This window comes from Psittacula echo (genome assembly GCF_963264785.1).
Source record: "Psittacula echo genome assembly, chromosome: 20".
Lineage (NCBI taxonomy): Eukaryota > Metazoa > Chordata > Aves > Psittaciformes > Psittacidae > Psittacula > Psittacula echo.
The window spans coordinates 565,763-637,851 of record NC_137756.1 but is presented as its reverse complement, the minus strand read 5'-3'; the positions used below and the strand labels follow the sequence as shown (position 1 = coordinate 637,851).

The window sequence follows — 72,089 nt, the reverse complement described above, 5'->3', positions numbered from 1 at the left end:
CTTCATGTGTGACAACTGAATGTTTCACCTTCACTCACATGAGAAACAATGAGCTAACTGACCACCACAGCTACTGGCATTTTAACTAGATTGTGTACTGAAACCTGGCATCTGTTTTTGTTGCCAAATTAAAATACTGAATAGACACTATTGTGAATTCATGTCATACACATAACTCCGCGTATATATTTCTCATCATCTAAAGGAATCTTTCAGATTATCCAAGTGGCTACGTATGTAAAGAAATGGCTTTTGACTGACCACAGGACACCTGGCTCAGCTTTGTCTCTGCAATTAGGAGGTCATGATAAAGGCAACATCATTCTATTTCATGATTTGTTCACAGTTCACTTTCCTATGGGAACTACATTTTGAGGTTCAGATTTATTTTCTTTGTTCATTTCTCATTTCTTCCATCATTATATCTTCCCTGCTACCAGACTTCATTGTTTTATTGTTACTTTGTGCTCAAGGAAGGAGGAGCTGGACAACCATCCTGTGTAAAAGTTGTAAATGTTTAAAAATATAACAGCTTGGAAATGCAGGAAACACAAGGGCTGAAGAAATTTTAAAAATAAAAGAAAACAAACCTCTGGCATCAGACATCTCAAATTCCTGTATGGCATAATGCTATTTTCAAACGCTTTGGCTTGGCAAATGCGCATTCCCTGAAGAAGCTGAGGTATTACAGATAACTGTCTGTCATGCCAGTCTGTCTTCATTGGACAAAATGTATTTCAACAGTGTCTTTCCCCCTTTCCTAACCTGACTTTAAAAGCTTGCTGCAATTAGTCCCTAAAGTCTGCTTTGAATCTGGGCTCTTAGGTGCTGACTTCACCCTAACTGTATGCACTTCACCTTAAGGATGGCAATATACAATGACATATTCCTGTGCCCCAGTGCCCTTGCAAGTATTTTGTCATCCTTTCAACAAACCTTGAATTACTGCCATGTCCTTCACTGGGCTGTAACATGACTCTAGGAAAAGCTTAGCATGTCAGCAGGCTATTTGATCTCTGTAGCTCTAAATAAAAAGGGTCCAGTTAAACTGCATTCACTGAATTCTAGCCTTGGATTGCATGCATAGTTTTTAGAAGAGGGATCTTCTCTAGAAAAGAAATTCTACAATCCCTTCTGAGATAACTGGGGAAGAAGAAAACAAGACCTAGCCCAGAAGCTATCTCAGTGGTTCAGTCTAAAAGGTTAAAAACATCTGAATGATGTTTTCCCACCTAGTTTCCTAGGAACTCTGCAAATGCTGAGATAGCACATCCAGCATGTGGGGTGGGGAGACAAAAGGCTCCTGTAAGACCCTGCTGTGACTTTCATAATCAATCTAAGAATAACATTGTCAAGACTTGAAGACTGCTCAAATCACCCCCTTTAGCAAGAAATTAAGCATTTACAGAAAACCCCCAGAAATTTAAATTAATATAAATGAATACCCAATGAGTATACTCCAGACAGAATTGTTTGATCTTCCAATTATAACCATTACTCTTGTTTTACATAAAACCTACACTGTAGTAGCAGATAAAAAAACCTGCTATTTCTACTTTGCTCACTGGTGTTAATGTTAATTACACTTGCGACATAACAGGCAGACAATTATAGAATCTCCCTTAGTGAAAAATGACAGAGTACGAGATTCCCCAGCACTGTGAGGCAAGGAGAACACTGGAACAGCAGTGTTTAACTTGGTGGGAGTTCTTACTCTCATTTCTGTATTGGTTTCCAAAGTTATTCTTCTCTAGAACTATAATTTTCCCTGTTTGTCTTCAGCAGAGAGGCTTTTATTTCCTGATGTACATACATAATTAACAGATTAGAAACATTTCCCTCCTCCCCCTCAATCCCTTTTTACTCAATGCTTCTGAAAAAGGGAGGGGAGAGGGAAGGAGAAAAGGAAAACAAAAACCCAAACAGCACCAAAAAAACCAAAACAAACAAACCCACAAAAAAAAAAAAACCCAACAAAAACCACCCCACATAAATCCCATACTACACTGGCATGCACATAACCACAAGAAAGGCTACAATTTCATTCATTGTTCAGGTGCTACTTAGTGTTAAGCATTTTTATCTTTTTCCAGTTGCTGCTTGCTACATAGGGGGAAAAAAGCACAATCCTGATGGCCTTCAATGTATTATGATACAATAAACAACATATTTAATAAAAAAAATGAAGGATGCAGAATGGTGGCCATGCAAAGAATACCTGAATGGCACTCAGGAAAGGACCTTTATTTGGCTTTCCTGAACTTGTTTAAACTAACCTTTTCCTGACTAAATGCTAGATCAATTTAAGAAAGTTTACCAATCATGATACTCTGTTACAGTACACACATCTGTTGTTCCTCTTCAAGGAAGATGACTAGGAACAATATAAATTACAATATACAGTCATTTATGGAAAGGGTTCTCACTCCCACCTCCCCCTTCCAAGAAACTAGACATGTGAAGACACATTTCTCTTTGAGAGGAAGGATAAGGCAGAGGTTAATTTCATCTTCATAAGCCAGTGTAGAATAAGCTTTTGGAAATATTGTCAAGCCACATTCTTAATGCCTGGCAAAGTGACTCATTCGGAGTCATCACAGGAAAGGAAGTTGAACAGAATCAAAAATGGAACAGGATGGGGGCTTAAACAGGAGAAAGAAGTGAGAGAAGGGAAATGTGATTATTCAAAGTGGCTTGAGGTTTCAAGTTCTGTGACTGGATGTTTTTTTTTTATATATATGTAAAATATCTAAACACGTAAAAAATATATATACACACATTTATGCAGGTATAAAAATGCATGTATGTATGGCATGTATTTATAAAAATCAACTTGTTTCTATTGGAAAACAGACTTGTATTTGGTGATTGCCTTCCAAATCTGCCTGCTGAGGTATTTGTTTTAGTACAAGGTGGCATTAACATGGTATGGGAAAAAAACAAGAATCCCCTCTGGAAACTCACAGGTTTTTTTACAATCATGCTCCAGTTCCACACAACATGGAATCCACAGAAGACAGAGTTATACACTCATGTAAAACTCCACCACAGTGCAACAAACACATTCCCTAAAGAAACACTCTGCACAATAAGACTTTCTTTTCTCCTTCCATCCATCCCCCCAAAAAACCCCACATCATTGACTTTCCTCTCCTAGCAACTCAGTTTCTCTTCTCCAAATATTTTTACCGTGAAACTTTGGATAATTAGTCACGTATCATGTCAATTTTAGCTAATTCAAACAGAGAACAGTATGTAGACTGTTTCAGTAAATATGTTCACTTGCAGAAGCCTAGTGTAGATTCATCGTAACTGAAAACACATTATCTGTGTAACCAGAATTTCCACTGACAAATAATTCTGGTTCCCGAAGAAGGTGATAAAAGTAATTTTTAATATAATACAGGCAATATTCAACTGATTTCCAGCTCTTTATGTTTCAGAATTGACACCCATGAGTAAAATTTAGCATTGTATAGTCCAATACTAACTTCTGTGTCATTTTTCATGTTCAAAGGGATACGCAGGTTGATGAACACTACCTGTTAAATCATGTCATCAGAAAAAGAAACTTGAAAAAGGCTTGCATGGTCAAAAAGTCATCCTGGAAAGACGTATTAGAACAAAGACTTCTAAATTCTACATCTCACCTCCCAAACAAATTTATCTCCGTTTGCAAAATGTTCTTTATTTAATCCCCAGAGTGAAACCTGCTGGATTTCACTAACAGAAACAAAAGGGCAGATATCCTCATTCTACAGAACATTTCAGGATAATCATTGCAAAAATGTGCCCTTTTAGTAATAAAGGGTTGCAGAATATCCTACTTCTTGCTTCATTTAGGGCAGTAAGTAAAAACATATATGCAAACATAGAGGAAAGTAGGATGATGACCAAAGGTTTTACTCACTTCCGAAATATGTATTTTAAAGTTTCTATCTAGGAAGAGCACAACACTGGCAGACAAACTATACCTATTCTGATAATATTACTATAAATACATTTTTACAGCCTAAATAATTAGTTTTGATATACTACGTTCTCAGTACATCTTCTGTTTTAATGAAACTCTACCAGTATTGCCACTATTAAAATAATACAAAATTTATTAATTTCCAAGATTTTACCACTGATGTGGGTGAGAAAACAAAGGGGAAAATCTAAATGGTAACACAAAGAGTGACATTTTATGCACATACAAGCATCAAAGTTGTGCAATTTTAAAGCACTGAATTATCAAAGAATATGTGGAAAACATTATATAGTTTTTAGGAACTAAGAAGATATTCTGCCTAAACACAGCTAACTATATGTTATATATATGTTATATGTCAAAAAATGTTTATGATACGTATATGATGTAGCTGCTTTGAATAATTAAATAAACCCCCACTCATCACTGTGCTTTGCTCCTTGCCCTTGGTATTAAATGCAAAGTCAGACCGGGACAAGCTTCATTAAACGAAAGTCTGTCACTAATTTTGTTTGGGATATTTTTTAAATAAGGCCTCCATGATCCAGGCATATATCCAGAAATAAAACGTTTTATTTTCTAAAATTCAATTAGTATCTTAGTAGTCAGCTACAGCTTAATAGTGACCAAAACTGTAACAAAAGCCTTAGGTGGTATATATGCCATATTAAGAGGTAACAGCTTCAGAGACACATGCAAATCTACACCAGCTGAAAATCTGTTTTCTTTTCTTAAAATGAGTACATTGCTTCTCTCATGGAAAGTCTTTTTTTAATGCATTACATTCAGTTAAGCACATTTCAAATGCATCTTCCCGAGGAAAAGCAACTCTAAATAAATCACTTCTGTTCTTTTGGACAGCATATACTGCAACAATGATTGAAAGTGCTTGCACAGAACTAGGGCAGAAAAAAAATTACTTTGCTGGGAAAATGTAAACAGTATAAACAAACTTGGGAGACCAAAGCAGATATGCATGAAAGATAACTGGAAAACAAAACTCTGAAAACGCAGTTCAGTTTTGCCCAACTCTCAAATAGGGCAAAAAGAGAAAGTATTGCTAAAAACATATGCAAATTCAATAAGATGATCTGATATTGTACTGCACTGGCTGTGCAACTGTCCATTAAGATAACAAGTAAGTAAAAGGCTAATTTTTGCTGCCCTTTTTGGAAGTGTATTACAATGAAAACATCAGAATTGCCAGCATGAGTGCAAGAAGAAAAAAAAAATAATAGGTTGTGAAAACCCATGGAAATCTTTCTCCTTTTTCTTTTAAATATTAAAAGGAAACTACATTCAAATGTATTCAATTTAAAATATTAACACTCATGAGTCACAGTTTTCTAAACAAAGGATGAGGTTTAGGACTAATTTACTTTGAAAGCCTTTTTAAAAATCTGTATCACTTTAGTTGGTATGTTAGGAATAATAAAAATCAGTAACGTATAGACCTGCATATACTGCACATATGTACACAGAAATAAGATATTACATATTATATGTCTAAAACACAAACACATACACAAACACACTTTCAGATTTCTTTTACTGCTCAAAGTTACTTGTTTGTCAACCCACATCAGTTTTAGTAATAGAAGTATTCACTCCTTCCTTGACACAGTAGTATCAGGAATATAGTTAATTCCAGAGCTCTGACAATTTGCTACACCAAAGACTTACAGTATTTCCCAGTAACAAAACAGTTACGTGAGCCACTAAGAGACTGTTTTCAACAACCGTAAAGCTAAACAAAGGAAACCACCACATATGAAACCCATGGCTACATGAGCTTTATAACAGAGATGACCGTAACACTGAGTTAATGCCAATATTGTGTATACACCCTATAGGAATGACAGCTAATCAGAAGCACAGAAAGAATTTTGCAAGCAGATCAAGAACACTATAAACACATTGGGAACAGATGGGATCAACTTCTTAAAAATAAGTTCTGTTTTGTTTTCCTAACTGTAGTCTTGGATTTCTCATTGGAGAAATTCCTTCAATTGCTTTCATAAATAGCTTCTATTCAGTATTCACTATAGAAGTAGCTACATATATACTTTGGAAACATCACTGTGTAAACGCTTTTACTAAAAACGCATTGATATCAACAGTATTTTCCAAATGGCTGTGGACTGGTTTGAATTTTTTATACATATGATTTTGTGAACTCTTAGGCTCAATCCTACGTAGCAAGCTATGTACATGCAAGAATGCCATTTGAAGCAGCTGATTAGCTTGCATGCACAGAACACAGAATTAAGTTAGAAGTATACTGGTGGTGAAGGAAACGTATGTGTGCTTTCCTCCCTCAGCTTTCTTTGTTCTTAATCTTATCCTAGCCTAAACCTAGACTGCAATACTCAAGACAGCCCACAGAACAACACTGCGTTCCCAGAGTAAGCCCCTTTATTTGGTCAGGTAAGACATTAGACACCCAGAATGAGACATGCAGATTTGTGTTTTTCAACCTAAGCATTAAAAAATTGCACAAGTTATAAAAAAACCAGCTGCCAACAAACTGCAGGATGCAAGCAACTGGGTAGGTGATGTATGCATGATTCCTTCAATAGAAAAATACACACATTTAGGAATATCTAGCCCGTTTGACAGTCAATGGAAAAAATCCCACTGGTTCTCAGTGGGCCAGGATTTCAACAGTTGTATTGTATCAGGAAGAGCCTATTCAAAGGGACAAACACTACATTTCTTGATGCAGAGCAAAACTTCAGCTGATCAGGAATTCAGAGCACAGTAATATTTGACATTGACAGGACACACATCATGCAACTCCTGAACTTGCAATGCACACTGTGTACTCCGTTCTGCCTGCTAAGAAGTTCAATCACACTGTTCTACATCACTATCCTGCCACAGTTTTTGCTTAAACTGCAAATAAAGTAGATTCTGGCATCAAACCTACAAACACACGTATGGCCTAACGCTTTCTATGTGGGCAGTCCCAAACTAGTTACTTGAGAAGAACGCAAGTATCTAAATCATTTTGCTGCAATACTTCTGAAGACAGTTGCTCCTACTGCACTGATCATTAAAACAACATGAATGCATTCTCTCCCAAGTGTCATCTTTTTGATTTAGTATCACCATGTGCCTTTTGTGCTAAAGACTTTCAGTCGTATAAAGACTTTGGGATTGCCCTACATGCAGTGAAGTCAATGAGAGTTTAAGTAGTCTACAAAAGTTCATACTATGAAAATACAAATTATTATTTTTAATGGAGAATTTCAGACAGCATCACAGCATGGGTACTTTTAAAGAAAGACAGGGATTCTGATCTGGTCTTACTCATATTTATGCAGATCTAGTGTGTCTCCTTCCAATCCACTGAAAGGACCTCAGATTCAAAGCACAACAATCAAACTTTTAGCACATCACTGATCCAAACAGGTTTAAACTGCTAGATGCATTATTACTGCAAATAAATATCAAGATATCCAATATGACGGGAAAACCCTGCACTGGCACAATTGTAAGAGCAGCAAAATCTGACACCAAGCATCTGGCATAAATTCACTAAGGCAGAGAACAAAAACTCAGTTATTTTTATTATTATTTCAATCTCAGACCCTATAAGCTATATGAATAACTAAATAAATCATTGTAGAGCAAATTCAAGTGTAATTTATAGCCTATATTATTTCTAAACTATCCTTCAGAAACAAGATTTCTTTTCCTGATTCTACAGATCCATTGCTTACATGCACACAAGCAAATGGCTAGACGTAGCAATCTCAGTAATGCAACTGTATGTGTAAAACCAGAGGATATCACATTTGTTTTGGAAAGCTGAGGAAGCGGCAAGACTCTCTACACTGGAAGGCACGAAATCACACACCACTGTTCAATAGTTTCTCAGGGAAACAAAACAGTGGGCAATTACATTTCAATAAATAACTTCGGTGTTCGTCCTGTCTAACAGTAACACCCCAGCACGTGTACAAGCTTCAAACTCAACCAAAGTTTTTCTCTACCAAACAAAGTCCAAACATAACAGAAGCTTTATCTTAGTTGTGCAATTACAACACAAAACCTAATTATGAAATAACTCCAGTATGACTTCTTTCTGGTACAACAATGTCAGTAAGATTAAAGGAATATTCAGTAAGAAAATCTACACCACTTTATCACCTAGTTCAGCCTCTCTTGAAAGAGCTCCAGCTGTACTGAATGAGTCCTAAGGACCCTTTTCAAACCAATGAGTCTCTAATTCTCTCCAGCTGCAAAGACAGAAATTTGGTTAGTTAATATCAGAATTTTTAGACAAAATCCTTTAAGTTTCTTATAGCTTAAGATTTAAATATTTTCATGTCCCTTTCTACCTATTTATCGCTTATTACCTCTTAAACGATATAAGACTAGTTATAAAATCAGCTCAACGTTCCACTACCTAAAAAATAAACGAAGCTTTTCACCCTTTCTCCCTGCAGATTACACATAACACGCTGAGGTTAATGCAAAAGCATGTACACATGCGTAACTACAAATGCGTTCAAATGGCACAAAATCCCCTGTTTTCTGGGACAATAATGAAACGGTTTTGATCAGTACTCACCACACCAAGTTTACACAGAGATGGTTTCAGATAAATCAGTTCTATTTCCTTTTCCAGTGAGGGAGAAATGAGATGTTTCCTTCCCTCTCTCCCCCTTGGCCAGTTCAGAGGATTCCGACAGCCTGCTCCTCCCGCTGGGTATAATCCGGTCGCAGAGTGCGGTGGTTGCGCGGAGCTGCGTCGGGACCGCGTCGGAGTATGAGCACAGAGCGGCGGCGGCAGCCGCGTAACATCAGCGTTTCCTGTGACATCACTGACCCCGCCTGTACACTGCGTTCGCTCACCGCTCCCTCTGTTAACGGCACGTCCCGAGGAAGCCCGGCTCTTCTGGCACCACGGGCGGCACCGGGGCGATACCCGGCCCGGTCGCCGGAGCCCAACTCCCGCTGCGGAGCCCGGCGGCAGCTCCTCCACTCCGAGTAAAAGCTGGCGCTATGCAACAGGATTGGGAAAGACTCACTTTCCCTTAGAGAGAAGACCACGGGGTCTGCCTTTGCATATACTGGGCAGTAAGAGTCGTCCTGCTCCTCGAACTAGACACAGAGAAATGAATAGGCTTGGACCTCTATGCAGAGACAAATAATACATAACAATATTCCACCTCAGTATGACTGACCTGGCCTACCTCTGCCAGCAAACCACAGGGGCTGCATTATGCCCTATAATGTAAGTGCTGAAAAACACTACAGAGAGAAGCTTTCATTCCTCTAATGTAAAACTGCACTAAAGGTCAGAATCAGGTTTTCAGGTTAATTTAAAGTACCACTTTGTTTTATATCCAAGAAAGTAAACAAACAACATCCAAACAAAGAAAACCCAAACCCTGTGTTTAAGTAAGTCTTTGAAATATAAAGGGTAGAAAACAGCAGGAATATTGCTGCACAGATGTCTAGGTTACATTTCTTTAAATGCCAGTGATTATACACAAGTATAAGCTACCCAATTTGAAAACTGGCATAACTGAAGACAAAACAAAATTAATGATAGTTTTTCTATTAGCTTCAAAGAATTTTGCATCAGGACCTAAAGATGTTTCTTTGAGAGCATTTATCATTTGTTGTTTGTACAACTGACCCCTGTGTCATAGGCAGAATCTGTGCTCTTCAGGTGAACAAGCAGCTGCTGAGTGCATACGCTGAACAAATGGCGAGTTCATGAAGCACTGTGCTCAAATAGTAACACCTGTGACACAGCACTCCTCATGTGAGGCCATAGGGACCTCCCAAAGGCTGTGTTTTCCTAATTGCACATCCAAAATATAGCCATTTCATTTGCTCATGAAATAAGGTAAAATACTCTGCTTGCTTCTCACTACCTGTTGCACATCTGCTTTTTTTACCAGCAGAAACATTTGTGTAACCTGTCTTGAACTGCATGAAGGTCACTGAAAACCACAAGCCAGGGTTATAAAAAATTGGAAGAGGGGCAGGAATACTTTAAATCCATATGGCCACTGGACATCACAAATTGTGAAAATACACTATAGTGTTACTAAAAGAGCAGGCATATGACTTTAATGCTAATTTGGCATGTGCAAGTCTTGATGCTTCTAGGATTTTACATCAACAGGAGAATGTTTTAGTTTTATAATCAATGAAGAACTAAGAGCTGGCACTCTAAACTTAGTCTAGGCAATGTAAACAGATATAAGCCAGGGATTAGCTTTGATTCTGAACAGTAACGGAAATTATCTTCTCTGAAATCAACGGTGTCACCTCAGGTAGTAGAATGTCCTCAGCGGTGAGCCTGGTTGCAGTATGTTAGACAGTTAGGCTTAAGGTATAGACTACCACATGGTATGTTACATACTGTAACGTAGAAAATAACCCATGTATTCCAGCTAAGCACATGTGTTCAAGAACAAGCATCTGAATCAGCTGTAGAGATTTATTGCATGGTCCATGTTTGATTTGCCATTTCAAGTTCAGTAGAGTTGTGTGTATGTGTGGGTTTTTTATTAGTATTATTATTTTGGTTCCAAAGTCTTATATTCTACTTATATAGCTGTTATTGGACCTTTCCCACTCCTACTCTACAGGTGTTTGAGACATCTCAGTGCAATGTGCACTGCAGGGACACTGAACCTCATCCCCCCCCTGTACTTCAGCTCCCCCTTCTCCTGGCTGAAGGAGCCAGGGTTACAACCAGGGTGGCTCTGAGCCCTTCAAAGGGAGCTAAATAAGATCCTCCAACTATACTTGAAGCAAAGAATCACAGAATCATAAAATCAACGCCCTTGGAAAAGATCTCTAAGATCATCAGGTCCAACCATTTCTCCAGGACCGCCAAGATCACCACTAAACCATGTCATTAAGGGCCTCAGCTATATAATATTTGATCACTTCCAGGGACGGTGATTCCACCACTGCCCTGGCAGCCTGTTCCAATGCCTGAGCACTCTCTTTGTGAAGAAATTCTTCCTAATACCCAATCTAAACCTCCCCTGGCACAGCTTGAGGCCATTTCCTCTTGTCCTATCTCTACTTGGGAGAAGAAACTGACCCCCACCTCACTACAACCTCCTTTCAGGCAGTTGTAGAGAGCAATAAAGTCCTGCCTGAGCCTTCTCTTCTCCAGACCAAACCTCCCCAGGTTCCTCGGCAGTTCCTCATCAAACTTGTGCTCCCAGCCCTTCACCTGCCCTGTTGCCCTTTTCTGGACCTGCTTAAAAAAAAACCCATCCCACCACTTACCACGGTTTCGTTGTGATGTGAAAACTCCGAGGATACACGTGGTTTTGCCGATGACAAGCCCTGCTGTGGAAATCAGTACTGCGCTGTGGCAGGTTCCCCTCCGCTGGGGATGCAGGTTCCGCCGAGGGACGGAGGCTCCGGAATGGCCAGGCCGCGCGGCCACGGCACCCCCCTTTCCTCACCTCTGGCCCACTGAACACAGCAGCCGGGCGCGCCCCCTGGCGGCGGCGTTCCGGGGAGCGGGTGGAGGAACCGGGAGTACGGAGAACATCTTCACCCGGACGTGTTGTGTGCCCCCGGCAAAGCCCCATGAGAACAACATTCCACGGGTGACCTGCCTTGTGGCACTGCGACAGGGTCAAAAGAGGCGGCGGCACAAACCAGTCCCCTTCCCCCGCCGTATACTGCCTACGAGCAAACCAGTGAGAGTTCATGTGTAAAAGCTTCGTAAAGGTATGCTCCACTTTGCTTGAACCCAGTTCTTCCTCAAGATAAGCAACCGAAAGCAGAGAGTTATGAAACATAATCCTTACATCCATTTTACCATTTTTGGTTTGAAAGGTAGAATCTATAAAGATTTTCTCTAAATAAATCTGTCAGCTCTGAAAGAGTAAAGGCATTGGAGATGCAGGGAGAAAAGCTGGCTCAAATGAACTGTAAATAAGAAAGAAGCAGGGGATAGAAAGTAAAAAGCAGGAAAAGGAAGGCATGTGAGTAAATAATTAATAAAAAGACTTGGAATTATTTCTCAAAGGCATTTTGCTTCACCATTTGTATGGATTAAGAGCACACACCAAGTTACTGCAGGACAGATGAATCATGGGAACTCATCAAACCTCTGTAAAACTGCTTCAGCTTGTTGACTCCCATCACGCAAAGTGGGAGAAATCTCACGGCCCCCTGTGTATCTTCTCCAAAGCAACCAAGGCAAATTCTGGAATGAGATGACTGGATGAATGGACTCCAGGTAATAGGAGGTGTAAAGTCACTCTAACACCTTAGCATAGCTTCCTTTCCTGACCTTCACCATTCTGCCATCTCCCTATCTTCTCCCTCTGCTGTGGCTCAGTTATCCCCCCTTCTACATTCAGCCTTTAATTATCTTTAAAAATGCACAGATCTTTTTTTCTTATGCTTGCATTTGGTTTATCTACAGATATTGAAGATGCAGGAATTAAAATAAGTGAATGAAAGAGAAGGGCACAGAAGAAACTTCTTGTGGAGATGGTGAAGATCCTATCAGGTCACACTGCAGTTTGGAATTTTTATGGGAAAAACTACTCCAGTGCACTGTAGAACTATATGAAAACACAGTAGGAAGACAGCTGGATAACTGGTATGGTAGTCAAACCAAGCACACACACCAAGAAGAGCCTGCACACTCAGATCAAATCTTTGATTATAATCAGACCAATTATTATATAGCCTACAACATTCCAGTCTCAATTCTCAGTACATTAAGGAATGAGGCTAAAAGATAAATCATTTTAGTCAACTGAGATGGAGGTACTGTTCAGATGCCATAACTATGAAATCTTTTTCTGTCTCAACAATGACATAAGAGATCAACTCAATTAACTTGTCTAGTCACTGTTACTACAAAACGAATGCACAAGAAGTTTTTTCAGCATAGTACAAGTAGGAGGTGGGAGAGCAGTACCTGTTAGTTCTGCCCTAGCTGCAGTACTTCTGGGGAAAGAGAAGACTTCACAGTCCTGGGAAGCAACCGAGCACATGCTGTGAAGACACCCTCATAGTTTGCAGGAGAGCTTGTCATGCAGGAGACTTAGAAGAATAGGGGGCAGCCACACAGACAGGTTCCTCCTGCAGGGACAGAAAAGACTGGTTTTCCTAGACTTCCAGGGTGAATTTTGTAGGTGTTGAATCCAAGTGGCCAAGTTGCTGGACCAAGAAGGAGCCTGAAGGAGAGGTACTACCATGAAATGACACAGGGATCACAAGGCCATCTGTCTACAAACGCATCTATTCTTTGTGAAAAGATTTACAACATCAGAAACATTTGAAACAAGAAACTTCTTGTTTCAAAAATATCCTGCTGTCTTTTGTTTCATAGGCAGCAAGGTGCTTCTAAAAGCCTTAGTAGGAAACCAACCACCATTTTTTCTTTTTTTTTTCTTTTTTTCTTAAAAAAATCTCAGCATCAAAGATTTACCCAAGATCAGACAGGTGCCTTGGAGAAGGGCAGGAAGATGTACCGGTGTTTCAAGTCAGTCTTAAAAAAGTCCCCAAAATCCAGCCAAATAAGTCCCTCAGTCAACAGTGTTATCTCTAAAGCAACTGTATTTATTTCTATGAAGACAATTTTTTTCTGGGCTTTGTAAAAATTTAGTATGCATTTCTGTAAATTATTAACTTGCTAGCCATGAGTCCAGTTCAGTAGCACGGATAAAAATCAATGATCCCAACAAATACACATATAAATCTTTGCAAATATCTGTCATTGTTTTTACACATTTACAACTTTAGCACTCTTTATGTTTTTGATGGGTTAATTCTGATCTCATACTCATTTTACAATAGTGGTTATATGCACTTTGATGGAGTTAAATCTAGCTTGCATAACCTAAAATAAATCTTATTAAAACAAACCCAGTGCCTATTTCCTCTTTATAGCAACAGATCTATCTTTTAATCTACAATTGAAACAATCATGCTTGACAAGTGATTATTCTTTGACAAGCCTTATGCTTTCTTTAGCACAAAAACAGATTTCAAAAAAGGAATACTGGGGTAAAGTAAATTTGAATTTTATCTGCTTCTTAATCATGTACCCACACAGTCTGCTCTGTCCTGTTTCCATCTCCGACAAGTATATACAATTGAACTACAATTCAAGAGCCTTTATCAAAGTAATGTTATGTTTATTAACATGAATGAGGAATACATAAGAAAAACAAGCAGTTTAATAGTAGTGTAATCAAAATAATCAGTACAGTAAATATATTTAAAAGGTGTACACTAAAGGCTTTCATTCACAGGTGAATAGTAGTTTACATTTCCATAAAAATTACATTCAGGTCACAGTTCTATAAAAATCAAAGCTGTATCCATTCAGGGATGATTTCCCCTCCCAGAGGCTTTACTGACTCTTTCTTTCTTTTCTTCTTGATTTTTATTAATCTTCTTTCACCTTTTTTTTTAATGAATCCTAAAGTTCAAATGAAGAGAGATTAGATGCTGTATGACTAACTCATCCAAAATTATCAGAAATGAGGCAAGTCTTGTGTTGAAGAAATATTATTAAAAAAAGAGAACATGTCTTACCTAAAGTCTTCATATGCCTGACCAATGCCAAGTTGTCTTATTTATGTTCTTGTGCACTGTATTTTACTGTACATCTTTCTCTCTCTAGCTCTGATTTCCATTTTCACTTTTCTAAGATTTTCAACTATCATGTTTTATCAGGCCAATACTTGCTGTCAAAATTTGCAAGAATATTTCAGCATGTATAACATTTACCTCTTATGATAGTCTGTGGCAGTATCACTCCCCATACCTTTCTTGCAGATCCTCAAACATGACTTTCTGGAGGTGAAATTATTTTCATTCCCACCACAACCACTGTAGCTAAATGTGTGACATCTTCCAGTTGAGAAGTTGTAGAAAAATCTTAACTCTTTGGCTCTACAAAGTCCTCTGTCCATAGGGGTCATACACAAAGAAGGGATAGGGGGTGGTTCTAGAAACACCAAAAGAAAACAAGGTTAGAGACAACACCGCAGTTTACCAGTTTTCTGATATGTTGATATGTATATGAGATTTTAAGCCAACAGAACTTTGAAATTTAGATAAAATTTACTGGCCAGTTTTATTCTGTCCTCCTGAAAATCCAGGATACGTTACCTAAGCACTTTTCTTTTTTACGATTACACCACAGCAAATGTTATTCTTTCTTTGAATTCCAAAAGCCAGCAAAAACTTACCTGAAAGCAAGGTTTGTCACTACCTATTTAGTGATAAATTGCCATTTATGTGATAGGAGATACTATTCAAATTCAATTAGAGAAGTTTTAAGTGAAGTATTTGTAGAAAGTGAAATAAACTTGGACAGCTTTAAAGATATAGTAAATATTTATGATAATTAATGAGTTCATTACTGCTAGACATTCTGAAATCAGGTAGAAGGTAAAACTACCCAGCATTTCCAGTGTAAGAATCAAACCCTTAATATTATATTTGTCATGAATACAGAAAGCTTGACCTAAGTAAACAGAAGTTGATCTATTGGAAAACACTGAGCAATTATCAAGAAATAGCTTGTAACTTGTAGAATAACAAAGGATTGAACCTGAAGAGTGAATGCACAAAGTGATTTGAGATGCTCGTGATTTAGTGCTGCAGTTAGATTTTTATCATTCCAAGGAGCAGGCTGATGGTTTCTTTCTTCAGTGTCACTGCAAGTGAGAGTCTGAGAACTGCAACACTGGAAGGTGAGCCTGAGGTATCCAAAGTATCCGAGGTATCTGAAGTGCGGGGGCACTGGAGCAAGCTCAAGAAGCAAACCCGTGCCAGAATCCCCAAACCTGAAGAACCTTCATCATCTATTGCCCTGGAGTGACTCGTATACAAAGTCAGAACTGATACAGTTGCTGCACAGGATGCAGGAAACTGAGGGGAGCCACTATATCATCAGTTATGAGGTACCTCAAGGAGCACCATTGCCCTTCAAGAAGTAGCAGAATTGAGATAGCTGAGATCTGAGTGCATAAATGGGAATATGCAGCTAGTCAGATGGCCTTCTTGAAGTTGCAAAGCTAGGTAGAAGTGGTTCAGAACTAAAAAAAAGTAAACACTTTAGGGAATAATTTGGGTTACAGCAGAACTGAAGACACTCTGTTGTCACAAAACTGGGAAGCAGGTAAGTTGCTGAAAGCAAAAGTCATCAATTAAACTGGCCAATTCAAGAGGCTGACAAGAAAATATCCAAAAAACTACATGATACGTTTTACATGTTTTCGTCGTTTAAGCTGAACCCAGGACACATTACATACATACATTACACCTGCTGAAAAACGTTCATCTGTCAAACATAATAGCTGAACTGACATGGTGAAAAAGAACAAAAAAATTGCTGGGAAAGAAATAGCATGGTGATATATAAGACAGTAAAATGAATTTAATAATAATAAGCTGTGTTAGCATCATCATACTATACAAAAAGAATCCTGAAATGCAAAAATTGAGTCATAAACTGTTTTTTCAAGATAGATTAAATTAGTTTCAAGTTATAAAATGAGCACTATTTCTTGTTATAAACTATGACATTATTATCAGAGACAGGTTCACCCTGGATCCAGAGTTAAGAGCCCACAGTGTGATACAATTGGTATTAAATCTAGTGTTTTATTTATAAAGAACATGGCAACTAAATTAAGTAATGCAGTGCTTTTGGTACAGCTCTGAGAACTCTTGTACCTAGAATTCATTTTATCTCTCTAGCTGGACAGTTTTCAAAGTACATGTTCAGAAACATTAACAAATAAATGCTTACCTAGTTTAACCTGATAATTTCTGAACCTAAAAAGAACAAAGCAGAAAGGCTTGCCAACAAGGAAAGAGCCAAACAGCATAGGTTTGTTAATTATATAATGGAATTTAAGTACATCATAATGTAAATTACTTATCTGGTATGTAGAAGTTTCCAAAAACTCCACAGTCCCTTCATGAAGGATTTCTCACAACTGTAAGTTTTAGGGCAGCCATGGAGCCAACAATGCGGTTAGTAGTAAAGATTACCTATGTACATATAATGCAACAGGCAGAGCAGCATCCAAATGCTATGCAGAATCCTTCGTGTACTCTTTCTAAAACTTATGTTGTTCTTTGTTTAGATCACTGCTAGATAAATGTCCCAGATAGCAAATGCTATTCCTGTCCATCTTCAAAATATCTGCATATTCTTTATGACTACAGAAGCAACCAGCCCATGAAGAAAACCTCTTAATTTTGACATACAGCAGCCATGTTTCTCAACTATACATATAGTTGAAATATACATTAAAATAAAAATGAAATTACTTATCATAATTTCCTGTCTGCCAAGGATCATAAAAAATATTGATTTTAATATACTGATCACTAAAAGACTTGTTATCTTTAAGTTACTGTAAACAAAAACCACATACTGTGTCATGCCCAGCTTTTAATGCTGTGTTTATACGTATGTTGTTACAGTGAGTTTTAGTAAGACCTCATTTTAGTGAGTGTTGTTGAACTGTTGTATCTCTTGCTTTTTCTATGAAGGAAAACAGAAAATGAAAGCAGCAAAATCCCACAACCCACAAAGCTACACAGAGAGGAAGGGTGCACACTGAAAAGAGTAAAAAAAAAATAAAAAATCAGCAATACATGTCCCACTATCAGAATTGTTTTCCCCAATCTAGTCATTACAGATCTATGAATTACATATATCAGTTTTATTAAGAGGCTACGTGAGATAGAAATGCTGTTTATAAGTCTACTTTTTTCTCAATTTAGATTATGTTTTATCAAACTTTTTTCACAGTGCAAGTAGCACTGCACATTACATAACTCATTGCATGTTAACACCAAGTTACAAACCTGAAAATTAACAGATGTCATTAAATGCTTTCTAACTTTTCAATTGTCCTGGGTTCAGCAGTAGCAGTCATTTTTTCTCCTTTTTAGTACCTTGTGCAGTGCTGTGTTTTTGACTTTCAGCCTGGGAACAGCGCTGATAACACCGATGTTTTTAGTTGCTGCTCAGTAATGTTTACTCTGACCAAGGAATTTGTGAGTCTCATGCTCTGCCAGGGAGGAGAGGAAGCCAGGAGGAAGCAGACAGAGAACACCTGACCCAAACTAGCCAAAGAGGTATTCCATACCTAAGCACGTCATGCCCTGTATATAAACTGAGGGCAGTTACCCGGAAGGGTTAGATCACTGCTGTGTCAGCCTGGGTATCGGTCGGCGGGTGGTGAGCAGTTGTATTCTCTTCCCTTGTTACTTCCCTTATTATTATTATTATTGGTGGTAGCAGCAGTGATTTGTGTTATACCTTAGTTACTGGACTGCTCTTATCTCAACCCGTGGGAGTTACATTCTTTTGATTGTCCTCCCCATCCCTCCAGGAGCAGGGTGGGGAGGAAGGGGGGGGAGCAAGCGAGTGGCTACGTGGCACTGAGTTACCAGCTGGGCTTAGACCACGACATTAATACACGCAACTACATGGCCCATCCCCTGGCCTTTGATACGATTTCTACAGAAACCAACTGGTTATTTACATTTACACAAGAAGCCTTAAGACTCTGGCTTCACTCCTGTGTTCATACTATTCTGTTTTTCCAAAATAACTGACTGAAACTGGGTTTAAATACCCAATAGCAAGCTCATAAACTCGGATTTGCTATATGTATTATTTGCCAAATATATTCATTATAAATCAGGTCATGAACAAGCTTGGGAAAAAAGAATTTACAATTCATACAGGTGAAGGACAAATGAAAGCTTCCAAGCTGAGCTAGTCAAACATTTCCAGGTGTAAAGTTTACTTCTGGAAAATGCCAATACAATGAAATACAAAGTGTTCCTCAGAAACATGCCACTTCCATCAAAAACTTTTGAAGGAAATTAGGTCTTGGAACCCATCTTAAGTGGAGGTCGGGAACTGGAACTCCCCAGCTAGGTCTGCAGGGGTTTTTCAAATGAGTTTCAGGTTTTACAACAGCAAAATACAGTGTAGATCTTTCTGTTACCTTATCCTTATGTTACTTTTTTATTTTTCTTATTTGAATTTGCAGATGTTTTGGACTGATTTTGTTTTGGTGAGAGAATAAGACCAAAATTGCAATATGTAATATTTCATTTCTGGAAAAAAAAAATAGGTAAACCAGTTATATGAAATAATAAAAGTAGACAAAAAGCAGGCTATTGTTTTTACCTGTAAGACTTCTGTACCTTACCCTTCACTGCTACCTAAACAATCTCTAAACATGTATGCTTTAATTCTTATGGTACAGCATTTTCATGAATCCCAGGCACACTCCTCTGTGGTGTGAAGAGATGACCTGATCATACTTTCGAGTTTCTGAAACATACCTATTCAGATATAGACTCGCATTTATCAAAATAATTCCAACTCTGCCTTGCAACATTAATCATTATCTCTCAGGATTATCTGTGGTGGTGTGACAAACAATTATTAACTCATTACAGCACAAAATAAGTTTGAAATGATCTGAATGAGGAACAATGCTCACTGTATTCTGTTTTGCTAGACACGGATGTGTGACTTTCAAGAAGCTTCAGATTTATTGACAGATTTTTGATATATGTAGACTTCAGTATCTCATTTCTGGTTGCAGCAGAGAGAAAATAAAAGAATCTTCAGGTAGACAAACTATTACAAAAACAATGAGTCATCTGCACTTGACAGTGCTCTATAGGTATAAATTACAGCAGATCCATTATAGCAAACAGAACCATGTCAGTTTATAAAAGCGAAAGATACATCCCTGAACTGTCTATGCATGCCATTCTGTATTTGCTGAGTTGACTTTTGATCCTGCACCCCACTTAGATCTCACAAATCAAATGTAGAGTATAATGCTTGTAATTTCCTAACATAGAACACTTTGTACAATCTAAAAATGAAACCTTTTATTCTTGGCTTCACTTTCTCTTAACTTTCCCAGAATAAAAGTTATTTTAGATCTTGCAGCAAAGACCAGAACAACTTTATTCTCTGCAGAAAGTTCATTGCTGAGAGACAGCATTGTAAGTTTCATGTTTATATGCAGGAAAAAAAAAGTTTTGTTTAGCCAATAGAAGAGTTTAATTTTCTGAGGATCAAGAACATCTAAGTTTAATAATCTGATGTCAGAGTTATACATACCATCAATAATATCTATTTTTTTTCTGAAATCAAGATGAAATAACATTTCAATTGTGAGGTCAGGTATTCTGTAAAACACAACTTCTTGCAGAATTTTTTTAATGGTGGTCATGTATATGTGTCATGTATATGTGTCATGTAGATACATAGCCAGGCCAATATGCATGCAAAATTGATGTTATAGCAGCAGACAAGTGACTTTGCCTGTATTTGAGAAGATGGACATCAGCAACTCCCTCCCAGACAGTCCATCCTGGCCTCCTGTGTGCACCGACAGATTCTTGTCTCACTGAGGGGAGAGTCACAGTGCATTTTTCTGTGAGGTGGCTCTACCTTAAACTTCAATTTACACCTTTGCCTCTATTAATACCAGGAATGGAGGCTATGTGCTCCATGTCTATATGGAGAAACCACCTGTCAGTTTTGGCCCTATACTTTCCTCCCTCTGTAGTGGGATTGCACAGAAGCACAAGATTTTAGCTCATCCCAGCAGCCTGAAACCTACAGTCTGATAAACAGAATAGCAGGAGTTGGCTGCACATGGCAAGCTAGTGCAAGACGAAGGTTATACAGTAGGGGAGAACCTGTGGGGCCTTCAGACTTTCCACTGAAATGCATTGGTCCTTCCAAGGTCATATACCTTACCTGACCCATCCAGCTACACTGACTCCACTCACCACTGTTCGCAGATCCTTTCTTCCACTAACTTTCAAATCTTCTCTTTCTCTTACCCTCATCTCTCCCTCAGAAAATCTGCTGCACCAGAAAATTCATTGTTGCTGAAGCAATCAAGAACCTTCAATTTCCTCTGAGAAAACAGTGAATCATGCCCTGTTGCTTGTGTAGATTAGTTTTGAGGATTCATATTATGAGTCAAAACCTTCAGGGAATATGTATGCTCTTATGTCCCTGGACTTATCACCAGGCCTTAAATAAGTAAAATATTTTCCAGTAAAGTAAGTTGCCAAAAGCTTTACTAGTTTATATTTAGTCATTTTAATAACAGTGTGTATTGATGCTTTGTACATGGTAAGTGAACAATCCAACTATCACAGAAACTTACCTTAACCCAACAGTTACCATGGATCACAGTCAAAATGAAAAAATAGAATACAACACACATTCAAGCTTTATTAGACACACCATTCTAAGCAAAAAGCACAAGAATGTTATCTTACATGCCCATTATCTTACAGATCATATAAACCACAAAAACCTCAATGAGTCTGTAAGTCATCACTTAATCCCCAAAAGTACAAATAAATGTAAATGCAAAAAAGTAACAGAAATACTTGGTAAGAACGCTCAGGCTTTTTCCAACTGTTTGTTGTTTCCTCTTGCATAACTGTGGATCAAAAATGACATGCCTCAAATTCAATCACCTTTTACAGTATGAGCAAATACCAGCAATCTATAGTGGACAGCATCCAGATGCAGAAACTGTTAAAACCTAACACTCTACAGTAAAGGTCCCATATGCATTATAATACATAATGCAAAAATACCTTGAAGCAGACATAAAATTTATTCATATTCACTTAGATTATGTTAGTGAAAATGAAAACATATTATGATAAATATACAGTGCCATATCCCAAAATCCAAATATGGTCCCTTTTTTTTAATGAGTTAAAGAAGCTTTAAATCAGCTGCCAGTTAGATCCTCAGAAAAACATTAATTTTGACTAAAAGAACTCTACATCACTGCTTTTGCTCTTTTTGAATCTATCAGATCTTCAGGAAACACACACTTTCAGATGAGCACAAGATTTGGTCAGTCTTCCACTTTCTGATATTTATGTAAGATCTCTACGTAGCAATGTATCTTTGGTTTTCTCTGCTTATGAAAACATTTGACATGGATCAAAGCCCATTCTTTAGTCTCAGGTATGTTGGAAAATGGGTGGAAATGGAAAAGCAACCCAGAGTGCACATAAAAGACAAACAGCTAACAACCGCAAAAATGATTTCTTACCAAAGAAAATGGGAAACTGCTTGCGCTTCTCTGCTGAGGAACTACTGTTCAGAGTGCTTGACTTCTCATTTGGTGCAGTTGGCAACAAATTTACTAAAAGGAAAAAAAAAGAGGTGTGTGTGAAACTTTAAGTGATGGTTATCTAGACACACCAAAGCTCTGAAAATAACTTTCGACTGGTACCCATTTGCCTTGCTCCATGCCAGTATTAATACCACTAAAAGGCACCAAGCATTTCTTTAAGTCCCAAAAGTGTAGGAAAATCATGTGCTGAGGTATTTTTGGGATGGATTCCTTTTTCTTCTTTAATTTTACCAATGAAAGATTTAAATCAAACATGATTGGTAAGGTTGTTTTTATATAACTAGCAGACACTCTAACCTTTGCAATTGAAGCCTTTTTCAAAATATGTATTACTGACAAGAAAAATGGTTATGAAGTTATTTTTAATGTTTCTGTCTTCACTGTGCTTACAGATTTCAAATAACATATATATCTTCAAATAAATGGGAAGGAGCATCTGCAATAAAGAAGGATAACTATAAACAGCAAAAGCAAATTCTTACCAAAAATTCCAGGGAACTGGTTGGATTCTTCTACTGGGGAACTGCTGTTCACAGCATTAGGGTGCTCGTCAGTTGGAACAATTGGCAATATATTTGCTAAAAGAAAAAAAAAGAAAATAATAAGGAAAAAACCCAAACCCAAATTGGTACCAATGACTCAATATCACTAAGGTAAAAACTTTGTTGTATTTAAACTACGGCAATGGCCCCTAATCCTTTCTTTCTTCTTGAGTATTTGTACAAATTTATGTGGAGGCGTCATGTCAGAATGCAATTCATAGGAACTAGAAGGACAAGAAAGTGGATGAAGACCTATGATTTGCCTGAATGGCTGTTCTGTAGCCTAAGTTGCACATCCAAATAATTTAGAAGTGAGGGACAAGTTTCTCATGATACTTTGGTGGGAAGCTAGCAGCGGACAATAATGAATCCCTATACTGGCACCTCTTTTCACTACAAGACTTAGTCTGGAAAGAGTATATGGGTTAAAAAAATAAATTAGCATTTTATGATATTATAAAGCCAAGCAGCTGGCAAATTTTACATTAAATAAAAAAGCAGGAGTCCTGTAATATTAATTACAGTTAATACTACCTACAAGTTGGTTTAGTTTATATTTTTATTTAAAATGTATCTATAATTAATGTTAATTCCAAATATAAATTATGGCCACTTCAGGGTACCCTATTGCTGCCTTTTTTAACATGCAAGATACAGTATTGTATAATATTGTATAAGATGAAATATCGTTTATACAAGAACAAAACTAATGAGGACAGCAACTTACAGTTGCCTTGGCAGGTAGTCTGGCATTCTTCCAAGTTCTTAAAGTTGTTCTGGTTTCCTAGGCACCCACCATACTTGAATACTTCACATAACTTTGTCTCTTTGTTATAGAAGTACCTGGAAAAATAGCCTCGGCAAATTCCAGGGTCTTTCTCATGAAAGCAGAAGTTGGGCTTTTCTACAAACAATGGTAAATGATGAACAGGGTGGGGGAAGAAAAAAATCCACATGCATTCCAAGACAACAGTAGAACTGGAGGAAGTTTACAAAATAAACCTGTAACTCTGGACTAAAGAACAAATGTAAGATAACTCCTGCTTTATTCTACTGCTTTTGTTCTATATATAACACTACACTATTATGCTGGAGCATTAGAGGGATATTTTTATTGCTTTTTATTCTCTTTTCAAGTAGGTGGTAAATTATATCTTGCAAATTAAGGACTAATGATTCCTTTAAGTGTCCTCTTAAGCTCTAAGATAAAAATCAGTTTTTACTTTGAAATGAAATGAGATGTAAATATCAGCTGAATCATTTGGATCTACGCACACATTCTTGTCATTTATGTAGTCATTTTAGTCAATGCTTGTGTGAATTATACAGAAAGCACTGTTAACACAGAAGGAAAAATTTCTAAAGAAAGAGCAAAAAAAAAAATTTAACATTTTGCCTGGTACAGTCTATTGCTATTAGAGGATACATGAAACTGGGAGACAGAGCAGCTATTCTTATAATCATTTTTCAGTCCCAGTTCCTAGTTTGCAATCACACTAACTACAACGTCAACCAATGACTTCTGTTAGAGGAGAAAACCACATAGCCATACAATAATCTCCAAATGTCAATTTCTCAACATACTCAATTTTTTATCAAAATCTTTATCAAAATTGTATTCTTAAAAGAAATTAATGAAAACAGTAATTACATATTAACAGAAGTATCCTCTAATTCTCACTAACAGACACTTTGATATATGAGTCTTGATTGAGCTGACTTGCAGAGAGGAGTGAACTTTAGCCATCATATAGGACAATTGTATCAGACATGACATGTAAAGGCCTTACCTGTGAAACTTGAAAGAATATTGAGGAAAAAGCAGTGTGCAGAGGGCTGTCATTTTAATAAAAATTACTACAGCATAATTACATTGAAGTTTGCAAATTTTTGAAGTAGATTATGGAGTGGCAAGGAAGTTAATCCTATCACATCTGGTTTATCAAGTATCTATTAAAAAACCTGCTAGAATAAGATTATTAAATTCAGCTGATGAACATCATATGTTTATATAAAACATTATAATAGCTCATAACGTTTTTCCAAGAAATAATTGTCAATATCTTGTATTTCAATTGTTATAAATCTTCATGAACAGTCAATGTAAATTTCAGAGATTTCATGTAAAATTAAACCATTAAAACATTGTTGTATAAAGTAATGAAATCAACTATTTTAAGCACTCCTGAATAGCTTAATTTTGATTTTTCACTAGAATTTCATTCTCTGCCAGTGAGTATATGTATTCTACAGTTCAGGTATTTCATGTTTCTTACTATTCAAATGCAGCACCTATTGTGCTGCATAAGATGTGCTTATGCACATAAGATGTGCTTTCAGCTGAGAATGGAAATAAGATAACTATGCCGACAGGTAGCAGGCAAAAATCTACCAGAGTGATATCTATTCCATATACCATCCATTAGGAGCTCACAGACAATAGGAGCTACAGAAACCATTCATCAAACATTGCATAAAATTGTGAAATAACAGAAAAATATGATTAAATAGATAATAATAAGAGTATGTAGACTACAGGATTATGACGGAATCTTAAAAGCAGCTGTTCTTCATTTAGAAAATCCTAATATTAAAATGGTTCTTGCAGAAAAAAGGAAATTAAGTCCAAATAAGTTGAGCTCACAGCTAACTTTTATAGCCACTTTTGGAGAAAGAGGTCAGGAAGGCCATTAATTCTAACTACACAAACTAGTATTATCCCTTTAAATGCCACGTCTTTCTCCAGAGACTCAATGTTCAAGACAGCATTACTCTAAACAACAGTAAACATAATGATGTTGATGATAGCCACGAGCTGAATTTAACAGGATATTTTCTGTTTTGTCTTTAAAAACAGGGAACTAGGGTCAGACCTTAAAGAAAGTAGTGCCAAATGTCTGCAGCATCTGTAGAAAAACAACTGTACTAACTTCCATAGCATGGAATTACTTTTTTTTTTTTTTAACACATTCAGAATGAGAAAGACAGTAGAAAACAGGAAAAGAAAATAATCATATGTCGTGGTTTAAGCCTAGCTGGTAACTCTGAACCATGCAGCTGCTGGCTTACTCCTTTCCCCTTTTCTCCCCTTCCCGCTCCCGGTATGAAAGTATTACAAACACCATTCTGCAAAGATAACGCAGTTAATCTATTTCAAAACATATATGCAAATATTAGTATTTCTGTGAGGAGTTAAATGCACAGCAATTCAAGGAGGGATGAAGAAATGTAAGCAGAGAAAGATGAGCTGCCTTGTGAAGAAATGTATTCAAGTCTGTATTTGTGAAACTCTGGATACCAGCATTGGGCCCAATCCAGATACATCTCTAAAGTGGGAAGGGTGGAATGAGTCTTCACAAGCTCTATTAAGTGTCAAACTTGAGGTAGCCTATGGTCCTAACAAGGATATTGAACAGACCAACAGTGTTTCAGAAAACTGATTGGCTATTTAGGAACTCTGGGTATCTGGCATTTAAATTTCTTTAAACAGTCTGCCCCTTCAGGAATGAGAAACTTGCTCCATGACTTAATGTGTAATTAGGGGATCTGTCCTAACCTCTGTTAGCTCCTACCCAGGCAATGCTTGAAAAGTTCTCTTTCACAGTGATTTTTTCCTATTTTTCTAACAATGGAGGAAGCATTTAGATTAGTCTCAAAACACACAATAAGAGTTCCACATCGCAGCCAGTTATGCAATGCTTGAATCTTTGCAGAGCCTTTCCGTCTTTACTGAAAAAAAAAGTGTCATGATGTGTATATTTTAGGGGGAAGAGATCGCAGCTGCCATCTTCAGTGACCACAACTGTCCTCAAAGTCTTCAATGAAAACAAATGGAGACTAGGAGTAAGAACTCACTTTAGTCTGACATGGCAGTTTTTGTTTGCTTTTGATAGCTTACATAATGAATTTATCAAAAGAAGCTAAATCTCTTGTTGTATAAGAGCCTTATATTACAACGTAAACATAATTACCTTTCTTAATTTTTGTCAACATCCTCTTCTGATGTAATTCTGCAATATAAATGAAAAAAAGGAAAAGAAAAAAACTATTAAAGTATTTAGCAAAATCAATCCTGATAATTCTCACCTATGTTACCAGGGTGCTTAACAGTAATGATGAGCACTGAGGAGGAAGAATATAGAATCTCTTCCCCTTCTTTTTTCTCCTTATTAGAGAAGTAACACAAAAGCTTGTTCTGGAGGACTGAAGTATCTTTTCCTTTGTATAGAACACCTGCTATACTGGAAACTTGAGGATATGGAAAGTACTGGAATCAGATTATGGCTATATTGAATTGTACAGGGAAATTCCTCTTCATGTTACTGGAACCAGAATCATGAATTATGCAATCTTACTCCTCTCAAAGTGGAGTATTTTAGCAGACTAACTTAACCGAAGTGCTGTAACTGCTGACACTGCAAATTGGAGTTGATGTAGTTAGCAATAAGGACCTTTTTGCATGCTAATTCCTTTTGCTATACTATATAGTGTCTGGATAAAGTTTTCATAATGCTGTTTGTCATATGAAAGCCCATTTGGCTAAGTATCTCTGTCTATCTTGTTTGCACTGTTCTTTCAGTGGATGATCAGCAGTAATGAAGTTGCTACTGCCATTTTTAATGGAGGAGCCTGGGTTTTATTGTACTTGCTCAGGAAGCCAGATATCTGAATTCAACCCCATATTTCTTTACAGTGATTGAAAACAAACCTTCCTGCACTTCTAGGAGACTTCCATTGCTTCATAGTGCACTCAAGCTCTTCTTAATGGCATTATAAAATGCTAGTTTCTAGAAAACTCGCCCTTGCCCATTGACCTCTTGCATAAGAGCAAAGGGATAGGGTGGTACAGCTAGTGCCTTGCTTAAAGTTGTCTGCTGGAAAGCAAATGCAATCAAACTAATGAAGCAATACATTTGCTTGACTCAGGCCATCTTACGTAGCTACCATGGGCCCCTTAAAAAGATACTAACTCCCTACAGCGTATGCCAAGAGTAGCAAGCAGTTTAGTAGCAGAAACACATTACAAGCACTTTTTACTGCTGAAGGTTCTTCATGCTTCAGTGGATGCACATCTTTCACAGACCTGCTCATAAAGCATCAGTGTAACCCACAGTCTAGCCTTTGAAACATGAAATTAAGGGGAATGCAAAGGGAAGTGTAATTTTAATCTGAATTTCAATGACATGCATTGGTCTCTCATGCCATGTTTCCTGGAAGGCCTTTAAATTATACACCTGAAGAACATCCCTACAGCCTCTCTGTGGCTTTGTGTGTAAAATACAGTTGCTCTGCCCAACTGATGAAGGTGAGGGATACAGGAGAGCTGTGTCCCATCTCAGCCTGGAGGTACCTCATACTGAAAACAACTACTGCTGGAAAGTAGAGCTGCTCCTGTTCCTTGTTAAGGAAGCACTAAGAGAAGATACTCGAGCCATCTGTAGCCTATCTTTTCTGCAATTCATAATTTTGATAAAGTTCCTCCCCTCTCTCCACTATTTATAACAATCTCTTCAGAGTCCAAAATTGATATGGGTTTTAGCAGTTAATTCCCAACTCATAAGTGTTTCTAACCTTCCTTTATATAGCGATATACCTCCTGTGGCTCCTGTTATAAGAGATGATGCAGTTGACTAATAAGCTTTTAACATTAGCTGTACTGCCCTTGTGTGGCATAATCCTACCACAATTTTTTGATTTTTCTTCTGGAAACATGCCTGTGTAATATTTTCAAAGCAAATCTTATCAGGTAGAAATTCTGTTATGATCCATTTTCCTGCCACCTTTGGGACAACTCAGCTGGCATCCTTAAAAAAATATTATCTAAAAACATGTGATGTACTTTAGAGTGGCATATAATTTGTTTGAATGTATTTCCAGTGCTTTCTATTAGTAGGAGGCAGTGCCTTCAGCATTTAAACCTACCACCTAAACCATGGACACTCACCACAGGCCATTTCATTAATTTCACTCACCTGTTCCCTTCAGGCCAAAATCAGCAATCACTCTTTGGCATATGATCGCTACTCTACTGGCATAGAACAGGAAGAATTTATTGTGGGTTTATACAAGCCTAGAATATTTTAATCTTAGTACCATGGCAACAGTGCCTTTTGCTTCTGGTTTGAGTCAAAAAGCCAAATCCACAGCTAAGTTAAGGTCTTTTCTCATAAATAAAGTGTATTTCTGAGTAAATCTGCTGTGTAAATAATAGACATTAGATTTGCTGTGATGTCCAGAAACTTTTATCAGTAGGTTTTTTTCCCACATTAGACACTTAAGTAGCCTAAGAGATATACTCACTGCCTTGAAAGTTAAGACCTTTAGTGCTAGTGATATTTGTTTCTACTCATATCCAGTAAAAAATAGAGCACATAGGCAAACTCCTCTTAAAAGTAATTTTTTCTTCCCTGAAGTAGTGAATATTGGGCACATGAAACAAAAATGCAGCTGACTTCTAGGAGACCTGAGTCAGAACTAGGCATCATAAATCTGAACTCTGTCTTAAGAGATCCTTGGAGCAGCCAAACTGTAGTTTCGCTCTCTGAACTCTCTTGTTCTGACTTCAGTCAGCTTCAGGAATTACTTAATTCTGGCAAGTCTTTAAAAAGCTGTTCTGATTTAAGAAGCCTAGCAATTCACTCATGTTGGCTCATTTATTCATGTATTTGTGCTTAGTATTGAAAAATGAGAAACTTTGACTATTCACATTGTTTCTTCTCTATTTGTATATATATCACACAACTTCCCTTTAGCTTATTTTTAGCAGTCTTGGCCTTCACATTCTTTGCAGTGATAACTGCCTAAGTGTCTTAGATTTTTCTTTATTTTTAAGCATTTTCCTACCTACTTTCCTACACTAGAAACATTAAGTAAGATGAATACACTACAAAGCTGCAGAGACAGAGCCAGATTTAACAAAAAATATACTGAATTATATGGTTTTTTACTGAACCATGTTGGCAAAAGTGGGTTAACTTACTGATTTACTTTGTTCTATGGCTGATGGTTGACAGCATACTCTGTGTGTCACCACATTTTCTCTGCTGTTCTTCATTCAGAGAGTACAGAAATAATAAGCCTTTATTGCTCCAGTTCCTTCTAACAGAGTCAATACTTGCAGAGTCTTGGATCTATGCACTATTATGCATACACAAAATACTGTACTTGGGCTGGGTACCAAGATGTAGACACTAAAACAGTTCACATTTTAAGTGACTGTTTTATACTATGGAGTTGTGTCAGTTATATGCCAATTCAGGATTTGGTCCAGAAGATCTGTTCCAGATACTGTCCCAACATATATGTCAGAATCAAAATAACATTATTAGTCAAAATAGAAACATTAGATTGAAGAAATACTTTTATAGATCTTCACTCATGGGACATGATCAGGACTTCTGGATACTTTACATTCCAAATTCTGTTATCTATCAACCCTGCCTTTTTCAGTTTAGCCCTCTATCTTGGAATTTAAGCTGGAATTTAGGACAAACACTCCAAATTACCAGGAAGTAGCATGTTTTGGTAAGATGCTGGCAGCTGCAGTCCTGCAAACAACCCTGCTCCAGGAGTGGCAAAAATGCTGTAAAGTAACCAACAGCCACCCTGGTGACAGAAAAATATGTGCTATCTTCACATCCAAGATCCCAGGTCCTTCTGATCCTGAATGCTAATCAAGAAAAACAATTTTCCATTTTTTATCTTGAAAGCCTGTATTCACTAAACTTTATGGAGCCATAACTAGAAACAGATTAATCACAATTTTCTAAACAAAACACTGTAGAAGTGAAGAAAATGCCTTTTAAGGAGGGTTGTTCTCAGAATGATTTTGTGAACGTGGTTTTTTTTTTAATTTATATTTATGTATTAACTGTGGAGTTCAGCAGCAAATTTTATTTCTGTGCTGAAAATTTAATATGGAAAGAAATTTTAAAGCTGGCTATCCATAGAGAAAAAAAACCCACACCAGTTAAATCCATGATACATATTATGACTTATGGAAGCCATATGACAGAGGAAGAATTTTAACTCTAGAAATGCCATTTTTCAGGAAAACAGACAATTACTACGCAAAATATTAATGACAAAAATTGAATCTTTTTTTAACTCCTTAAAATTAATCTGTCTTGAATGCTCATGAAAATATTATTCAATTCTGATAGAGATACATATTCTGGATAACCATACAGAGTAAGCAATGCTATTTAATATTCAAAAATCTGCCCAGGTTGAATTAAGTAGAGGAGGGACGTCAGTTTCTTTAGCCATAAATCTTTACAGGGTGATGATTAACTAATACTAAATGTAAGTCTTTAACACACAGTTTTTGTGGGTAGCAACCCTCAGTCCAAATTGGAAACAACATGAACTCCTGCCTTTTAAGCTTCAAGCACTATATCCCTACCTTCTCTAATAACAAGCACTAAAAATGACATATTCTGGTTGAAGGAAATGACCCAAATATAGAGTTTTGGCCTTGAGATAAGAAATCTGAAATCTCTTACTGATTATAAGCTTTGCGTGTGGTTGCATTTAGGGCGAGAGATTTATATTCAAGGAAGATCCTTTATGTCTTTTTTTTTTTAACTTGAAATGCTATGGTATGTTAATTAGTAACTAAGGAATTATGATTTCCCTAGCACTTTTCATCAGTGGGATGTAACTTCAAGGTATACCTTATTTTAGTATCGTTAGCACTATGTTTACACATGACTATATGTGACTTCTGTAAACAGGGTGAGACTGTGACAGATTCTTACCATATCTTTCTTGGAGCACACCTGGTCTCTGAGGCTCGTTAGTGGATCTTGCCAAAAGCCATTAAAAGGTGAGTTTCAGATTAATCCCTAGAGTAAAATGCATTGAAAAACTGCCATTCACATCAGGTTGCCAGCAATTTGATGTTTTTCACTTGGACAAGTTGTTAGTGAAATTTCGTAGTGTTTTCCTATCTTGATGCAGTTCTATAAGCATTGAATTGTTTGAAAGCAAAATAACTTATGAAAAAAATAACTGGAACCTGCTTCATTTTAGAATTTAAGATTCATATTTGTGGGTTTTGTTTTTGGTTTCTTTAATGGATTGTCTGTAGTGCCAGGTACAGTAACAGAAATGCATGGTGGTGCCAGCAGATCAGAAAATAGGTGTGAATGGTATAATGGAATAATGCCTTGACTTAGCGAGTAAATAAAATCCAGTCTCCTCATTGGAAAGATCAAAGGGATCAAGGCCAGGATTACGTCTTAGGAAGGATTTTCCTCTGTTAGCTGTTCTTTCACTATTTTCTAATCAGTGAAACTTTGTGCTCATATAAACCACTTGAGTTTAAATTTTGCTATTATTTATAAATACAGTCTCACTGAGGTCTTGTTCCATGCATCCACCCTATTCTGTCTCACTTCGTACAGGTGAGAAAGCACCCCTGCTTTACTCTGTAAACACTATTGGAAATTGACGTAACTAGAGATGTCTAATAAATGTATATTGTCACTTATTCTTTCCCTTGCTGTGGCTGGATTGGATACAGAGAGAGAAAAGTCTGAGTCAGAGAACTGAATTATAGACTTGAGATATTCGCAAAGCCTATGCTGGACAATGACGTGTTGCTGTTGCATTGGTTTGTATTCATACCTCTGAGGAAACATCAGCTACCTGTATCTGTAGCTGAAAAATAGTACAAGGAAACAAAACCTGTGAAAACTTACTAGTAATTTTTCCTTTCATTTTAGACACCTGTAACCATCTGAAAAATTTGTGAAAGTATAAATAGGTATTAAGACTGTATAATATATTATCAAGGCTATATATTTCATGCAGACAGAAGAGATGCCTTGTGAGATGTCTTGTGGTCAATGGCTCGATGTCCGGCTGGAGACCATAAATGAGTGGTGTCCCTAAGGGATGGATGTTGGGACCGGTCTTGTTCAACATCTTTGTTGGTGACATGGACAGTGGGATTGAGCGTGCCCTCAGCAAGCCCTTGGTGCTGAAGACACCAAGCTGTGTGGTTCGGTTGATACACTGGAGGGAAGGAATGCCATGCAGAGGGACCTTGACATGCTTGTGAGGTGGGCTGATGCCAACCTTATGAAGTTTAACCATGCCGAGTGCAAGGTCCTACACCTGGGTCGGAGCAATCCCAGGCACGGCTACAGGTTGGGCAGAGAAGAGATTCAGAGCAGCCCTGCAGAGAAGGACTTGGGGGTGTTGGTCGATGAGAAAATGAACATGAGCCGGCTGCAGTGTGCGCTCGCAGCCCAGAAAGCAACCGTATCCTGGGCTGCCTCAAGAGGAGCGTGACCAGCAGGCCAAAGGAGGTGATCCTGCCCCTCTGCTCTGCTCTCGTGAGACCTCACTTGGAGCATTGTGTGCAGTTCTGGTGTCCTCAACATAAAAAGGACATGGAACTGTTGGAACAAGTCCAGAGGAGGGCCACAAGGATGATCAGGGGACTGGAGCACCTCCTGTATGAAGACAGGCTGAGAAAGTTGGGGCTCTCAGTTCTCTCAGCCTGGAGAAGAGAAGGCTGCAAGGAGACTTCAAAGGAGCCTTCCAGTATCTGAAGGGTGCCTATAAGGATGCTGGGGAGGGACTCTTCATTAGTGACTGTAGTGATAGGAAAAGGAGTAATGGGTTCAAACTTAAACAGGGGAAGTTTAGATTGGATATAAGGCAGAAATTCTTCACTGAGAGGGTGGTGAGGCACTGGAATGGGTTGCCCAGGGAAGCTGTGAATGCTCCATCCCTGGCAGTGTTCAAGGCGAGGCTGGACAGAGCCTTGGGTGACATGGTTTAGTGTGGGGTGTCCCTGCCCATGGCAGGGGGGTTGGAAGTAGATGACCTTAAGGTCCTTTCCAACCCTAACTATTCTATGATTCTGTGAGTCTGTGATTAAATCTACTGTTTGAGTAAATGCCAGACACCCTGAGCTTTACTCCCTGCTCTGACTGAAATACAGCCTGTGGGCTTCACTAATTTTTCTGTTGCCTTACCACCCTTCTTTTTCAATCAGTAAAAGAGAAGATAATATATTGTTTATTTACAGCACCTGGCTTATTGGTATCATGTTAAAGTCTGCAGATTCTGAGTATTAGAAGCATGATGACCAACATTATTAAAATACTACTTAGGGTAATCATAGAACAGTTAAAGAACCCTAAAGGCCATCTAGTTACAATCCCCTGCCACAGGCAGGGACACCTTTGACTAGACCGGGTTGCTCCAAACCCTGTCCAACCTGGCCTTGAACACTGCCAGGGATGGGGCAGCCACAACTTCTCTGGTCAACCTGTGCCTCTCCACCCCTATAGGGAAGAATTTCTTCCTGATATCTAATCTAAATCTCCCTACTGTCAGTTTAAAGTCATTCCCCCTTGTCCTATCCGTACGTGGCCTTGTAATGTGCACATTAGTCCCAATCATTATTTTCACACTGGGAGACAGATACTTACTTTGATGTCTAGAAACAATCTAGTGACACAATTCATAGTAATTTTTATTCAGGAAATACAAATGTGTTGTGAAACAGTCAATGTAACAGATTTAAGACCTGATCTAAATACTACATAGATGTGAATTCTGGAAGGGGCAGAGGTGGGTAGCAGAGACATGTACATTTAATACAGACAAAACATGATGCTATAAATCATCTTGTCTTATATATATATATACATATATATAGTCTGTTTGGATCAGAAACACCAAAAAGGAACTTCTGAAAACAATTTTCTAATTTGAAATTTCTGGAAGCATTTTTTGTAACATACATAAACTTGCTGTGCTTGCAAGTGACCTCTGCTAATCCTAGAAGGTATAAATTTATATCCTGGATACAAACTCAGTGCCTACAGCACCAGCAGTTTTTCAGTTTTCTGGAAAGGCCCAGGGCTAGCACAAGTTGTAAAAAACAGGGCAAACAAATTAACACCTACCAAGATCTGCACAGCACTAATGTGTTATCAGGGCACATGTCTAATAGGCAGGAGAGAGTAACAATTTTAATTTGATTGTGTTGGCCATCCACAGAATAACCTGTAAACTGCACTGCAGAATTGCCCAGCCTCACTGTCTTGATCTCAGTAACACCTAATGATGTACTCTGCTGCTTGGCAAGGCATATGTGACTGAAAAGTACCTTCTCGTGAGAATGAATCATAGAATAATAGAATGGTTTGGGTTGGAAAGGACCTTAAGATCATCTAGTTCCAACCCCCTGCCATGGGCAGGGACACCTCACCCTGGACAGTGTCATCCAAGGCTCCATCCAACCTGGCCATGAATACTGCCAGGGATGGAGCATTTATCACTTCTTCGGGCAACCCGTTCCAGTGCCTCACCACCCTCACAGTAAAAAACTTCTTCCTTCTATCTAAGCTGAACTTCCCTTGTTTAAACCCGTTACCCCTTGTCTTGTCACTACAGTCCCTGATGAAGAGATCACAGTGTAAACACATTAATTAATTAATTTAAAATAACTGGAAGCAATTTAAAGCTAACTAAGAAGGAAAGGGGCATAAAGGAAGGGGGGTGGTATCTTTCAGGGCTGTGAGGGGGAAACCAAACACCAGCCTTAGCTATGGCAGGCACAGCCCTTCAGGTGGCAACACAGTGTCACAGTTTAAGCACAGCCGGCAACTCACAATTTCCAAGCCGCTCACTCATGCCCCTCTTCTTCCCCTTCCTGTTCGCGGAGGGATGGGGAGGAGAATCGAAAGAATGTGAATCCCACGGGTTGAGATAAGAACAGTCCAGTAACTAAGGTATAACACAAATCACTACTGCTACCACCAATAACAATAATGATAAGGGAAATAACAAGTGAACAGAACATAAAACTAACAGGGGAAAAGGAAAAAAATAAACACAAGTGACGCACAGTACAATTGCTCACCACCTGCCAACCGATACCCAGCCCGACCCAAGCAGTGATCTGGCCTTCTGGGTAACTTCCCCCAGTTTATATACTGGCCATGAAGTGCTGTGGTATGGAATAGCCCTTTGGCTACTTTGGGTCAGGTGTTCTCTCTCTGCTTCCTCCTGGCTTCCCGTGCCCCTCCTCACTGGCAGAGCATGAGACTGAAAAGTCCTTGATCAGAGTAGGCATTACTTAGCAACAACTAAAACGTCGGTGTGTTATCAGCATTGTCCTCAGACTAAAGTTGAAAACAGCCCTGCACCAGCTACTAAGAAGGAGAAAAACAACTGTTACAGCTAAACCCAGGACACACTGAAGAAACCTTTCCTCTTACCTCAAAGTCTAAATAAATCATAGAATCATAGACTTATAGAATAGTTAGGGTTGGAAAAGACCTTAAGATCATCTTGTTCCAACCCCCCTGCCACGGGCAGGGACACCCCACACTAAACCATATCACCCAAGGCCTCATCCAACCTGGCCTTGAACACCGCCAAGGATGGAGCATTCACAACCTCCCTGGGCAACCCATTCCAGTGCCTCACCACCCTAACAGTGAAGAATGAACATCTAATGCATGAATTCACTTGGGAAATGAAAAAAAAAAAAAAAAAAAAAAAAAAAAAAAGAAAAAACCCCAACAAACCAACAGCAAACCCTACATGTTCGGTATACTATATGAGAGTTATCATACACCCTTGAGATCTTTATTCTGGTATTTCCTATTTCTATTGCTCCCCCTTAGTACTTCCCTCACTATCGGGTCCTCTTTAGACAGCCAGACACGTTCTACCTAATTCCCATGAAAGCAAGATCCATATTAGGTATCCAGAGGAAACTCTCAATAAAGTTCCTTTGGACTCTAAAAACATGAACTTGTCAAAGTTCTAGATCCACTGCCATTAACATTCAATTCTAAGAATCCTATGACTTTCATGCATTCCTGTGAGGAACAGGAGTTGGTGACTTTCACGAGGCTAAAAGCCTTAGTTACAAGGATCATTTTTAACACAAAAGACAACATTCACGAATCACTTGCTTCATATTCTGCTGGGTATCATATTTCAGATCTCATTTTCTTCTTTCAACAAAACAGATTTTTTTATGACAAACAGCCATAACTGACACTTTTTAATGAGAATTATTTACTACTGTAGTTCTAATTATGTTGAGTCATAGCAGATGCCCAAGATTTTGGACTGCTTCTATCAGTTCCTCAAGTGAAGGAGAAACCTGGGATTAAAGTTGGCTTAGGTACTCTGAAAGTAATAAGGACATCTGTGCTGCCCACCAGCTTAGCCCAGACTTAGAATAAATTGTAATTTAAGAACTCATTCAAAACAAGGGCTCTAGCTAGAAAATAAGCTTTCTTTCATTGGTCTCTCTATTCCACAGGTCCACTAAAAGAAGTCATACTTATCTTTTCCGAATCCTGAATGTTTGCTTGCACAGCGTGAAGTAATTCAGATAACTAAAACCAAGTATAGTACTTGGAAACAAAATTAAAGGCATCACATTACTGTATCAATAGGAACTGAAGAGGGCCTCTGCTTCCAAAATTCAGATGGTTTGTGGATGAGAAATAACATGCAAATAAAGAACTAATATAAGAGAATGTGTACTGGCCTGTTAACACACACTTCTTCTGACATTCTTCCAGTGTTAGAAAGTTGTTTTCATTGCCATGGCATCCACCATATTCAAATATTTCACACTCATGGCTTTGAATATTGAAGTAATAGCGCATATGGATTGCTTTGCATGGACCTTCATCTGCTTTCATGGCACAGACTGAATGTCCTGGTTTCAGTGGTGGCAAAGCAGCACCTGTAATACAGAAGAGAGGTAGAACAGCTGTTATGAAGTTAGTTTGCTTCACTGCACAGCATGACTTCAAAATAAGGGTGCTTGCTCTTCTGCTAGAAAGGCACTGCGTAACATCTGGCCGTAAAGCTCTGACCACTCTAAACAAAAATGTAGAAAGAAAATCATCATCTGCACAGGGACACAAAATTCCATTTGATCAAACTGAGTGTGTGATTTCAAGTTTCAACCGAAACAGCTTGTATTACAAACTTTAACTTCTCATCCTAAACATCTCCCTCCCATCCACCTCCCATATGAAGACAGGCTGAGAAATTTGGGGCTGTTCAGCCTGAAGAAGAGAAGGCTGCAAGGAGACCTCATAGCAGCCTTCCAGTATCTGAAGGGGGCCTACAAGGATGATGGGGAGGTACTCTTCATCAGGGACTGTAGTAATAGGAAAAGGGGTAATGGGTTCAAACTTGAACAGGGTAAGTTCAGGTTAGATATAAGGAAGAAATTCTTTACTGTGTGAGTGGTGAGGCATTGGAATGGGTTGCCCAAGAAAGCTGTGAACGCTCCATCCCTGGCAGTGTTCAAGGCCAGGTTGGATGGAGTCTTGGGTGACATGGTTTAGTGCGAGGTGTCCCCGCCCATGGCAGGAGGGTTGGAAATGGATGATCTTAAGGTGCTTTCCAACCCTAACTGTTCTATGATTCTAAGATCTAAACAGCTATGGAGCTAGTGAACCATTCTGAACAAGAAATACATTGAGAAAATCCTAGTAGCTCCTAAAGACACAACAGCTACAAAAAAAAAAAAAAAAGGCAGAAAGAGGGTTCCTTGTGCTCTCTTCAATGCACTTCTAATGGTGAATGTACCTTATACAGACATCTCATAGCAGTGTGGGATGAACTAGGCAAGACAGCCCTGAAGAGGGCACCATTCCCCCATTAGATTACGCTTTATTGGCACATAAACCCATTCGATACAATTGAAATGTCATCATCCTGTCTTTTTTTCTTCGGTCTCACTGTTCTTGCATTAGAGCTTTCAGGAGTTAAGAAGTACACAGCTAGAAAATTAAGGTGAAAGGAAACCGTGTGTTTTCAAATTGTGCTATTTCTATGCCTTTCAATGTTTTCAAAGGGAATGTTTCGTAACAAAATGTCATATATATCATGAAAAACACTACTGAAGTTTTATACTGTTGATGTCTAATAAGGAAATTCTGACTGACGATCCAGTTTGTGATACAGTTCCCTTATTAATATATGGTTTAATATCTTTTCCTGCTTTGCTTTTCCTAGGAACTATTTTACCCTAGAGGACTTTGAAAGCTTTATAAAGCTTGTGTGCTTGCAACAGCAGCAAAAAAACCCAGACCTAAAATTTTCATTAATTTTCCTACAGCTAGTCAGAACATTAATGTCTCTTCACATGTACATGCAAATGTATCCATCAGTGCTCTTTGCAGCAGTCCAGGAAACAGGAGGGAAAAAAAAAAAAACCAAACAAAAACCCAAACCACGGAGGACAAGAATTTACATGATCATCGCACAGCTTTGTGCTACTAACTAGATAAAGTTTCCAGTTTTAATTTAAAGAATCCACAAAAATCAGGCTTTAAGCCGTGGTAAAAAGGAAATTGGTATAACTACTACCTACCTCCACGGTGGATATCTGGTTTTAACATATAAAGTTTACCTTATTTTATAACCTTTAAGTGAAATGCACAGCTGAGATAAATCCTCATAAATACTGAGGTCAGTAGAAGTTTACTAATTTTATTCCATTTGAGTCACTTGTAACTATTAAACCTATAAGAAAGAAACAATTTTCAGCACTGAAATCTTTTAATTCATAGCATTTAAATCCTTAAAAAAATAATAACCTTTATTACACAATTGCCACCCACACAAAAATTGTAGCACACAATTAGATCTTCCAAGAATGGACAATTCGGTGTTAAAATACAGATTATGGTTACTATTTTCAAAACTCTTATTAGATATTCAGTCCCTAAAATAGTTTGTGACTGTTTCCTCACTAGTGAAATTTATTTCCAGAATTTGAAGTCAGGAATTTGAAAATATTATTGAAGACTGTCTAATAGGAAATGCAGATGAGTTAAAAGAAACATTTTTAAGAGTCATTAGATTCAGTAAACTTCCTATGGAACTCTGCTTGCATTTCTGAATTTCATTTCTTGCCAGCTTCCTTATCTGAATCTTCCTGAGTCCACAAAGAATTAGGATTTAGAAGTCACAAGAGATTTCAAATTGGTCCTCAAAGGTTTAAAGTTCTCCACCAGGTCTGGAAATCCTTTGGAAGAGACTTAATAAAAAGGCTCAACACTGAGAAGTTCAGAGGATACTGCACTGCAAAACGAAACTTTGGAATTCCCCCATTCAGTAGTAAGGGAAAAAAACGGCTTCATAACATCACAGTTTCTCGAATAACTCCTGAAATGGTAAAAATCACATTCATGGCTTTACAGAAGCTGATCCAACTGAAATATGGTTGGGGTGAGGGCTGGCAGCCGGTTTATAAACACATTATTTTCTTGAAATACAAAAAATGAAATCCACATGACCTGTGTTAGTGACACCAGTTCAGTCAAGGAAGAGGTTGTGAAAACTTACTAGGTTTCCTAACTACTGGAATTTCAGACATAAGGTTATGCCAGCTCACTTTGCTTTCTACATTATACCACACCACTGCTGTGGGCTATCAAAAAAGAAAGACTGTGCAAGCGTAGTTGCAAAACTACAAAGATGATGAACAAATGGCTTAGTACAGTTTATCTTAGGAACTTTCTGGTCTCAACTCCTAACCTATTTCACATCAAACCCACATAACTAAGTCCTTGTTTTGCTTACCTCCCGAGGCCTTTCTTCTGCAGTCACAATGACACTGTTACCAGTCAGATGTACTGACATCTGCTGCATACATAAACACTGTGTGTCCTGCGTTCAGCTGCAGCAGCCATTTTTTCCTTCTTAGTAGCTGGTGCAGGGCTGTTTTCGACTTTAGTCTGAGGACAATGCTGATAACACACCGACGTTTTAGTTGTTGCTAAGTAATGCCTACTCTGATCAAGGACTTTTCAGTCTCATGCTCTGCCAGTGAGGAGGGGCACGGGAAGCCAGGAGGAAGCAGAGAGAGAACACCTGACCCAAAGTAGCCAAAGGGCTATTCCATACCACAGCACTTCATGGCCAGTATATAAACTGGGGGAAGTTACCCAGAAGGCCAGATCACTGCTTGGGTCGGGCTGGGTATCGGTTGGCAGGTGGTGAGCAGTTGTACTGTGAGTCACTTGTGTTTATTTTTTTCCTTTTCCCCTGTTAGTTTTATGTTCTGTTCACTTGTTATTTCCCTTATCATTATTGTTATTGGTGGTAGCAGTAGTGATTTGTGTTATACCTTAGTTACTGGACTGTTCTTATCTCAACCCGTGGGATTCACATTCTTTCGATTCTCCTCCCCATCCCTCCAGGAGCAGGGTGGGAGGAAGGAGGGGAGTGAGCTGTGTGGTTTGAGTTACCATCTGGGCTTAAACCACGACACTGTGTCATACTTTTTGGCTATCAGATATTTATTTTCTTAGGAGTGCTATCAAGTTACTGTGTGTTGACTAAAATCTGTGGCATTTACAACTCCCGTGGGCCAAACCCTCCAATTCGAACAATAACCAAGTGACTCTGAAGAAAGAAGTCTCAAAGGGATTCATGGGAACTGAATCATTCTTGTGTCTGGGAACAGTGAAAGAATTCTTCTCCATTATTTTATACCTGGGAAAACTTAACTTAGGGAGATGATTAAAAAAAAAAAAAAAAAGATCCAAATCTGCTTGTACTCATTTTTCATATGAAATATATCTCAAGAAAATTAATTCTTAGTATAAGGACTCCTCCTCTGCTTCTTGAACAGTGAAACAAATTGTTTCTACTACATTTTAGGTCCTGTGTGAAGAGCACAGGATATGACATTTAGGGAAAATGTCTGTCAGGAAGGTCACTGAATATTCTCCAATAGAAACATGGGAAGCTAAAACTGGAAGGAATTTTAAGGGAGGTTCACCTTCAACTTTTGGCATATTTCTATGGAATAAATACCTTGAGACCTTTCCTGACAACTGTCCAAATTGTTCTTAAAAAAAATTAAAAATCCAGTGAAGTAAACTTTCCAGCCACCTGAAGCAGTCAGTTCCCTGTCTACTAACCTTCTTGCAAGATAGTCCTGTTTTGTAATATACAGCCTAAATATTCCTTATTACATATTAAACCATTTTGTACTTCCTTCAGTGTACAGACAGACTAATACCATATATGTAGCCAATTTGTTTTGATCTACCTGGATTTCCCCAAGTCTTTGAACATAGTTTCTCTCAACCTCCTCCTGGAAAAACTGGTGTCTTACAGTGTAGACAGTGATCAGTGCAGTGGGTGGGGAACTGGCTGACTGGCCATACCCCAAAGATGGTGGTGAATAGCTCCTTTTCAACCTGGAGACCTGTCAAAAGTGTGGTCCTCCAGGGTTTGATGTTGGGCCCAACACTGTTCAATGTTTTTGTAAGTGATCTGGAAGATGAGATCAAGTGTAACCTAACCAAGTTTGCCAATGGTACCAAACCGAGTAGAGAAGTAGACACTTCAAATGGAAGAATCACCATGCAGGAAGACCTGGATAGGCTGGACATGTGGGCTAACAAGAACCTTATGAAGTTCAACCAGTTCTCCTTCTTAAGTATAGCATCTTGCATTTGTCATTTTAAAAAGAAAATTAATTTAGCCCTCCACAATGGACCTGGCCCTGTTGGATATTTATTACTCATCTGACTTAGGCATCTGGTCCAGATAAACTTAGAAAATCCATATAATTATAGCACTGTACTACCCTAGACCAAGAAAATTGAGTTTGTTTTATTAGAAATACGTTAACTAATGGTTACAGCTGATGCTCACTGTCACATGAAAGTTATTACTTGCCACACTAAAACCAAAATAAAGCAAAGCAAAACCTCCTCTCCTTCTCCCCCTCCTCCTTGATTTTTTAATATAATAGCTTCACTACATCAGTTACATAGGTTTTTATAACAGAAGGCACTAACAGCACTAAAGCTCTGTTTTAACAATCATCTTTTCACTCTATAGTTTGTGGTAAAAGCAAACTAATGCTGTTGAAATGGCTCACAATGAGATTTTATGTCACTGCCTTCTTCCTCCATTCTTTCAGTCTTCTTACTTTTGGCAAATGCCAGCAACAGGATACTGGCCAAGACAGCTGCTACACAGCACAGCCATTCTCACGTTTATTGTCATTCACATGGTAGAATTTGCAACTCAATTGTAAATGTCTCTCTTTGATAAGTGATATCAATACTAAACACCTTGCCACTAAGGAATACCCCTTTCTTCTCTCCCCATCTTTATCAGTTTGACAGCTTCCCACCCACACACAGTTCAGTGCTCTTCCTACCCATGTGTTTCCTACCCCTTCTTTAAGCAGTCACATTTATTCTTGATAAAATTTCACATACGAATAAAATGCACATTCAACTTGTGAGTCATTTTCTTCAGGCTTTGGAACACCAAGTAAAGTGCTCCCAACCACATAAGGTATTATTGACCAACATACATACACTAGTTAGTTTTATACCTTTTATTTTTGCTATTACCCATATTTATTGGTGGAAAAATAGCAGGTTTTGCCAGAAGTTAGCAAATTGAAAATCCTTTTGTATCCCATTGTACTTGACTTGCAACCTTAATTATTACTGTAATTTAAATCCTAACAGACAAAAAATCCCCTCATATTCACAAAGTAGTCGTATCCAATGTGATCCAAAAGTATGACATTACTATAATAATGGACGCATACTACTTACTTTATCCTTTAATACCTGGAATTTATCGAATTATAGGGTAAAATATGTTAATGTCTCATAACCGTCTAACTCAGAAAATAAATGCTATCAGTGAAACTGCAGCATACAAAATTGCTACAGTTACATTCACTGAGACCAGAATTTCACTCTTAAGAAACCACAAATAGAATTTTAATTAGCAACAACCTAATCATTTCATAGAAAGAGAGTACTGCAAAATGTTTTTTTTAAAACACTACCACAGAGTCTTCAGCAGTTGCAAAAACAGGGTCCTAGTTTAATTTCTAAGCATCACATTTGTTTGTTTTTTACTTTTGAATACAAACCCAAAAGTTCAGAACTGTTCCTCATACTACATCAATTACTGGCATCTTGAGTTATCTTGGTAACTGTTTGTAAAATAACCAGTGATAAAATAATGCCCCCCCAAACTATTTAATTTCTTTGAGATTATTATCTTATTGTCTTTCATAAAGAAAGCAAAAAGAAGAAATAAAATTAATCCAGCAGATTTCTTGTTCTGGTGACAAAGTGTGTTATTTTAACAAGCAAGACAATTTGGTCTTTGTGAACTGCAAACTTAAGATAAGGATTTTTATAAAACTGAGTTGCAGGACAAAGTTAATTGTGATTTTGCCCTCAAACAAGAAGGGAATGTATGTAGTTCAGGGTTAAAGAGAAATAGATTTGTTCTGTATGAAACAATCTTGACTGTGCAACATGCTAAGCATATGCTTAATGCAGAACAGAGACTAATTGTGACACAGTTCTAGAGCACTACCTTCATTTGTAGTATAGCCTTGATTGTGCATAATTAATATTTTTGTTTCAAGGAACACTGCTGCAAAAGTCTGATAATGAGAAAAAACCTAGATGGAAATTGAAAAAGACATGGAAATATTAAGTATAGTGACAACACACAAAAAAATGCTCCCCTTAGCTGCATTCCCAGTTAGGCTTCAAAATCAGACCTGTCAAATGGGAGCAGTATTCACTGCATAGTTCTTTGCAGCTTAAGAAAGAGATCACAGTTTTGAATCTTTTTCTCAAAGGAAAAAAGAGCATTTTGGTATGGCCCAAAAAGTCTATTTGTTTTCTCAAAACTGCTTGGGAATATATTGATATATCTTTCACAATGATATCCAGTAGAGAAGTTTGATCCACCTTACTTAATTTCAGCAAAGTGAAAGAAAACAATGATCTTACAAATGGTAAGAATCAGAGAACCTTCCGAGTTCTAACAGGCACACTTCTGACATAAGCAACTGAAGAATGTTTCTGGATCTTCAGCCCTTGTTCTTGTAGGCGACTTCACCCTACCAGATATATGTTGGGAATTTCATACAGCTCAAAAAAGGCAGTCCAGAAAGTTTTTAGAGTGTGTGGCGGATAACTTTCTGTCACAGCTGGTGAGCGAGACTACCAGGGGAGGGTCTGTGTTAGACCTGTTGTTCACTAATAGAGATGGACTGGTGGGTGAGGTGGAGGTTGGAGGTTGCCTGGGGCACAGTGATCATGAAATTGTAGAATTCTCAATACTCAAGGTAATCAGGAGGAACATCAATAAGACCTATACCTTGGACTTCCGGAGGGCAGATTTTGGCCTGTTTAAGAGACTCTTTCGGAGAGTTCCTTGGGAAATTGCCCTTGAAAACAAAGGAGTTCAGGAAAGATGGGTGTGCCTCAAAACAGAGATCTTGAGGGCACAGGAAAAGTCTGTTCCTGTGTACTGAAAGATGAGCCGACGAGGCAAGCGTCCAGCCTGGATGGGTACTGAGGTTATGAAGGAACTTAGAAATAAAAAGAAGGTATATCATCTATGGAAGGAGGGTAGGGTTTCTCAGGGAGTGTTTAAGGAGGCTGCTGGGGCATGTAGAAAGAAAATTAGGGAGGCCAAAGCTCAGTTTGAACTTAAATTGGCAACTTCTGTAAAGAATAATAAAGAAAGTTTTTATAAATATATCAATGGTAAAAGGAAGGGTAAGACTGATCTTTGCTACTTATTGGATGAGGCAGAAAACTTAGTAACTAAAGATGAGGAGAAAGCAGAAGTGTTTAATGCCTTTTTTGCCTCAGTTTTCGGTAGGAAGACACCTTGCCCTCAAGATAACTGTACTTTGGGGTTGGTAGGTGGTGTTAGGGAGCAGAACGGTCCTCTTGTTCACAGTATCACAGTATCACAGTATGTTAGAGATTGGAAGGGACCTCAAAAGATCATCTAGTCCAATCCCCCTGCCAGAGCAGGAACACCTAGATAAGGTCACACAGGAATGTGTCCAGGCGGGTTTTGAATGTCTCCAGAGAAGGAGACTCCACAACCTCCCTGGGCAGCCTGTTCCAGTGTTCCGTCACCCTCACTGAGAAGAAGTTTCTTCTCAAGTTTAAGTGGAACCTCTTGTGTTCCAGTTTATACCCATTACCCCTTGTCCTATCATTGTTTGCCATTGAGAAGAGCCTGGCTCCATCCTCATGACACTCCCCCTTTATATATTTATATACACTAATAAGGTCACCCCTCAGTCTCCTCTTCTCCAAACTATAGAGACCCAGCTCCCTCAGCTTTTCCTCATAAGGGAGATGCTCCACTCCCTTCATCATCTTAGTTGCCCTGCGCTGGACTCTCTCCAGCAGGTCCCTGTCCTTGAACTGAGGGGCCCAGAACTGGACACAATATTCCAGATGCGGTCTCACCAGGGCAGAGTAGAGGGGAAGGAGGACCTCTCTCGACCTACTGACCACCCCCCTTCTAATACACCCCAGGATGCCATTGGCCTTCTTGGCCACAAGGGCACAGTGTTGGCTCATGGTCATCCTGCCATCCACTAGGACACCCAGGTCCCTCTCCCCTACACTACTCTCTAGTACTACTTGTTATTCAAGAAGAGGAAGTTAGAGAATTGTTGAGGCACCTGAACATTTACAAATCAATGGGACCAGATGGGATCCATCCCAGGGTGATGAGGGAGATGGTGGATGAGCTTGCAAAGCCACTCTCCATCATTTACCAACAGTCGTGGCTCACTGGTGAGGTTCCAGATGATTGGAAGCTGGCCAATGTGACGCCCATCTATAAAAAGGGTAGGAGGGAGGATCCTGGTAATTACAGGCCAGTTAGTCTGTAATTAATTAATTCCACTCAGTGCTGGGAAAGTTAATGGAAAAGTTCATACTGAGTGCTATTAAGCAGCACTTAAGAAGTGGCCAGGGTATTAGACCCAGCCAGCATGGGTTTATGAAGGGCAGGTCATGCTTGACCAACCTGATTTCCTTTTATGATCAGGTTACCCGCCTGGTGGACGTGGGAAGGGCTGTGGATGTTGTCTATTTGGATTTCAAGCAAGGCTTTTGATACTGTCCCCCATAACATACTCCTGGAAAAGCTAGCAGCTCACGGCTTGGACAGGAGCACTCTTTGCTGGGTCAGTAACTGGCTGGATGGCCGGGCCCAGAGGGTGATGGTGAACGGTGTTGCATCCAGCTGGCAACCAGTCACCAGTGGTGTCCCTCAGGGGTCTGTGCTGGCACCGGCGTTGTTCAATATTTTTATTGATGACATGGATGAGGGTATTGAGTCCTTCATCAGTAAGTTTGCAGATGACACTAAGCTGGGAGCTTGTGTCGATCTTCTGGAAGGAAGGAGGGCTCCGCAGAGAGACCTGGATAGGTTGGATAGATGGGCAGAATCCAATAAGATGAAATTTAATAAGTCTAAGTGCCGAGTCCTACATTTTGGCCATACAAACCCTTTGCAATGTTACAAGTTGGGGACAGTGTGGCTGGATAGTGTCCAGCTAGAAAGGGATCTGGGGGTATTGGTGGATGGCCAGCTGAATATGAGCCGGCAGTGTGCCCTGGTGGCCAAGAAGGCCAATGGCATCCTAGCCTGCATTAGGAATGGTGTGGCCAGCAGAAACACGGAGGTTATTCTTCCCCTGTACTCAGTACTGGTGAGGCCGCACCTTGAGTACTGTGTCCAGTTCTGGGCTCCTCAGTTTAAGAAGGACGTGGAAATGATTGAGCGCGTCCAAAGGAGGGCAACGAGGCTGGTGAGGGGCTTGGACCGCAAGCCCTACGAGGAGCGATTGAAAGAGTTGGAGTTGTTTAGCCTGGAGAAAAGGAGACTCAGAGGTGACCTTATCACTCTCCTGAAAGGAGGTTGTAGACAGGTGGGGGTTGGTCTCTTTCACCAGGCAGCAACTGACAGAACGAGAGGACACAGTCTCAAACTGCGCCAAGGAAGGCAGAGGTTGGATATTAGGAAGAAATTTTTCACAGAAAGAATAATAAAATATTGGAACGGTCTGCCCAGGGTGGTGGTGGAGTCATCATCCCTGGATATGTTTAAAAAGAGATTGGATGTGGCACTTGGTGACATGGTTTAGTCGAGGTGTAGGGCATGGGTTGGACTCGATGATCTTGAAGGTCCCTTCCAACCTGGTAATTCTGATTATTCTTAACAAAAATCTCTAACTGGTGAGTTTTCATTTATCCAGCAACAGCAAATCACTTGGAGCTATACAAAGAGCTTCTTCAAATCCCAGAAAAATGACTAGAGTAGTAATAACATCACCTTTAGGCCAAGCTTTGCAAATTAACTGTGACTCGAGAGAGTTGTACATAGGACAGAGTAACATCGATCTGCAATGTTATTCATCCTGGTTTTGCTCCATTTGTGTGGTGTGCGGAGAGAATCACAGAATCATAGAATAGTTTGGGTTGGAAAGGACCTTAAGATCATCTTGTTCCAACCCCCCTGCCATGGGCAGGGACACCTCACACTAAACATGAGCACCCAAGGCCTCATCCAACCTGGCCTTGAACACCACCAAGGATGGAACATTCACAACCTCCCTGGGCAACCCATTCCAGTGCCTCACCACCCTCACAGGAAAAAATTTCTTCCTTATATCCAATCTAAACTTCCCCTGCTTTAGTTTTAACCCGTTACCCCTTGTCCTATCACTACAGTCCCTGATCAATAGTCCATCCCCAGCATCCTTATAGGCACCCTTCAGATACTTGAAGGCTGCTCTGAGGTCTCCACGCAGCCTTCTCTTCTCCAGGCTGAACAGCCCCAACTTTCTCAGCCTTTCTTCATATGGGAAGTGCTCCAGTCCCCTGATTGTCCTCGTGGCCTCCTCTGGACTTGTTCCAACAGTTCCATGTCCTTTTTATGTTGAGGACACCAGAACTGCACACAATGCTCCAAGTGAGGTCTCACAAGAGCAGAGTAGAGGGGCAGGATCACCTCCTGAATCCACTAACTGTATGATCTTAATCATTCCCTAAACATTGAACTTTTCCATGGGTCCTAAAGTAGAGCTGTAAGAGAATAATTCTGATATCTACCACAATGTTTGATAGGATCTGAAGTTCCAAAAAGCATGGGAAACAGAAGCCAGTATAGAAGATAATTTTCTAGAGCATAATGCAAAATTCTGAGAATCTCCCTCTTAGAAATCAGTGCATTGTTAGTTTAGTTCCAATTTTAAACATTTCCCAGACATATTGTCAAGTACAGAATTACATCTACAGTGCATTTTAACATAGCGGGTTTTGTTGTTTGAGATAACGTGACATTTTTGTAACCTCTTACCCAGGACATCGTCATCTTCTCTGTCGTCTAAGTCAGTAGTTGCATGGCGAGTGATACAGACGAACAGCAAGACAAAGGTTAAAGGTAAGGAACAGCCCTTCTTTCTTCCTTTCATCTTTCCTGTAGAACACATAAATGACAACACACACTTCAGTCAACTGCTTGAGTGCTCTGTAAAAGTCACTAGCAGGGTAGTGCATAGCCATATGCACTATGGCTATGGGTAGATATACAAATTTTGAACTTTAGAAATCATGTGAGCTATGTTATTATAAGTATATTGTAAACATCATGAAAAACAAGGCAAGATTGGTAGCTGTGCTCAGCTGATTGCAAGCCTCCTATCCTATTGCCAGTACTAAAGGCATTGCTATTACTTTTATTTCAAGCCACAATTGAAATCACCTCCCAGAATACATAATGATATAAAATGTAACACTTAATACTTTTAATGTCCTGACCAGTTTCACATGATGTATGGTTGACTGGCATGTACAATCCTTCCAAATAAGTTTTACTCTGTCTGCAGACCTAGATTCATTGCCACAAACACAAGATTCTATTTTTAACAAGTATTTCATCAATTGATAGCTACCAAGTTCCCAGACTTCCGTGTAAGCTGCATTTCACAGGAGTTGGTGAACTTTCTGCAACATGGGCTTCAGTACAATAACAAGTATTTTGTACCTTGTAGATCTCTCTAATATTGAATACCTTACAGAGTCATTTTTTTTCCTCATAGGAACACTATAACCATAGTCATTCACACAAAGAAACCGCTTTTATTCCATGGCAGCTATTGTGTTCAAGTTGCCAAAGATGAGTTAATGTATGCACATATGTGAGCACCTCTAAAAAACTTTTGCTTAACTGTGTTAGAAATACGTATTTTCCAACTGACTTAAAGTTCCTGAAGGATCTCTGAAGTCTAAAATTTGGCTAAGCCAATTAATATTGATTTAATAGAAATTAAAGATCTAAGGATTAGGAAGCTTCTAGCCTTCAGACACCGTTTTGTCTTTAGTGTTTTCCTTTGCACACCTTTGAAGATAGATTGTCTGCATCACCTAAAACAGTGAGGGCAGGAAGGGCTATAGAAGCAAATGAGATGACCTGTCATTATGCTTGGGGTAGAGAGCTATATCAGGAAGGCTAAAGAGAGGATGATGAAGGGGCAGGTGACATTAACAGATTAATTAATTTAACAGATTAAACTTTTCTTTTAATGATACATCTTTGCCTGTGAAGTCAGAAGTAAATCACAGCTATGGTATCTAAGAAAACACTAGTAAGCAATGATGTCTCAGAAGGTGAAATGCGTGCAAAGAGAGATTAACCAATTTGCCACAGCCACCCTGAACTGTGCCAGAGCTAGAAGGTGCAGTTATATCTTCAACACCAAACTAGAGCCAGAATTTTCATTTCTCTCTTGACAATGTGTCAATTTTTTCCTCCTGCATATTCAGCATTTTCCTAAGTAGAAATACTAAACATTCTTAAAAAGTAAGTCTTGTTTACATTGCAGACCAGACCATATATAGCACTAATTATTTGGATAATTTTTTCCACTTTAGAAGGCTTCAGTATGTCGTTTCTTTGTGTGTGTGTGTGTGTGTGTGTGTGTGTGTGTGTGTGTGTAATAGAACAGAATTTTGGGATCTAACAAATTTCTATTTGAACTGGAAAATATTACAGTGTTAACTTTTTAATCATAATGCTTTCATGCCAAAAATAAACAAAAGAATGCATTTATCTTTCATTCCTTCTAAGCTCAATGTTTAAGCTTAATTTACAAATAAAATCCTTTATCCCATAAAGTTTGTCAAAATAATTTAGATCTCATTTTGTGCTATTAATCATGATTTTTAAACAAACTTTCCTCAAAGTCTGTATTTTTTTTCTATGAACAAATTCAGAAATTGTTGCTTTCTACTACAGAGGCAATAACTGTTCTTGCAATAGAAATGACCTTGTTATGAATTCTGAAATGATGTTATGCTGAGAAAATGTGCAAGAGCTACAATTGCTCATTTCCAGGTATTTTTCAAAGAAACACAAGCAGTGTCTTTATTCATGTTTCTAACTAGAACACCAGTTTTCATTCCTATATTATTTTACATATAAGTTTTAATATAACTTAATCCAATAAGGTATTATTTTTCCCCTTTCCCCAGCGACAGATTTCTAGTGATCCATTTGCTCCATTCAGAGTGAATAATCCATAAATAATCTACCCCCAATCTCTACTGGAGGAATTAACTGTGGGCTACTTAGCTGACTGCAGGATATCCCTGCAGCATTGCTATAATGGGGAAAAACCACGGCATTGTGCTATGGATTTGTCCTTTCACTCTAACATGCCAGACTTAAGTATATTCATTAATACTACTGTCTACATTTACTTGTGTACTCCATCTGCTCTCATTTGCCTTACCTTTTTTTCACCCTGTATCTTGTTTACATGTGATAATATTTCCATTTTCTAATGCCATCCTCCTCATAGCTGTTGTCCCAGTGTTATTTCACCCCTGACTTTTCTAAATATTACAACATAAAGGAAAGGAAGAGCATTTCTGAAATTTTATTTTTTTTTATATATATATATAAAATATATATGTCATAATATATATATGTGTGTGTATATATATATACAAAATTGCTATCCACTGCGTACTTCTGTGTTTTCCAGTCAAAGAACACATATTCGCTCTCCATCTTTTTCTGTGTACAGTACATACTATAACTTAAATTGAAAGCAAAGTGGCTATTACAGACCAAGGGCAATGGCCAGCTTCAGGAACTTTGCCCTGAATTTGATCAGGTTCTGTAAAAGTGAATGAAGTTTAATGCCAAAATATCCACCAAAGCATATCTTTATACACTACATGGCAAAAATAGTGTCTTAGACTTCAGACACTAGAAACAATCCACATACATAATAATAAAACATTTTTTTAACATATCAAAATAATACCATGTAAGACTGTAACACAAACCCAAAATAAACCACGAAAGCATCTTTAAATGGAATTCCATTGACTACATACAAAGTGAATAGAAGTAACCCTGTTTCTTCTTAGCTTTCATAAAACTGGCTGAATGCCTGCATGCAAAGAGTTGTGGTCAATGGCTCAATGTCCAGTCGGAAAACAGTAACGAGTGGCATCCCTCAGAGATCAGTGTTGGGATCGGTCTTATTCAACAATTGCTCGGCGACGAACAGTGGGATTCAGTGCATCCTCAGCAAGTCTGCTGATGTCACCAAGCTGTGCAGTTCAGTTGACATGCTGGAGGAAAGGAATGCCATCACAAGGGACCTTGATACACTTGTTGTGAATGCTCCATCCCTGGTGGTGTTCAAGGCCAGGCTGGAGAGAGCCTTGGGTGACATGGTTTAGTGCGAGCTGCCCCTGCCCATGGCAGGAGGTTTGGAACTGGATGATCTTCAGGTCCTTCCCAACCCTAACTATCCTATGATTCTATGATTCTATAGCCTATTCTATGGTTTCCAGAAACAGACTACCTCTTATGATGCATTTGGCCTAATACCAGAAAGATTTTCTTCCATGAAGAGCTTTGTGGTGCATGGCCTTGGAAGAATTTTATTTTTTTACCCAAAAGTTAGAGAAATAGTTACAGCAATCTTTTTATTCAAGCCTGATAAAGCGTCTAATCATGCTTTAAAAAAGGAAGAAAATAGCTCTGCACAAGGCAACATGAAGTTGTCTAAGACTGCCTGTATGAATTGAGAGACATCCGAGTCATGATGTATGTTTGACACTAACTATAATCAAAATAAATCCACAACTAAGAAAAACTGTATGGGCAGAAATATTAAGTAAAAACTTTCAAACAACTGCACAAGAGTAAGTATTTAACATTATAATGTAAATAAAGGTTACGATAGTTTGACATGATCTAGGCTGAATAAAAGTAGAAATATCATCAGATTTTCAGACTTGATAGATAGCGATAACTTTCACATTTTAGAATCATAGAATAGTTAGAATTATAGAATAGAATTAAAGAATTAGATTATCTTTTTCCATTTTTATTCTATTCTATTTCTTGAACATGAATTCTATTCTAGAATAAAAATTATTCTAATCTCATTATTCTATTCTGAATAGAAAGGTAGAATGGATTATAATTTTGCCTGGTTGCTCTAAGCGCAAAACACAAAAAACCCAAAAACACACTTTCAATTTTAGTTTTTGAAATTATATGGGAAAAGGTAATTTTCTAAGCACATGGTTTTCTTTAGAAGTTTAATTTGTAATCATTGGCATAGTTGTGACCCTTCATAAAGGAACTTGCAAATTATCTGCAACCTCAGTTGTCCATGGATTAATTCCAAGTTTGCCACTCATTTTCTATGTTTGAATTATTCCAAACGTGACAGCAAAACTCTCCCTAGTTCAGCAAAATTCAGTTTGAATTTGCTTTTGGATCACTCAAGGCCTTTGTTCTTTCCAGGAATCTGCAAAGTATAGATTTAGACTGCAAAATTTAGTAATCCATTTTTATTCAGTCATCCAATGTTCCCTAAAGCTTGCTTCCAAGTAGAAGAAAAGTAAAGGAAATAATCAGCCAGAAATTGAAATCTTTAATAAGTCTCTCTTTTTCATTTGAAAACAGAATTTTATATATTGTGAACTATCATACCTAATCGTCACTGTATGATTAGGAGGATAAATAAGTGCACTTGTGCAGAGAACAAAAATCTTACCAGAGTACGGTATTTCTATTCTTCCACTCAATTCCTACCGCTTCCCTTAAAGAGTACATTGTCAAATGTACACATTCTTGATGCTTTGGAAATTTCCTAAGAGGAAAAATTTAGGCTTTATAACTGTATATCTGCCTTACTGCAAAGTTCATTGTCCAAACACAATCTCCTCCATCTTTTCCCAAGGTCACATGTTCCCAGAACATTTTGTCAAGTATCAGTGGAGGTGGAATAAAGGGGGTGAAGGTTTTAGCACTGAAATGCTTAAATCCATCTGTAATTTAATTATGTCTTGCATTTCCTCAGGGAAGAGTGAAATCCAAGATCAAAGTGAACTTGGACCTACGTTTTCAATTAAAAAAACCCTCCAGAAAGTACAAGTCTCCTGATTTAATGTTCAGCTCCCCAGTAATAGCACATTAAGGCTGCAAGCCTGTCAAGATACTGATTTTATTTTCTTTTTTAATACTTTCTGGTTATTTTATTTATATGGAAAGCACAATTCAAAATACTTCATCTATTACATCTGGCTCAGTAAAATATAAAATGCACACGTGTGTGAAAGACTGCCTGTCATGGGAAAGACAGGAAATGTTTTGAGTTTAAATAATTCATGTTAAATGGTCTGATTATTTAGGTCAAATTCTGAAAATCTCTGGAATTAAATGTAGTCTCTTACTCCAGAAGGGTTCTAATTTAGGACAGCCAGAAATCAGTTCAGCATTAATATTGTCTTTTCCCTAGATCAAATGTCATTAATGCAAATTTAATAAATTCCTAAGACATTTCCTTAGGAACTGGCACTCTACTGCTCCCAAACTATCTACCTTTTGAATACGACATTTTTATATCTATAACAGACAACATCTAAGTTACCTGACAAAGGAAATCAAAGGTCTATGGGTAATAATTGCACCATTTACAAGTTTAATTAAATGCTTTAATTTGTGAATGCCATTAACTTCCCTCAAGCTGTGATATAGGTACATAAGGCAGAGCACAAGGAAGCATGGAAGCTCCCAGGAACAGAACCTTATTACCTGGCTTTATAAATGGGCCTTTTTTATCCTGCCACTTAAACATAGAAATACAAGAAAGCTCTCAAAATAGTGGTTTGTTTTGTTTTGTTTTTCTTGCTAAAGACAGATGCGTATCAAACTCAGTGTGTTCTCCTTGCAGTCTGTAACCTCTGGAGCCAGATCTTTTATACATGTATATATACATTTTTTAATATACGTAGATATATATTTTACTTAGCATTCTCTTTAACGCCAATTTCTAAAGTTACCAGAATGTTTAGAAGCAAACATTTCTCCAACATGGTTTTTATTTGTAACTAGCTAACTGGAAAAGGCAGAAGAAAAGTGAGCGTTTCCGGTAGTAGCCAAAACCAGACAACTATAGAAAACAGCATAAAGTAACATTGTATTGACCATAAAAGTGACTAATTCACACTGACAGCCCAGGAAATGGAAATGCACTCACAAAAACAAAGAGGGGGAGGAGGGACAGGCAAAGGATATAACTAAACAGAGGAATGAACAGCAGGAGAAGGAATGTGTATATTCAAACGTTGAATTGAGCACAGATTAAAATTAAAGATAAAAAGATCTAATTAAACAAGATAACAGCACTTCTGATACAAAATCAGACCCTCTTCAATTCACTATACTTCAGAGGCAATATATTTGCTCTGATATCTAACTACTATAACAGTGATTTAATTAGGCATTCCTGCAGCATTGTCTCCCAGCTGGCAGTCAGTGAGCTCCCTTAGCAAGTATTTGATTATATGGGCTATTCTGCAGCTGTTTGAAGAGAATTGTGTTTTCTCATTTACTCTGGTGGAAGTATGAAGAATGAAGTAAGCATCAATTCTATCACCTCTGCTCTGACCTAAACTGAACAAAGAATGATGTTACGTGCCTCACCTTTAGAAGTCTCAGTGTCAGTGATGGTCTGTCATTCAAACTGACTTCTGCCAGGGCAAAGCCTAGCAGTGTCACAGGGAGGCAGTCTACTGTGGACCAACAGCGTACAAACATTATTGATTGATTGAAAGCACAAGATTTTGAAATCTCTCTCCTCGCCTCAACTTATCTCCCTCCTGTGCAGAAGCAGCCCTAATAGTCTGTATCAGTCCTGAGGCTAGAGACTCCATCAGATTCCTTCATCAGAACTTCAAAATTCCACCTTGTTATGAAAGAATTTTTGTTGGTAACCTACGTATCATCATTTAGCATAAATGTTGATTTGCTGCTGCACTATTCCAATGTCTTAAATTCCCAAGTGAAAACTGGGAAGTGAAAATTGGGAAGTGAAAATTTAGAAAAACAAAAGTCTTTGTTAGCTTTTATGCTGAAATATTGTATGACCCGGTGTCAGTTTCAGATTTAAACTCCCATTTTGGTTCTGTTTTTATTAAGGTTGTAAATTCTGCTTTGAAACCACAACTAACAAGTGAAAACTTTGTTATGTTTTGAACTCAAAACAAAAAACCCTACCAACATTAATAAGCCTACCACAAGAACTCGTTGTAGACCTCTCTTGCCTTTTTACTTTCCTTGTCAACTCCCTTCAGTGGTGCTTTAAAACCATTTTCTGTTTCCCAACTTAGCTCCTGGACCTATTTAATCTTTTCTCCTAGTCAGCTAACACCTGGCACTGGGTACTTTGCCATCCTGTCTTCAATCATCTTCTCTTGTGACACAGCTCCAGACCCTAATTTCCTCCTCCACTGAGTTCCCCTTCTTACCTGGCTCAGTCTGGGCCTCATAGTCATGATATCCATCACCCGATAACTGGGAAATAGATATATTCTGGAAGGCAGAGAGATGGTGAGAGAATACCTTGGCAATAGTAGCCTGCAAGTAATTTTCCTAACAACTTGATCATGCAGTGCAGAGCACCTGATGCAACAGTCCATGTGAATTACAAACTCTGAAATGAGGAGTGATTCTTAAAAATTGCTGCACTTTTTATTGGAATACTGGATTTACCTACATCAAATCATATACCTACTACTGATACCTTCATGGAGAACTGCCCTGGGTTCATACCAGCTGGGCTTAAACCACGACAAGAATGACTAATGGTTTTGTAGCTACTTCTACTACCCATAAGGAAAAAAATCCCCAAATAAAACACATGCCACATGATCCAACATTATCAGCTTATCATAAAGGATCTACTGAGAGCATGATTTAAACTTCAGTTTCTACCTCAGAGAAGACTGATTCAAACGGGAATAAAGAAAGAAGCCAGTTATTTATTTAAATGTGGCAAATCCATTAGTCTAGCATGCCATATCCCAGTTGAGATAAATCTCTACTCCACGTATACAGCCTGTTTTCATTGTGACATAGCTTTCAACAGGGAAAGGATACAGTTGTTTGCTTCTGCAAACGTATTTTTAAATGTAGACTAAACCAAATAACTAGTTAACATAATTTCATAAATCTTAAAAAACAAAACACCAAACCCATCACATTCAAAACTGTACTACTTGGACAGAAACTACCTGTTTGTAGCAAAAATATAGGCCATATAAACCTATTTTCAAACAGGGACACCTTCAGCATCCTAATAACAGCTACTCTCAGAGCACAAAAGCCACTAGAAAACCAATCAAGCAGCAATATTAGTTACGGGTTTAGGAACACAGCATCGAAGTCCCAAATTTAGCATTATAAAACCTCCAGCCTTTTTTTTCTAGCAGTTTGGACTGGAAAGGTATAGTGTATGCTCTTAATCTCAGCTGTGCTTACTGATAAATAGTCATGTATTTAGAGGCCAATTAGTTTACCACAACCTTCTCTAATGGACAGAGTCATTTCAGTGCTGTATATCTGTTATCAAGACAGCTGTGTGTAATTTCACCTTGTACAGACTACTCAATTTCAATAAAGTGGAGCTATCAGTTACTGAAAATAGAACAGGCAGACAGAGAAGAAAACTACCTGCCACACTGATGCCTCTTGCGACTGATTTTGACCATACCTATTAACCTTTTATAAACTCATCATCACATAGCTCACGTTTTGCACCTATGCTAAATATCAAAACATAAGTTTCCAGGCTTTGACAAACAAGTTCAGAGCACCCTGTCTATCCTCTGGAGACACCACAAATATTTTTACTGCAGTGCATGGATGAGCTTTAGACCATCACACAGGTTAGAAATGTTGTAATTACCAGTAATCAGTGGACTGCCCCCAGATTCAGACTGCATCAGATTATTGCCCTGCAATTACTTAAAACCAACATAAAATAATGCTGGCATAGAAAAGAAAGGGTCATATACCCTTTATCTCCCACTGCTTATTCTAGTGGCAGTGCCAGCTTAAAGGTGGAGATGTCCCTGTTCATTTCAGGGGGATTGGCCTAGATGACCTTTGAAGGTCCTTTCCAACACAAACTGTTCTTTGGTTCTATAGTTCTATGATTCTCTGGACCTAAAGCATTCATCAAATGAGTCTTAGAGCATAGAAAACTTCAGCCTCATCTTTCTACGCTACCTTTTCTCTGACTGATGAAAGCATAAAACATTGTCCAGAGCCTCATTATGTTAGAGACTGTACAAATACAGGAAAAAAGATTGCTTTTCAGCCAAACTGGAAAATGTTTACAGTAAAAGCTTCTGCATTTCATAATGCACTTCTGCAGACATTTCTGTGAAGCATAAAAACTGTACCTCTTTAATATTTTCTTCACAGAATACTTGTATTTCTAATTTACTTGCTGCAATTGTTATTTTCAATGTGATTGTTTTAAAATCAGTTCTTAAGGAATGCTCTAGTTTCTGGAAGAAAGCTGAACCTTCTTGTGCCCAGATCATATCCTGAATTAACATGTTCAGATGCTTAGCTTTATTTTGTCAGTAATCAGTAAATCAAATTAACCAGTTAACTTCAGAGGTATACTTAGTGATGAATGGCACACATCATGGAAGATAGCAACAATACTAAAGGAGGAAAATGAACAGCTGTATTTACAGCAACAGGAAATAATTAAGGAAACTGAAAAAAGGAGTTGTGAGAGAAAATTAAAAGGACTAAAAATAAGCCTATTTTGCTGTGAAATAACTATGAGAGGAAAGGAACCATACGATTTCCCATATGGCTCTGTTTCCTTCTGTCCTCAGGGGCACTCTGTCCCTATTGTAAAAAACAGTTTCATAAGAAAACACACACAAGTAGGTAATTTGTCCCTGTTTTTTAAGACAGTCCTCCCAGCTCTCAATGTGAAGACCCCATCAGCTTCTTCTAGTTGTTAGAAAGAAAATATGACTGTTCAGAATGTAGGCCAAAGAGCATGAGTAAGTACTGGAGTTAGACATATTTTAAACAGCTCCAAAATTGTGAGATATGAGAGTCATATAATTCTTGAGGCTCCTAAGATCTACTGATGTTGTATTTTTGGGTTGTGATGTGTATTTTCTTGTTCCTATACACACACTCTGACTCTGGGAGGCATTCCCACAGTGTACTGAATGCACAAGATCATAATGGTTACAAAGCACTTCAAGCAGCTTTGAGTTTATTTCAAAATGCAGAAGAGAGTTATTGCCAGAATCACCTTTTTAAAGTAAATGCAGATGTTAAAGCAGATTCCCAGAATGTGGAGATGGTGTTGATGTCTTTTTTCTAAGAGATTTAATATCCACGTGTCCAGAAATTATCCTAATCCCACTGATTTATCTGTGGAAGCAACCTGTGTTCTCTCCCCTAAAAGTAACTCAAAATCCACAGTCAGAGGAATAGCGTAAAGGATATCAGCGCCCCTCTACTTGAGAACAACCTGAGTGCTAGTATTCGCTCCTGTTTATACACTTAGCCGGGTTTTTGGTGAAACATGTAAACAGTCCTTGAAGCTAGATCTGGAATCCAGGAACTCTCTTTCTGTAACTGTGGGTCTGGTGTAGACAGAGGTGAGATTTTAAACTCACTAAAGGCTCTGGACATGTTCTCTGAAAGCCTGTTAGGAAGTCTGTTCTTTTACAACTTTGTTTTATTTCCTAGACACTCTATCTAGGAGCACTTTTCCCCCCAGTCTCTTAAAATTGTATTTCTGACAGAATATCTGCCTCCTTTTTGTACACTCTCCCTCATTGCCCTGTAGGTCTGACAGTAAACCCTAAATTAGATACCAACAATTTATAAGGTTTTAACATTAAACTTTCAAAGTTAACTCTCTGATGAGGTTATGGATAAATTCAATGCCATTAGTTGTTCTATATATCCTGAGTCAAGAAGGTCGTAAAACTTTTACTTACAATTATTCTCCATTTAGAATATTATCTGCATGAGTAACAACTGAGTTTTCATTAGCAATATTAGTAAATGTGGGCACAGCACAAAAAGCCTAAATGCATTTTAAAGGTCATAAAACTACTCTGGACAGCTAAAATACATTAAATCTCCAGATTACAAACTATGCAACTATGCAATGCACAATGTAAGGATAAACATAAAGATTACTGAAAGTCAATTTAAAACACACTTAGAGTGTTGTGTGCCAGCATAAAAGTTAGGGAAATTTCAAAGAAATGGATTTATCGCAGCAGTTGCCCACATGACTACTTTTTAATGAATCCTTTCACATAGGACATACTTGACAGGAGAAAAGGCCAGAGCAGAATGTGTTTTAATAATTTTTACCTCCTCACATTGCTCTCTGTGCATTTCACACTAACTCAACATGTTTAAAATTCTCAAACTCAGCTTAAACGCATACATTTACTGTGGATCTAGATACTTGCTGCCTTAACAATCGCAAGTTCTCTCCTAGTAGACTTAAATAATGAGCAAAAGAGCAGAAAAGGTTTACAATTTTTCCCTAAGTATGTGCCTAGCAATTCCTACAGCCTGCCTTTGCTGTTCATATCTATACTGACAGCTGGACTTCCTGTCTTTGCATCTGGCCATAAGACATTCAGGAAGTAAGGTTTATATCTTTACATGTTTTCCATGAAGTACTTTGATGACTAATTTCTAGGGTACTGAGTCACATACTCCTTTCATATACTGTTCTCCATCTAAATTATTAATGTTCTTCCTACTCCACTCTTCCCATCATTACATGTCTTTTCCTCATTTAAATTGCATTTAGACATTCTACAAACAGTTATTTAAATTTTAGCAAACTTTTTTTTTTTTAATACAAGCTAGTATCACTGTTTTTAATTACACAGCTACTAAAAAGGATGTTTATGTCAATTCTTCCAAGTAAAATATGAAAACAAATCACCAATAATATTCTGGGGTTTTGCGGGAGGATGGTGGGGTGTTTGTTTGTTAAAGTGGCACCACTGTAAGCCTCATTCACTACCCTCCTCATTGTTCATAGTTTCTTGAGGGTTTCAATATACATTGCGAGTGAAATCGGCGTATAGTAAAATCAGCTTAATTTTATTCTCCTAAAATGTTCTTGTACTTCTCAAAATATTAACTGCTTCAAATGTTACTTATCAAATGCCTTAGAAGGATTTAAAATAGCATGGCAGACCACTCTGCCTGAATCAAGCCTCCATTTGACCTACTGTAGAAGAGAAATTGTTTTTTAAAAAAAACAAAAGCTTTTTTCCAAACTCCAGCCATTGATCAAATTTAACATATTTATCTTTAGGATGACTTACTTTCAAAGAATTGTCTTGAAGCTCAAAATACCTTAGTCTGACATTCTGACAACAAAAGGTTAGTTTTATTAGTAATCACAAAAGTATATTAATTGTTCTACAGTTTCAAATTTACTGAGAAAAAAAGTCTCCCTTTTTGCAGCATTCATTGATGGACTTTGAATCTAAACATCTAACTCCTCCATCTGCCACATTCTAAAGAAAACATACCAATAGGTACACCACTGTGCCAGCTAAAGGAAAAAACTCTCTCACATAAAACAAAGTTTGTACAAAGTACTCACCAAACGCCTAGCAACAGCTCTTGAAGAAAGAATTCCTGAATCGGTGCTGAATAGGATCCTCCCCTGCTAATTCACGTTGAAGGGGTGTGGTGTAAAGCTACAAAGGAAGGATTGCAATCTGATCTTCCTAGAGCAGGCTCTTGCTGGAGGATTAATCAGCTAGTTGTTGTTCTTGCTTTTTGTGTAGCACACGGGTTCCCTCTGGGTAGAACTCAGGGATCTGCAGCAGCGGCAAGGACGCTTCCTGGTTAAAGTTTTCTGATCTGCGTTGTGGTTTAGAGCAGCTGTTTTCTAAACAGCAGTAGTTAAAATGAAAAGCACTTTGAAAGAATGAGAAACAGTCTTATCCTTTAAAAGCATAAGATATGTTATTCATTATACCTTTCAGGCTTTGATATGGTTCATGAAGATGCCATACTCATTGCCTATTTAAGAAAAATTGGTTATGGCTTACTTTTGGGTTTGGGTTTTTTCTGTTTTTAAATAAAGCCATGCTACTCAGTCTAGATCTGGGCTGCATTCATCACAGTATCTGGAGCTGAACTACAAAAGCTATTCTGCCTTCAGCTAGAATATACCATCTATTCATGAATCATGCTAGTATGTGCTAAAACTAAAGTTAATCATCATTAATGTACCATGGCTGAAGACAGGGAAGAGACTCCAGCAGTAAGACTGAGAGACCATGTAACTTGTGAATGTAGAGACACATGACCAGAGTCTTAGTCCTGGAAACTAGGGATGAGAATTTCCCAGACAGTGAATTAAACAGCAACAGAGATGGAAGTAACAGCTGAAGAACAGTAAATTACACAATTAGTAGCTCTAACTTAATTGCAGTTATTTCTGATCAAAGACAAAAAGGTGAGTTAAATTACTTTCATTAGAGATCTATAATCATCTGTCCGTCACTATCCTGAAATAGACTGGAAGCTTCTCACAGTCAGTTAACAGGTTAACAATCTCTGAAACAAACAGAAGTGCTCCTGGCAGCTTCTTAAATCTCCTGTCTGCTATTCCTGACTGTAAGAATGTGTGTAATAATTTTCAGGGCAGGCAGTAGTCAGCTGACTCTGCCCTCTGTTAACCGGGTCAATATTCAAATGGATTAACCCTCCTGAAATGGACTAGAAACACTCACAAAGGGCCAGTTTAAAATGCTGGAGGTGGACTTCTACCATACTTACTACCCACCTCCTGCTCAGATAAACCAAGGAGCAACCCAGCCTAGGAGAAGTCAGCTAAAAGGAAATGGCTGGTCTGAAATTTGTGCAACATCAACACTGTGAAAAATGTATTTTGGGTGTCCATATGTTACGAATTAGTATGTATCAGTGCTATCCATAAATCTCCTTGAGGGTCACAAGTAAGACAGCCCAAAACAGATGTACTAAAATGACATGATAATTTAAAGAAACCTTAGTCTGTACATTTACAATAGAAACAAAACCAACTAGATTTGTTTTAGATACGTCTTCATTTAGATACTTCTTCATTTTGCTTTTCTTAGAATACATCTGTGTGGATGAACAGAGATAGTTTCAAACTTAAAGTAATTTACAGATAAGCTGCTTTCTTTTTAGTCATACCAGATACTGAATGGTCTGAATTTACCAGTCCATGCAAATATATTCCAAGTCTAGGGACCTGATCTGATCAAAACTACTGTAGGGAAGATGTAAGGGAATGCAATGCCTTATTTTGATTAAAAGCTAGGTTAAGAAATCTTTGGTAAATAATAAAACAGGATAAGAGTAAAAAAGACCTCCATGTGCAAAAACGACACATATCCAAAAGAAAATTTCAAAGGAAACAGTATTTCATTTTAAGATGAATAGTTTTGCCTTCTATTCTGTTAATGCCTCTCCAGTTCCCACATGCAGTCATCCTAATTTAGTTTCCAGGAAGGCCTCTGCACTCCTTTGCATTATAGCCGTAACACAAAAGGCTGTTGAAACTGGAATCAGAGTTTTAAGACGGAAACAACACTTATTTGAACCTTTAGTGAGATCAAAGAATTCCATTCAGCTATGACCTGGCCTAAACAATCACATTAATCTCAGGCTTGCCTTGAAACCTGCTGATAGCTTAAGACCGTTGTCAACAGTTAAAGGTCCACAATGAAAAAAGTCCCTACAATTCTAAAAAACATTTTTGGTTCTTTATAATAAGGGGCTTTTGTGATAATTGAGTTGAAATTTGAGCACTAAAACTAGTAATTGAAAAGCACTTCTCCAAAGTCCCATGGGAATCCTGTCAAAATGTAAAACTTGAAATCACAAAACTGACCAACCTAGCTTCTTAGGACATCACCAGACTAACTGAGGTTATTTTTATTAACCTTTTTTCTCTTCTGAAGAACCCGAAAGTCCTTACTTAGGAATTTCTAACCTTTGAGTATGTGACATGTTCTCTCTTCATGTTTATTGATAGCATATGCTAGAAGAACCAATTGCCAATACAAAGATGATAATTCAGAAGATCATCATTTCACATGACTTCTGAGGTCAAGTCTCACAGTCAAACTCTGGCTAATTATGCAATAGTAGGAACTGTACACATTATTTAATCAGTGTGAGAAAAGACCATTTATAGTTGTCCTTGGTTCTGTCTGTAGCAGTCATTTTTCTCCTTAGTAGCTGGTGCAGGGCTGTGTTTTCAACTTTAGTCTGAGGACAATGCTGATAACACACTGATGTTTTAGTTGTTGCTAAGTAACGTTTACTCTGATCAAGGACTTTTCAGTCTCATGTTCTGCCAGTGAGGAGGGGCACAGGAAGCTGGGAGGAAGAAGAGACAGGACACCTGACCCAAAGCTAGCCATACCACAGCATGTCATGCCCAGTGTATAATCTGAGGGGGGAGTTACCCAGAAGGCCAGATCGCTGCTCGAGTTGGGCTGGGTATTAATCTGCAGGTCGTAAGCAACTGTATTCTCTCCCCTTGTTAATTCCCTTATCATTATTATTATTGGTGGTAGCAGTAGTGATTTGTGTTATACCTTAGTTACTGGACTGTTCTTATCTCAACCCATGGGAGTTACATTCTTTTGATTCTCCTCCCCAACCCTCCAGGAGCCGGAAAGAAGAAGGGGGAGTGAGTGAGGGGCTGCGTGGTTCTGAGTTACCAACTGTGCTTAAACCACGACAACAGTATATACATCAGCAGGTTATCTACCAAATTCTGCTTGTTATTCACTGATTATACTGGCATGCAGCAGTGGCAGTACAAGCCTACTATTCCAGCCCTCTTTACAAGCTGCTTTCTGCTGAGCTATTTTGAAATGACTCAGGTTTGAGAGTCAAGGGAAAGTCCAGCAAGCATATATATGATTCTTCTTCTATAGCCAGAATAGCTTTAGTCAGAGATTACAACCCCAGAACATCACAGATTGGAGAGGTTCAGAAAAGGCTCAACAGGAAGGTCTGAAGAACAGTACACAAGACCAGTGCTACTGAATGCATTCCAGATCATTCATATAATCAAGAATTTTCATAAAGAAATTTGACATGAGCACAGTTAATATTGCACTTCTGTCAAAATAGGAGAAAAAATTACTTAGAGCTCCATTTTTCTTGTCTTCTGGAATGTCTGTCATCTTATAATCATGCCAAGACTGAAAGAGATGGAAGGAAAGACAATGAACTTCAAATTCCAACTCTCCTATACAGTGCACCTTTATTTGTAAAAAGTGAATGGCCTTTAGCAGAATATTCTATATTAACCATAGTGCTAAATGCATAGTATTTAGAAATGAAAATGATTCAGAAATGTCCAATCTTGTTATTTTTTTATTGTACTAAAAGAGAGATAAAGCAGCACAAACCTACATGAAAAGTTTTGAGTGTTTATATATAATACTCTGGGGTTTTTGAGTTTTATCATTCGTGAAACAGGATCTACCATGTAACACAGCTGGAAAAACACAAAAGCATTCATTCACACAAGCAGTTCTTCGGGTTATAACACAAATGCCTCCCTCAGTGAGGGTGTGACATTGCTTGGTCAACAACATAGGCGTTTGTGATGTTTTGTTGCCCTCTACTGATGTTTCTTCCTTTTTCCACTGCTTAGTTCTATAAGAATTGTCATAGAGGCAAGAGCTTCCTGTCCCTTGCCTTCAACAAAGTCATAACTTAATGCTTCTGCTTGGTGCTTGAATTAGATGAAAGAACATGGATATTTCTGAATCCCCATGAAGAACCAGATAGCAAGCTTACAGGAAAAATATCACCATCATAGTCTGCTTGCCGCAGTGAGTTTAAAGTCAGAGCTAATATGTAGCAGACACTGTCACCATACACGGCAAAAGTTCCCAAGGACCTTTTCCTTCACACAGACACTAATCATCTTACACAGTGCAAGGCTGTTGCTCTTGGAGAATTTCCAAAAGCACTGAAAGTTGCTGTTTCCCATATACAGTGGCACAACACAGTGAATACTTACAGGAGGGGACGGTCACCTATCTATCACAGACTCCATGTTTGCACTGTAAGTAGTCAGTTTTGTAGTTAAGTAAGTGTTCCATTATCTTAAAATCTGCTGATCTTTTTGAGGCCACTGAAGTGTACGCCTTCTTTTCCAGCTGAGGACATCTGCATGTTGATGACATAAAATTTTGAAACCTCAACCAGGTTCTAAAAGAGGAACCTAACTTCCTGTCCTGGTTTTGACTGGGATAATTTTCTTCCTATTACCTGGCACAGTGCTGTGTTTTGCCTTTAGTTTGATAATAATGTAAGACTTTTGCAAAATGGCTGTACTGCTGTTTTGTACCTGTTTCATTATTTTGATTGTGGTCTTTATGGCATTTAATATTTGAAACCCACCTAAAAATACATGAAAGGAAGTGAAAGTGAAGGATCTTCTCCAGTGAAAGGAAAACTAGAACCTAACAGCTGGCCCTTGAAAACCTGTCTCTATACACTTCTCTTTTTCCCCTTATTGTTCCTCTTTGCTGTTTTTACATAAAAACCATGGCTATCCCATGTCCTCTAAAGACTGAAATTAGATTGTACAGAGAGGGTGACTATTGTTGCTGATAGCAGAATTTTTAGGTAGTACAATGAGGAAACTCTAAAAACACAGGCTTTATTTCTGTCCTCACTTCAAAGCTGTTAGAACCTTTACATGATACAGTAAGTCATGTTACTAAGGCTGTGTTGTGGTTTAAGCCCAGCCTATAACTCAGAACCATGCAGCTGCTTGCTCACTCTCCCCCTTTTGACAGCTTGGAGCACTGACTAGTGAATTTCCACTTTCCTCTCTATTGAAGGTCATAATCACGTCCTCTTAGGACTATAAGGAGCAACACAGAAATGTAATGGTCTGAAAATAAGATGTTAGTCATTGAAGACACCTTGATCTCAGAGAATTGCAGACTGATGAAAATGTAGGAACATTTTTAAAGAGGAACGAATCAAGTTTATCGTGCTTTGCACCCAGATTTATCACAGATGTTGTGTGCTTTTCTGCTTTGAAAGTCAAATATTTAGCAAGGCTAAATCTACCTTTCTGATTTCATAAACCCAGCTGCCTTATGTTGAGCAATTTGAAATTAAACTTCTGTTTTGCCCAGCAAAAGTACACTGGTGCTGCAGTCAGCTGTGCTTGTTCCTGGAGAAAGTTTCTATTCTTCAGTTATCTATAGTTTATTTTAAAAAGTATTCTTTTCTTTAAAGTGAACGCTCTTTATCTTCTTCAACCCCATAGAAATCCAGTACTGGCATACTAGCAGAATATAACATTACTTTGTAGATACCAGACTAAGGGGGACTAAATAAACAGCTTTCTTAGTAATTTGAAAACTGCTTAAAACAAACACAGAAAAGCAAAGTAATTGTGACTAGGGGTTAAATTTTTGGTCTTTTCCTGGTGTCACTATCAAACTGTTGCCTCATTATCAAACAAAGAGCTGTGATAAACTCATTTCTTATATACTTCCTTCTTCATTTATCAAATTCTTAACAGTAAACAAATGGGAAACTTGGAGCATACTTAGAAGTTGAAATCCTAAATAATTAGTTGCTACTACTATCTTTTTGAAAACTCCAGAGACAAGCTACTTCTGTAGTATGGTTAGTGTAATCAGAGTATGGAGCATATTATGTAACATTTTGAATAGTGTGGTGATTTCAAGACTCAGTTCCAATCAAAAAACCTTTTGAATAACTGAGGAAATTATGGGGTCAGGTCAGTACTAGATGCCACTCGTTTTTAGAGCCAGAAGCTATATGAGGTTTGGACTTACGCTGACTTCAACTGAAACAGAGTAAGGGACTTACATAAAAGTGTGGTAACAATTTTGTCACCTTCCCTACACAAGAAAGGTTTCTTAATTCTTTTTGGTCTTTTTATTTCGTTAATCTGGTAAAAATGAAAAGAACTTTCCATCATACAGCTGCATTTAGATCTGAGATAGATCATATCTGAGGCAAAACATAATAGAAGTTATTAACTGAATTCTGTTGTTACTGTTAAAAAACATGTGTGAAAGGCTGCTTAGTCTTGTTAAGCAAATTGCCTCACTGGACAAAGCACTTGTTTTAAAACAATTTATTCCTGACTTGGCTCAGCAAACGTCTAAGTCTGAAATAGATATGGGTTAATTAAACATTTCTGTATTTTTTCTGGATTAGCTATTTATTGTATTTTTCATTCTCATGCGGTGTCTGTTTATGCTCTCGGTGAGACCAGTGTTTCACTAAAGATCTTAGTAAATAAATCTCCTTTTTCCACCCATGTCCTATAGTACTCATTCCAAATGCAGATCGTGTCTAGAACTAACTGGCTTAGTCACTGGATGTCACTGTTGCAGCACTAACAGCTTAGCTATTTCAGCTTGAAAAAGGAGGCAAATACACTTGTGTGTATTTTATACATTCATTATTATTAAAGGGTTGCATTCCTGCTCAGGTTGAAGTCAATGTGAATTTTATTGTAGGCTGAATATTTAGAAGTGTTCAGGCCTGAAGATAACTTATACTTTCAGTGGAGACTATTCTACCTGTGGCTTTTAAGTTTTAAAAATCTGTTTCTATTTAAATTAAAAATGTGTCCTTTCTTAGTTTTTTGTTTCTGCTGCTCTAATAACAGTTTAATTTCTGAATAAATTTCATATATACACAGTGTATATAATTCTGGTGCTACATACATACACATATATATACACACCAGTACTAGAATTACATACATATTTTTGTATATGTATGCACATATAACATCAACATAAGATTTTTAAAAACTTTATGAAATAATTTTCTTGGTAGGTTAATATAAGCAACCATTTAAATGATTAATTATTGCAAAAGTAAAACACCTACTCTTTGCCCTAACAAGCCTGAGGGAAAGCTAAACATCAAGAGAAACCAATCTACATGCTCACAGTTTTGAAAATTTTATAACTTAAGCGTGTGTGTAAATAGCTTAGAAAGTCAGAGTCAGACTTCTTGCAGGGGTTTTCCAAAACTCCTTGAAATTTATTAAGTCAGCACCATATTTATCAATTAGAAATGTACTATCGTAGTATTATTTAACAGTTTCCAACTCTTATGTAAATGAAACAAAATGAAAATGAATGGAACCTGGTTTTAAATAGACAACCACCACCAAACAAGCAGAATTTCCTATTCACTGGACTTTCTACTGATTTCTCAGAAAGCTGTGAGCATGCCTGTACTTCCTTCGTCTTGACAAATGATGAATAGAAATGAAAGCTGTTTTCTCTGTAGTGAATTTGGCTGGGAGACACTACTTATGGATACTTCTATGAACAGAACCAAGGTCACCTATGCCATTTCAGGTTTTGATATGTCAGCTTCACACAAGTTGAAGCCTCCTCTATGTTATGGCTGGGGAATAAATGAAGAAGGTACAGGAGATGCTCAAATCATGACATAAGGAACAACAATAGGAGTTTCACAATATGCTTTCAGAAAAGTATTTTGAGGATATGAGTAAGTGAAAGAGATGGCAACTGAGGACACCGCTATCCACTGCCAGTTCTGGGAAGTCTAAGCTAGTAATGAAGCATTTACCAGCAGATGTGCAAAACCTGTATCCACCCCTTAGGCCGCTGCTGCTTCCTTCTGTTCACCCTACCTCAACACTGTGCTGTACCCTTTAGCCAAGAGTGCATTTCAGTATCCTTGCTACTGTTGTCATTTCTGATCTATCACCTGCTGACTCCTAATGTCTAAACCAGAAATAGAAAGGCAATCCAAGCACATAAGCAGGAAACCTGTTTCCCAGCCCTACTGGGCTGCTAAAAAAAAAAAGAAAAGAAAGCATTACCACCTACTGCAATAAAGACCTGCACTCCCTGAGGCTGGCTGCTTCCTCACCAACTTGCTGGCTTACAGCCTGCCAAGAACACTTGGCAAATAAACATATTTGGGGAGGAAGAGACTTCTCTAGGAGATAGAGAGGGCAAAGGTTTGGGAAGTGCTGCATAAGCTGTGGCTGTCTTTAACTGCTATCCAGTATCTAAGACATTTCTAAAGTGAACAAGCTCTGAAAGTGTTCTTAAAAGAAGTCATTAGGAAATTAAAACCAGCCAGTTATTCCTGTGTGACAGCTATTGCTGTGCACATGCTTACGAGAGAATGGAGGACAATTATTTACAGTGTTCACAACTCCTAGAAGGTACAGAACAATTATCTGCCCTTTGCCTTGTTCCTGCTCTCCAAGAAGCTGGGAACAATATGTGTTTCTTTTCCAGAAGACAGAATGATAATCCATCTTCATGTTGCCTAGTAGTAAGAAAAAAATCTTATTCTTCCAGTATTATTACTATTTTTTCCAGTAATAGAGAATAAGAAATGATAAGCAGGTTAGACACAGGCAGGAAGTCTAAATATCAGTCTATATTTCAAGAAAGGAGGAAGTACTGGATTTAAACTTGAAAAAAACAAAGCATGTTCAAAGTCCAGTATCATACAGTTTCAAAGCTAATCAGATAAAAGAAGATCTTGTATACTGAAATACCGAAGCTCATTATGCGATACCTACAAGTTGCATGTCACAGGTCTAGTGAGACTGCTCTAGGTAGGTCAGGCCCCTTCTGAACTCATTAGGTAAGACCTACCTTAGATGACATTAAATTATTCAATGGTAATGTTATTTGCTCCTTTCTTTTGTAGCAAAATGACTTCAACTAATAATGCTGGATTCAAAACATCCCTTATGTGCAACAGTTTCGTGATGCACACACAAAATGATGTGATGCAACAAAAACCCAAAACAAATTCTTTGCAAGGTTGTCTGTCTCAGGAGATAGAAAATGGAACATAGTGCCTTTCACAAGAGTTTTCCATTTGGGCTTGCTTGTTTCAAAATGAAGAGCAAACATCTGGGATGCTGACCAGCCAAAATCACTTAAGTGTGTGCCTAAAGGAAGTGTCTTTAAAAACAGAAAAACTCACAACAGGTTGCTACAGAAAATTGTTCTTACTGCTGCATTCTTCTTGTCTAGCAAGTTCAGACAAGTTGCTCTGATAAGTAAGTGAATGAAGGAATCAAATGAAACTGAATCCACAATAGTTCTTTAATAGAATTCATGATAGTTCATGTGAAAAATCTACTAATAGTACTACCAGAGGACAAGTCAGGTGGGAAACTGAGAGTGTAGTCTAAGACTGGCAACAATGTAATGATCCTGTTTCACTCATTATTAAAAAACATTTTTCTGCCAATGTTCTTTCAATTTTGTGGCTTGTTGGAGAAATAACTGATATATACAAGACACTTGTTTATGGTAGCTTTTCATCTATCTAGAAATTCATATAAAATTCAACCAAGTTAATTTTTCCTTCAAATACTTTGTAATCATATAAAATTAAAAACAAAACCAAAACCACTTACTAAAAAATATTACAATTATTGAAATAGAATAATTAGCTTACTTGGAAGCTATGTGCAAAAGAAAGTATGCTAATATTAGGTTGATTGAAAATTTCCAATTTCAGATCTTTTTGATGGAAACCTAGGTGTTTATTATATACTTCCTTCCTCCTGCCCTGGAGTACACTGACATGAATGGATTTCAGCCAGGAAGGAAAATGAAGAGAAAAGCTGTGTATTCAAGAGAGACAGATTCTGAATACTAACTTCCTTTAAAAAGGCTCTGTTCATTCTGTTGTTTCTTCCAGTTTCATTTTACAAAAAACAATTGTGGAGTAAGATCTTATCCATTGTGCAGATGGATTGGAATCTAAACTAGGTTAGTAAAATAACCAGTCAGTATATGTGATCTTCAAAGTAGAAGATCTCAAGTTAATCTTTCTTAGCCACCATTTGCACCACAATCAAATTGATGCTGGTAAAATTAAACTCAATAGGGCACACTGACTGAGCAAGTCTGGAAGACTGACACTTATCTCAGCAAGTCACTTTAGTGAAAGGAATGTCAGCTAAAGAGGCATAACGGACAGTTGAGCTTGTCATTGAGAAAAGCAACAACAAAATAAAGTGTGAAATTTGAAGGTAACTGGCACCACTTTTTGTTGTAAAGGTTA

At 38.1% G+C, this 72,089-nt stretch overlaps 1 protein-coding gene across 2 annotated transcripts; it reads right to left on the bottom strand.

The window, feature by feature from the left end:
• Positions 1-14,112: 14,112 nt before the first annotated feature.
• On the bottom strand, positions 14,113-61,652 carry TFPI (tissue factor pathway inhibitor). Of its 2 annotated transcripts, XM_080632037.1 has the most exons (10): positions 61,576-61,606; positions 53,656-53,751; positions 48,927-49,046; positions 37,261-37,461; positions 26,693-26,731; positions 23,449-23,625; positions 22,662-22,757; positions 22,096-22,188; positions 14,763-14,945; positions 14,113-14,414 (listed from the first exon to the last, which is right to left on the bottom strand). In XM_080632037.1, the coding sequence occupies exons 3-10, from the start codon at positions 49,039-49,041 to the stop codon at positions 14,302-14,304; spliced, it is 1,017 nt and encodes a 338-aa protein (XP_080488163.1). In that variant the 5' UTR covers positions 49,042-49,046; positions 53,656-53,751; positions 61,576-61,606; the 3' UTR covers positions 14,113-14,301. The 2 variants fall into 2 exon arrangements, with proteins under 2 accessions (XP_080488163.1, XP_080488164.1); XM_080632038.1 differs by lacking the exon at positions 53,656-53,751 and having other exon boundaries at positions 61,576-61,652.
• Between the last annotated feature and the right edge of the window lie 10,437 nt (positions 61,653-72,089).

What these genes read in the sequence shown, in the direction of transcription:
- TFPI (XM_080632038.1), bottom strand. Translation starts at nt 49,041, where the DNA reads ATGAAAGGAAGAAAGAAGGGCTGTTCCTTACCTTTAACCTTTGTCTTG. An exon ending in GTTGACAAAAATTAAGAAAG is followed by an intron (nt 23,626 to 26,692) that starts GTAATTATGTTT and finishes CATTGTTTGTAG; the next exon opens with AAAAGCCCAACTTCTGCTTT. An exon ending in CCAGTTCCCTGGAATTTTTG is followed by an intron (nt 22,189 to 22,661) that starts GTAAGAATTTGC and finishes TTTTCCTTTTAG; the next exon opens with TAAATTTGTTGCCAACTGCA.